The 71,040-nt window shown below is 37.2% G+C and overlaps 1 protein-coding gene across 4 annotated transcripts; it reads right to left on the reverse strand.

The window, feature by feature from the left end:
- Positions 1–405: 405 nt before the first annotated feature.
- Positions 406–41,375, reverse strand: LOC111904645 (G-type lectin S-receptor-like serine/threonine-protein kinase At4g03230). 4 transcript variants are annotated; one of them, XM_052766071.1, is made up of 9 exons: positions 40,901–41,035; positions 12,695–13,136; positions 3,451–4,395; positions 2,477–2,629; positions 2,148–2,350; positions 1,594–1,804; positions 1,272–1,509; positions 1,025–1,175; positions 406–940 (listed from the first exon to the last, which is right to left on the reverse strand). In XM_052766071.1, the coding sequence occupies exons 3-9, from the start codon at positions 4,271–4,273 to the stop codon at positions 629–631; spliced, it is 2,091 nt and encodes a 696-aa protein (XP_052622031.1). In that variant the 5' UTR covers positions 4,274–4,395; positions 12,695–13,136; positions 40,901–41,035; the 3' UTR covers positions 406–628. The 4 variants fall into 4 exon arrangements, with proteins under 4 accessions (XP_052622031.1, XP_023756152.1, XP_042753376.1 ...); XM_023900384.2 differs by lacking the exon at positions 12,695–13,136 and having other exon boundaries at positions 40,901–41,374; XM_042897442.2 differs by lacking the exons at positions 3,451–4,395; positions 12,695–13,136 and having other exon boundaries at positions 40,901–41,375.
- Between the last annotated feature and the right edge of the window lie 29,665 nt (positions 41,376–71,040).

The following is a 71,040-nucleotide window of genomic DNA, read 5'->3' on the forward strand; positions in this document are numbered from 1 at the left end:
TGCGGTGTGGGAGGTTTGTGCGGTTTATGCGGTTTTTTGCACACTCCTAGTTTTTACCAACATTAAAAAATATGCTTTTACTTTATTTGTAAAAAAATCGATCACTATTAATATGTATAAAAGTCATTTTTACCAATAGAGAAGCTTAATTCGAGCACTTGGTATTAAAATTAGATGATTTTTAACTTTTAATAATTACAGTATAGAATATATTCTAATTTTACTTTATATTCATATGTCATTTTCTATAGTTTTACATATTTCAGTAGTTTTCAACTATTTGGGTTGCGTCAAACACTCTTATATGAATAAAAGTTTTTCAGCTTCTAGCTATCAGCTATCAGCTACGAGCTTCTAATTTCCAGTTGTATTAAGATCTTTAGGCTTCTGATACTACGAGAAAACTTAAAAATCATGATCTTTATTGATAATTTGGGTTGCTTAAGCACAAAATGAGTTCATACAACATATGGAAAAAAGTATATTTCTAATTTAGTTGTAACATATCTACAAAATATGAGACGAATATTGATAATATATCTATTACTAGAAAATATTGTCAAAAGTGAGAATCATATATATTTATAAACACAAATACACTTCATGGGTAAAATAAATACCCTCCCGATCAGCGTCCATCTAGCTTAGTGATTGTCAACATGTTTTTAGACTGCGTATTTGTCTTAGAAGAACTAGAGGAAGAGGAAATAACGTAGTCCCTCCCTGGAATGAACGCTGGTTCTTTTGGACTTGGAAGCGTGACAATATCACCACTAAGCATCAAAATAACGTTCGTCATGTTTGGACGATCATCAAGGTCTCCTTGTACGCACAGGAGTCCGACAATTATACACTTCAATACCTCACTCGATTTGCATGATTCCATTAGTATTTGATCCATCAACTCAAATGGCTTATCTTCTTTCCATAAGTTCCATGCCTGAGATATTTTTAGACATATAAATTATATGTCAATTAATTAACAAAGTAGGTAACATCTTCAAAGTTCTTATATCTCACTTACATGTCCTAAAAGACTTATACTTCTACGGGATTGATAGAATCCAATGTTTCTTTTCCCACTTATAATCTCTAGCATTACAACTCCAAAGCTAAATACATCAGATTTTATAGAGAATAACCCATCTAGTGCGTACTCTGGTGACATATAACCACTGAAAAACACACAAGATATAATTATATAACCACTTCGATCTACAAGTGTGGATTTATTTTTATAAAGAACAAAGTACTAATATTAATAAACTTACAAAGTTCCCATGACTCTGTCGGTGGTAGCTTCTAAATCTTTACCTTGAACTATCTTAGCCAAACCAAAATCCGAAATTTTTGGATTCATATCCTCGTCTAACAAAATGTTACTTGTTTTCAAATCCCTATGAATAACCCTTAGCCTAGAATCATGGTGGAGATAGTTTAGTCCTCTAGCAATTCCCATAATGATATTGAATCGCATTTCCCAGCCCAGTGATGTGCACATCGTTCGATCTTGCAAAGAAAATGATAAATTTTCATTTTCTAATGTACGTATGTGTATAGATACAAAGTATATGAATCGATAAACTAACTAACCAAATATGAACTTGTCTAAGCTTCTATTTGGCATGTATTCATAGAGTAGCATCTTTTCGTCTCCAACAATGCAGTATCCTAGTAGTCTTACAAGATTTCGATGTTGAAGTTTAGCAATTAGCATAACCTCATTTTTGAACTCTTGTAAACCTTGTCCAGAGAGGCTTGACAACCGCTTCACAGCAATTTCTTTCCCTCCAGGAAGCTTACCCTAATCACGTACTCATAATTAATACTCCCTCCGTCCCAAAATTATAGTCCATCTTTCCTTTTTGGGTTGTGTTAAAATTATAATCCACTTCTAAAAATAAATAGCATTTTTTACTAAAATACCCCATCATTATTACTTAACTAACTAAGCATTTAGTGAAACATTAAATGCAAAGTAAGGACAAAACTGTAATTTTATTGTATAAATTTAGTGGTAATTAATGCTTCCTTAATATATGTGTTTTTTGTCTGTTGACTATAATTTTGGGAGGGAGGGAGTAACTTAAGTTACTACCTGTCTACTTCTTGTGGAGAAAATCAACTTAAAATAATTTCTTTATCACCTTGTACACAGGCCCAAATCCACCTTCTCCAAGCCTATTTTTCTCTGAGAAGTCATCAGTAGCAGTCATTATGCTTTCCAACTCAAAATATGGCACATCAATGCCTTCTTTGTCATCTTCTTTTGAGTGATCTAGATCAAGTAAATCTGTGATGCGTCTCCTCAGATCACTAGATTGAACTTCTATGCTTCGTTGGTTGTTTTCTGTTATTCATGATACGATATAGATGATGAGTGAGCCTCAAGTTCACTTTTTAAGTTTGAAATGAAAACTTATACAGCAAGCGAACATAAAGTGTTTATATATGCTGAATTTATATAATGACTTACCACTTCTTTTCACCAATATTTTAAACAAAATATAGCTAATACCACAAAATGTTGAAATCACTAGAGCCGTAACAATAACAACAATAACAATAGCAAGAAGACGTTTTTCGGTTTCAGGCTTTGATTTTCCATATGATGAATAGATGATAGAACCTGCATAGGAATTAGAAAAATGGTGCAGTGTGAGTCTATAAATTAAGGACATATATATATATATATATATATATATATATATATATATATATATATATATATATATATATATATATATATATATATATATATATATATATATATATAGAGAGAGAGAGAGAGAGAGAGAGAGAGAGAGAGAAAAGAACAAGCTTCCTCTAAATCGGTACATAAAAATATGTTGAAAGTTTGATATTATTTCGATCATAATCAACCCACAATTTGAGGAAAGAGTTTAAGCCCGTATTTTTCTTGTTCTAACATACCTTAATTGACACACATTTAGTTTACGAGCTGTAGTGACTATGGCTATGTGAGGACATGAGTTTTGATGAGATTTTAGCTTTTAGTGTTAAAAAAATTGAATTAAAGAAAAATATTTATTTAGAAGTGAGGCTTAAAGCTCTTATTTTAAACAAAAAAATTGAGAATCAAAAGCTACTTCAAAGTAACTTTTAGCTTTTTATTTTATGTAATTTTACAAATTTCAAAATCTTACACCTATTTTTACCACTCTTCTACACAAATAAAAGCTAGTACTACTTTTGCCAAACATACTTGCTTTAAATTTTAGATGTTTATATCTATCTGCTTACTTGGCTTGATTTAGTAACGAAGGGTATGATTTAGTAAGGTAATTATCATTTTTCAAGATCCAAAATACCAAACAACAAACTCATATGTCCTTCATTTCAAATGCAAATATATGGTCATCTCTCAATGATTCTTTTTCTAAAAACAGTTTGCAACTATACAGTTTGATTTGTCAAATGACGAAGTACCTTTAGAAACACGAAAGGAAATAATATGTAAACCGTTGTCTCGAAGATTATTTGGGGCAGAATCCCAGAACCAGCAACCGCCTTGGGTTGCATTGCGACTTAGGTCCCATATCTCTCCCTTGTTTGGAGAACTATAAGAATAAGCCAAGCACGTGCAGTTTTCAAGACACTTCTTTATGCATTCCGATTCATTTTCTGATTTAAAGAAGGGTAACGTTGTATCATCCATACTAATCATCGTTTTATTCAGGAATGTGTCGTTTGTTCCTTTATCACATATAATTTCAGAAGTTCTCTTGCATCCAGACTTGTAATCACGAGCCTTATACTCATCGGGTGAAGTAGGTTCAAATCCATGCAAGCAACTACATGTGAACGAATCCTTATTTTGGGTGCACATCCCAAATAAGCCACACACACCATATCTGCTACAATTATCTTTTGGCTCTTGCCAATCCAAAACCCATTGTTCTGAATCTGATCCATTTGACCAATGAAAATATTGTATATGACCAGTATGATTCATTACTAGCCTTGAGTAAGGCTCGATTCCGTTGTAGTTAGGAAGTGATCTGTTAAGAAGAGATATATTTTGTTTCTTTTGAGTGTTATACAGAAATTTTAATGCCTGAGGGTAAATTTGATTATCATCAAAGCTATTCTTCGACATGCTCCCACTTTTCCAACTATAATGACCCAGTGATGAGTCAAAAATGCAGTATCGGTTTGTTAATGGATCTACCTGAAACACAAAGCGTCCACATGCAGGGTCTTCTAAACTTTTCCAGGATGTCAATGTTCTTACGGTTGAGCTCATCATCATACCTGGAAGAAACGTATCTGTTGCCGTTTTAAAGCTCGCCCATAATGTGATTCTTGATGTACAATCTATCAATACAGCATTTCCGGCATCCTCCAACTTCAGTGCCTTTAAAGAATCTCCGTCTGGCGACACCAGGATAAACAAGTTAATTCCTCAACTTTGCATAAATTTTGAAAACATAGTATCATTGTAACATAGGGAAAATAACTTACCATCCCAACCAAGTTTCCAAACTGTTTAAAAAACCCTTATCATGTTTTGTTTGTTTAAGAAAACCCAACAAACTTAACATTTTGTCTAAAAAGTCCAGCTAAGTTACACTTTTGTTCAATTCTATGGAAGTCAAAGAAGAGAAAACAAATGATATGGCTTATTACCATATCGGGAAAATGACTTGTCAAACCAACGAAGTTTTCAAACCATTCAAAAAACCTCAATCATGTTTTGTTTGTTAAAAAAAACTCAACGAACTTAATCGTTTGAATAGACAAAATATGATTGAGGTTTTTTAACGGTTTAGAGTTTTTTTTAGACAAAATGCTAGGTTCGTTGGATTTTCTTGAATAGAAAAAAAAAATGATTGAGGTTTTTTGAACTGTTTGGAAACTTCGTTGGGCTTGTAAATTATTTCCCTAAGGTCATCCGTTATATTAACCACTATAGTGGTGGGTGCCACATCATCACCACTAGCTACCACTAAAAGGTTGGGATACTCACCACTATATCCCTCTTATTTTTTGATTATTAAAATAAAAATATATATATATATATTTTTTAATTAATTAAATTGTAGAGAGAGATGGAAAAAGGTAGAAAGAGATAGAGAAGAATAGAGAGAGAATGAAACTGATTGGGTGTGGTGATCCGTGCTCCTCACCACATATGACCACGAAAGTTTTCCACCACTAGCCACCACTAACACTATGGGATGGTGTTCACATTTGTGGTTAGTGACCACATAGACCACGGAAGCTCTCGTGATGACCATACCAGAAGGCCTTAGTATAATATAATGAAAAATCGTCAACATCAATTTTAAAACTAAAGTGTACTATGTAACAACATGACCTCCTTCACGCCCTTCACGCCCTTGAACCTTGTGCACTAAAGTAACAATAGAAAGAAAACAGAGGAACATGAAGGAACATCGATAAGAAAAAGTAAGACTCTTAGAGTGTAAGGTGTGGGCAACACCCTCTTGTGTTTTTTGAGGCCAAGCAAGAAAAATGCCATGAAAACGGGAAAAGAAGGGGTGATGTTCTACAAAGAAAACGCCGTCATGAGGAAGAGAAACAAAGAGGAAGAAGAGAGGAAAACAGGCGTTGCCTCCCATTGCCACGAAAACGCGCACCAACATAACACCTAATAACGTCGGGCCGGGGGCGGTGTTCCGGGCGTTTTTCCTGTGCCAAGTCACAATAACGCGTTCGGGTGTTGCCCGCACCGTGCAAACTTATTTATTTCCAAGGGCATCTATAACGATCACCTCTTATTATTTTTTTCCTGGCCTTTAAATTCTATAAAATTCAATAGAACAGTACAAAAGCTAATATATATATATATATATATATATATATATATATATATATATATATATATATATATATATATATATATATATATATAATTAGAAAACTTTTCATTTTTCTATCGAACTCCAAATCTATAGAATATTAATGTGGCATTTCACAATGGTTAGAGGTGTTCAAAAAAACCACAAAACCAAATAACCGATCCGACCTGGCCAATTCAAAACCGAAAAAACCGGCTACTTGATCAGATCGAAAATTTCCGGTTTGGCACTTCCACATTAATTATTTTTCTTGTTATTTATATTATTATAGTTATAATATAAATTATAATGTATGGTATTTGAATTATATAGTTTTTTTTGACTTCGTGATTTATTTGTTTCAGAGAAACGGGCGGAATAAACTTTACAGATTTGATTGAAATGGTTTTTTTTTTTTTTAATTTAGTGGGTACCCATGAACCGAACTGTGGTTACCCGCCTTCAAACGGTTCAGTTCGAACCGAACCGTGGTTACCCGTCTTCAAACGTTCAGTTTTATTTAGTTTTTTTGGCAAATTTGGTTCGGTTTCAATTAGTGCACATGAGGTACCCACCCCGTTGTCAGGGTTCACAATTTTATTATTATCCGAAACGAACCGCCCTATGAACACCCATAATAATGGTAGAGAGTTTTATCCATTAAAGGACACCTAATTTGTCACTTCATTCAACTCTGTTATTGAACTCATCTGCTCTAAGGTCATCCATAATTCATTGAACTCTATAGAGTTGAATGAATTGCCACATCATCCATTAAACATATATACAATACCACCCACAACCCATTAAACACTTATTCAATTCGAAATTCCTAATCACCATTTTATTTCTTCTATTGAACCATTCAATGATCATTTAACTACTCCATTCAACTCTACTCCATATCATCAACCACACTCCATTTAACTTTTAATCAATTCTAACCACCACTCTATTCAACTCTTATACTACTTGCATTGTGGATGCTCTAAGTTAAGAGTTTGACTCAAACACAAAAAACTAGAAGAAAAACTAATAACCAAAAAACTTCCAAAAATACCCATCAACCTTATTTTCTAATCAAACCAACATTCTCCATAATGTTATTCACACGGATTACTTCAAACTTTATCTTGCCTATTGACTTTGTGACTATGTCAACCCGCTCTCAAGGGTGCTAATATGTTTGACTAGTGTATTATCTCTTTCGATACACTCCCTAATGAAATGTGAAAATAATAACAATCTATAGATAACTAATAATAATATAGAAAGAAATCAGTTAGGATTAAATTGTTGATACTGTAAATACAAGGAAATTTAATAGGAATATAAATACGAAATTTATCTGGGTTAACCTAGTTAATGGGCTAAACATAAGGCTCAATACCAAAAGAACCCAAATAACTTATTATGCTATCATCTCCCCTCAAAATCACAATGCGGTGGAAACAAACATTGAGAGTTTGTCTTCAAAGAAAAGAAAACAAGAAGTTGAGTGTGTCTTAGAAAACATTTATATCCACAAGCAACCAAACAAATTACATTCCGGGAGATGCGAACAATCTTTATCTAAGCAGCAATACCAAACAATCTTTAAGAGAAGCAACATAACCAAACAACCTGCACGAAAGCAGCTAAAACCAAACAATTTGCATGAAAGCTGCCAAAACCAAACGATTTTCACGAAAGCAACCAAAACAAAACAATTTGCATGAAAGCAGCAAAAACAAACTGATCTGCATTTTTGGCAGCATAAAAACGAACCCCAACGATACTAGCAAAAGCATCACAACAAAGAGAAACCAATATGCAAATATTCATCGTACTAAACTAATGTACCTAATCTTTTTTATTCTCTTTTTCTCCCTCAAACTCATAATGATTGAGCAAAATGTATTGAGAATTTGCTAAACAACAACAATACCAAACAAAAAAGCAAAACCCAACATAAAAAATTAAAATAAAAATAAAAGTAAAATAGAAATTTGAAACAAAACTAGAACAGAAGCAAATACGATCAAATGAATACAAACAAATACTTTTGTAACAGAAAATGGAAATGAAAGTTATAACCGGAAAACGAACAAATAACTCGATCCGGAACAAAAATGCTAGAAATAAAAACAAAAAAAAAAAAACACAAAATGAAGTGACCAGCAAGAGCAAAACGAAAAAAAAAGACTTTGTTTTTGAATAATACCAAACAAAACATATCATCTATATTTTTTGTAAGACTAAATTTAAGTAGAAAAGCATTAAAACACTTAACAAACCATATTTCTAATAGGAATGTAAGACAAAAAAATTTTAATTGCTCTTGACATCAAACGACATTTTGAAAAAATAAAAACCATTTTTAAGGAAGAATAAGACAGACATAGATTCGACCAATCATTCAAAATAATAATTTTGTTTAAGAAACTTTCAAAATCAAAGAAAAGAACATGAACTGTACCGGAAATATTAATAATAACAATGGTAGGAAACATTGGACGACTAAGGTTTTCAAGAGCTCCGGCGACAAAAAGAAAAGTGTAATAAAACTTTCGACTAAGTTTCATAACTGAAAGAAAATTGTAATAAAAACAAATAATACCATCAACAAATATGGAAAAATATCGGCAACAATCAAATAAACAAAACTTCGAAAAATAACCAAAATGGACAAATGATGAAAAATGCCAAACGGTGAACAGTAACGATGATGAACACTAGAAATGAATAGTACCAATGGTGAACAATATGAACAATGAACAGTGAAACAACTGAAAGAAAATGTGTTGCATTTTTTTATTGGATCCAAACTCAATAGACATATAAATTAAAAGTAATAATCGAAACCCTCGCAATTGACAAAATCGAACAAACTAAACCAAATGAAATACATAATGAATTCGAAAATCATACCCAAAATTGTCAAATGTCACAGCTCCATGTTCACGACGAGATTCACAAATAGCAATGAGATTCACACAATTGCAAGAAAATATCGATCAAAATGTATTTTAACGGCACGATATAATAGATTGTGGCACAAAATCAACGAAAGACGAACAAATCAAACGAAAAGGAGTATACAAATAAATAAGAAAAACCAAATCATACTAATATAGAGAGAAAACGGATAGGATTACATTGTTGATAGAAAATTGTAAATAAAAAGAAAGGTAATAAGACTAGAAGTAGGAAAGTTATATAGGGTTAACCTAGCTAATGGGCTAAACATAAGTTTATGGTCCAATATCCATATAACTCTATCATTTTTTATCCTGCAATACATTGAACTCTATAAAATTCAATAGAATATAACAAACACTAATTTATATTATATATTCAAAAATTAAAAAACTTTTTGTTTTTCCCATTGAAGAGTTCAGTGATCATTGAACTCCAAATCTATAAAATTCTAATGTGACGTCTCATAATGGTAGAGTTTCATCCATTAAATGACACTTAGTTTGCCACCTCATTCAACTCTTTCATTGAACTAACCATTATGGATGATTTAAGTTAAGTGTGTGACTCAAACACAAAAAACTAGAAGACAAACTAATAACCAAAAAATTTCTGAAAATACCCATGAACCTTTTTTTCTAAATTAACCACCATTCTCCTTCTTAATTCAGAATGTTCTTCACACCTAGCTTCACATTCATTTCTTTAAACTTTATCTTGCCTCATGACTTTCTGAGTACGTTAGATCGCTCTTAAAGGTACTAATATGCTTGACCAATGTATTACCTCTTTCTACACACTAATGATACTGAGTATCTATTTGTTTACTACGTCTATGGAACACTAGGTTTCCTCATCAACTCGAGTGTTGACTTGGTATCAACATGAAGAACAACTGTTCCAGGTTGAATTCTAGTTAAATCATAGCTGCATAGAGCATATGTCGTATCCATATCCCTTGATAGGTTAGAGTGGTTGCAGGAATAAGTTTAGCTTCCTAATAAGATAATGTGACTCTATTTCTGTGAGAACCATATTACCATATTTTCTTTAAAGTAATAATCCATTCCATCCATGCTCCTTATATCATTTACATCCCAAGCTAGATCAATGTCAGTGTCGCCTTCTCATGACATTCTCACCATCTCCTTTTTTATATACCAAGCCAAAATCGATTGTCCCTTTTACATACCTTACTATATGTTTTATGGCATGCATGTGCATACTTCTGGGTTTCTCCATGAATCTAACTACCATTCCTACCACATAAGAAGTACCAGGCCGTGAATATCAAAGTTGTTGGAATAGTGTCTAAGGCTGCAACTATAATAGGCAAGTATTTGACCCGGTTGTGCATGGTCCTTTTGGGTTGCCTTCACCATAGCAACTTGATGGGATGATTTATTAAGAGAGAGTAAATATTATAAAGAATAATGTATAGTTATTTGATTAATATAAGTCATAGAATTAATTGGAATTAATTTGGTGACTTAAAGAGATTAATTAAATAAAGGGGTATAAACTGTCAATTGTTTGAAAGTTAAGCTTTAGACTATAAATCCTTATAGATATACAAGGGACGGATTCTAGAAGCTAGATAGCTTCAAAATCGTCCAAGGGATTATCTAAGGAAAGGATTTGGATAGCCTTAAGAGAAGATTATCCAATTAGGGTTTAGACTGTAACCCTTAAGGAGTCTACAAGTATAAATAGACCCCATGGGTAAGGGAAATCGGCATCTCAAAAAAAGTAAGAGAACTCTGGCCGATTTCCTCCCCTCTCCTCTCTCCTAAAATTATCTTCCTTGCTATTGGTGTTTGTAAGCCATTAGAGGAGTGACATGTGTGACTCTAGAAGCTCCAAGACTACAAGATCAACAAGGAATTCAAAGGTATGGTTCTAGATCTGTTTCAATGTTGTTATTTAACCTAATTAGCTATTAGAAGTCCTGGATTCAAAGCATGTTTAATTAGAAAGCCTAGATCCAAACATTAGGGTTTTGCATGCGCACATAGGAAAGTTCTTATGGCTAAAACCCATCAGTGGTATCAGAGCCTAGCTTGGTTTTCTTTAAATTGTTGCTTGATTAACTGAAACAAACCTGCAAAATTCGATTTTTTGGTTTCTGAGTCATGGACTTGGCGAGTTCCAAAGTGGACTCGGCGAGTAGGCCTGACTCAGCGAGTCCCTTTGTGCACTCGGCGAGTCCAGGCGTCAGGAATGGCCAAATTCGGGATTTTTTCATAATTATCTTATGGAAACTTTCCTTAAACTAATTAGATCAACCCTAATCCGATTTTTTGATACATATGACTATAATCTTGATCTAATTAAAGATATTTATCATCTAATAAAATATTTAATTTCCTTATATGATAATTAATTAATTATTTTGATTATTTTGGTAATTATCTTAAAAGAAATCTTGAATAAATCAGATATAGATAATTAGGATATTAATTGTTAATTGGAAATATTTGTTATTTGATCCTCCATGTTTTAAATGTTTAAAACTTGTCCTCAAGTTTTAAAATTTATATTTGTGATTAAAAGTTTTAATTTAGACAATTTAAATTTCAATCCCTAGATTTTAAAAGTTTAAAATACAACCCTATACTAATATGATATTACTAGAATAATATATATATATATATATATATATATATATATATATATATATATATATATATATATATGTGTGTGTGTGTGTGTATATGTATAACTAAATGCTAGTCTTACCGTTAGTAGGCCTCATTCACGAAGCCGATCTATAAGGTGGGTATAAGGTTGCGGCCTATAAAATGGCGCTTAATGGGTGTACACTCACACCCACCGCTTGCTTGATTGGTGGAGGGCCGTTAGCCGAACGGGTAGGATAGGGCAACCTCATCCTCTCATTAAAAGTATAATAAGTAATACAAAGTAACTACACATTTTTTAAATTTCCCAATCTTAGTTACTTTAGGAAAAGTGAATTGATGCAATCCCATGAAATTACACTTTGCACCCTTGCTAAGAAGTTAGTGGAGCGTGTGTGGTTTACCGGCACACTAATTGGTTCTAAGCATAGGTGGCAAAGGGTGATTCATTGTTTATCATAGTTCGATGGAGCGTGTGTGGTTTACCGGCACATCGAATAGGTGATCGTTACAATGAAGGCACCATGTGAATTTGCATGGTAATTCACACCCGCTTTGTGATCCTCGGTATCCCAGTCACAAACAAGAGGGGCATATCAAGATTTAAACATGCCATTGAATAGTTTCAATGAATCTCATCCGAACCTAGGAATTCTCAATACACTTAGGACTAATAGTTTAAGTTTTGTGATGGAGAATTAGTGAATCGCCATTCACTTACCTTCAATTTATTTGCATGTTAGATTACGAAATCCCTTTTCTAGTATGTAAATGTTATTGTTGGATCCTAGCCCTAATTTTTCTTATTGGGTGATAATTAGGGATTCTTGTTCTAATCTATCTTTGTCCTTTCTATTTGTAGATGTCAAACGCTAACAACGCTGCTGCAAGTTCTTTCACGTTGATGAGCCTTTGCCAAAAGGTCACCTTCGATGGAACGAACTTTAGCGAATGGATAAGATACATTCGCACCATTGCTCGCTATGAGGATAAGGAGTATGTCCTCGATGAGAAGCTCGAGAAAATCAACCCCGAAATCGCTACTCCTGCCGAAATCACCGCTTTCGAAACTCACGAGCATGATGCAACGAAAGTGCATTGCATCATGATCGTGACAATGAACTCCGAATTCCAAAAGTCCTACGAGGACATGTACCCGTACGAGATGCACCAAGACTTATTGGAGAGATACCACCAAAACGCGAGACAAGAGCATTATGAGATTTTCACTAACATGATTTCCGCTAAGATGGGTCATGGAGAATCTCTTACCGTGCACCTACAAAAGATGCAAAGGTATGTCGACCGCCTTCGCAAGTTAAATGTTGACTTTGGAGAAGACTTGGCGATCGACATGGTGCTTCACTCATTGCCTCCGATGTACAACCAATTTAGGATGACCTACCACATGAACAAAGAGGAGGTCACCCTAAGCAAACTCCAAGGTCTCTTGAGGGTCGATGAGAGCAACTTCAAAGACAAGTCTGTTGCACCAACTCCCAATCCGCCTACTACTCCTGTCTTGGCTATCTGTCAAGGAAAGGGAAAGAAGAGGAAGGCCTCGTCCAAGAACCATCGCAAGGTTAAAGCCCGAGATGGTGCCTCTTCTAGTGTGACCAAAGTTGATCCCGCTAAGCCCTGCCCTAACCCGAAGGAGGCAGAGTGCCACCACTACCACAAGATAGGACATTGGAAGAGAAGCTGCCCAGATTACCTGCAAGCAATCAAAGAAGGAAAGATCAATCCATCTTTCGCAGGTATATACACAATCAAATCTAACGATTCTAATCATGTTATTTCTTGGGTTCTTGATACCGGTTGTGGTTACCACATTTGTTCTAATGTGCAGGGACTAAGAAGAAGTAAGGATGTGGAGCAAGGAAGGATCAATCTAATCATGGGGAACAGAAGATCGTCGCCTGTGACCAAGATTGGAGTGTATTCTTTAGTGCTTAGGAATAATTTAGTTTTAGATTTGAACAATTGTTGTTATTCGCCAGAAATGGCTAGAAACATCATTTCATTTCATGGTTTATATAGACAAGGATTTAGATTTTCTTTTAATAATGAGAATGGTTCTATTTTGGCTTATCTAAATGGTGTCTTTTACTTTGAAGCTATACCATGTAATGGAATATATGAAACTGTTATGATTGTTGATAACTTAGGAAATGATGTTTTGAATATTGATTCTTCCACTAGTATGGATAAAGCATCCTTGTGGCATTGTCGTCTTGGACATGTCAACAAGAAATGCATAGCCCAACTCCAAAAGGATGGAGTGTTGGAGTCATTCGACCTTAGGGAAGATGACACATGCGAGTCTTGTTTACTTGGAAAGATGACTAAGTCACCCTTCACGAGTACTCGTGAAAGGGGTGAGGGTCTATTGGACCTAATACATACCGATGTATGTGGACCATTTAGATCAACCACGAAGGATGGGAACCGCTTCTACGTGACTTTTACCGATGATTATAGTAGATATGGGTATATCTACTTAATCAAGCAAAAGTCAGAAACCTTTGAAAAGTTCAAAGAGTTCAAGAATGAAGTGGAGAATCAATTGGGCAGGAAAATCAAGATGCTTCGATCCGATCGAGGAGGAGAGTACCTAAGTCTTGAATTCCACGATTATCTCAAGGAGTGTGGAATAGTTTCGCAATTTACGCCTCCTAGGACACCGCGGTTGAATGGTGTGGCAGAAAGGCGTAATCGAACCTTATTGGATATGGTTCGCTCTATGATGAGTCGTGCTTCACTACCTATCTCTTTTTGGGGGTATGCCTTAGAGACTGCCTCCCATATCCTTAACCGAGTCCCTACTAAGAAGGTTGCCAAAACACCTCACGAGATGTGGACAGGGAAAGCTCCCTCGTTGGCACATATCAAGGTTTGGGGTTGCGAGGCTTTCGTAAGACGAGATACTCACGACAAGCTTGAACCTCGAAGTGAGCGATGTATTTTCATCGGCTACCCGTATACATCCTTTGGATATCTCTTCTATAGACCGAAGGACAACGTTGTCTTCGTTGCGAGGAGAGGAGTTTTCCGAGAGCGAGAACTCATAGGCCAAGGAGACAGTGGGAGGCAAATCGAACTTGAAGAGACTCAAGAGTCGATAGATGAAGGAACCTCTACCGCTGGCACTCAACCCGAGGAGGAAACTCCGGTCAAACCGATTGACGAGTCCTTACCTCTTAGACGTTCCGATAGAGTTAGAGTTCATCCCCAGTTTTATGGTTTTCATATTACTACTGAAGGGGACACATATATTAGTGATGGTACACTAGTAAATCTTGATGAACCTAATAGCTATAAGGAAGCCATGGCAGGCCTGGAGTCTGCGAAATGGAAAGAGGCAATGGATAGCGAGATACAATCCATGTATGATAACCAAGTTTGGAATTTGGTTGATCATGTGCCCGGACGTAAGACCGTTGGGTGCAAATGGATCTTCAAGAAGAAGACCGATGTGGATGGTAAAGTACACACATATAAAGCGCGATTGGTTGCGAAGGGCTTTACTCAAACTCCCGGAGTTGACTATGATGAGACCTTCTCACCAGTTGCGAAGATTAAATCTATTAGAGTGATGTTAGCTATTGCTGCATTTTATGATTATGAGATTTGGCAAATGGATGTCAAGACCGCTTTCCTTAACGGAAAGTTGGCTGAGGATGTTTACATGGCTCAGCCAGAGGGGTTTGTGGATCCGAAGCATCCAAATAGAGTGTGTAAGCTCGAGAAGTCCATTTATGGACTTAAGCAAGCGTCTCACAGATGGAATCTTTGCTTCGATGAGAAAGTCAAAGAGTTTGGATTTGTACGAAGCGAAGACGAATCATGTGTATATGTCAAAGCCAGTGGGAGTATAGTAAGCTTTCTCGTTCTATATGTCGATGACATATTACTCATAGGAAACGACATCCCGACTCTGCAGGAGGTTAAGTCCTGGCTCGGGAAGTGCTTCGCTATAAAGGACCTCGGAGAGGCTTCTTACATTTTGGGAATAAGGATAGTAAGAGAAAGAAGTAAGAGACTAATTGGACTTAGTCAGAATACTTACTTAGAGAAGGTACTAAAACGATTTAGTATGGAAAACTCAAAGAACGGAGAACTACCGATAGAAAGTAATGCCAAATTGAGTAAGACTCAAAGTCTAAGTACCGAAGCTGAAATAGCAGAAATGAGCCGAGTACCATACGCTTCCGCAGTTGGCTCAATCATGTACGCTATGACTTGTACTCGCCCTGATGTAGCCTTTGCTTTGAGCATGGTTAGCAGATATCAAGGGAACCCTGGCAAAGCACATTGGATTGCGGTGAAGAACATCCTTAAGTACCTTCGGAGGATGAAGGAATGGTTCTTAGTCCTCGGAGGTAGTGATGACTTGAAGGTGCGAGGGTATAGTGACGCCAGTTTTCAGACTGACAGGGACAACTACCGTTCGCAGTCGGGCTGGGTCTTTACCCTAAATGGAGGAGCAGTGACATGGAAGAGTTCCAAGCAGGAGACTGTAGCTGATTCAACGTGCGAATCAGAGTACATTGCAGCGAGCGAAGCGTCGAAGGAGGCAATATGGCTAAAGAACTTCATCGGTGATCTTGGAGTTGTACCTGCCATAAAGGAGCCCATGGAGATTTTCTGTGATAACGAAGGTGCGGTTGCCTTGACCAAGGAACCGAGGGATCATGGTAGATCAATACATATCGACAGAAAATATCACTTCATTAGACATCGTGTAGAAGAAGGACAACTCATAGTTAAGAGGATATCATCAGAAGATAACCCAGCAGATCCGCTTACGAAGGGACTGAGTAGGGTTAAGCACTTGCAGCATGCTAGGAGTATTGGGCTGAAGGATGATATTAGCATAGATTAGATAGTATTAGAAACGTGTAATGGATAAATGTAATTAACATTTGATGATTAAATAAAGGAGTTTTATTTATGAGTAATGTTACTATCTTATGTTAATTGTTTAACTATTGTTTCACTTTGCATGTTTTGACTTCCAGAATAATCGAGTTTATTAGGAATAATCGAATTGTTCAAATTGTCCACAATCGTTCATATGTTGGAAGTAGATATGAATGAAGATTGTCATGAATTGGTGTGTAGATGTCTAAATGGTGTTAGACATAGCAAAGGGTTGCTGCAACGTTCATGAGTGCTTATGAACTAGTTTTGAGCATTGGAACAAACCCGCGCTTGCTGGAATCACTTTATGGAATACGATATAAAAGGTGATCGCAAGACGATAATATCATATAGTCTTAAAACCTAGATATATGGTTTGTTATCTATTAATTGATTGTACATTGATAATGCGAAAACGCATCAGTAACTCGGTGTTATAAAACACATTGTTGTGTATAGTTGGTTAATGAATAAGTAAATGCATATAAGTCGAAGTTTATCTGTAACTTTTATCAAAGAAGGTAAAAGCGATATCTTGGCCGCTCGATGATTTGATTTGACTTATGTGCTGGGCCCGGTCAGAACTGAATTGATTTGTTCGATTAAGTTCTATGTCAAATAAATCGAAGATCGAGAAACATAAATGTTTGACTAACCATTCCATAGGATTGTCAGCATGATATCTAACAGAGGACTGTACGATCCCTTATCTAAAGGACAAGATTGATTAGATCAGAGTTTGACAGCATCTTTGAGAGCTACGATTGCAAACCGAATTGTACTTGTATAGTTACTAGACTTATCCAAGTGGGAGACTGTTGGAATAGTGTCTAAGGCTTCAACTATAATAGGCAAGTATTTGACCCGGTTGTGCATGGTCCTTTTGGGTTGCCTTCACCATAGCAACTTGATGGGATGATTTATTAAGAGAGAGTAAATATTATAAAGAATAATGTATAGTTATTTGATTAATATAAGTCATAGAATTAATTGGAATTAATTTGGTGACTTAAAGAGATTAATTAAATAAAGGGGTATAAACTGTCAATTGTTTGAAAGTTAAGCTTTAGACTATAAATCCTTATAGATATACAAGGGACGGATTCTAGAAGCTAGATAGCTTCAAAATCGTCCAAGGGATTATCTAAGGAAAGGATTTGGATAGCCTTAAGAGAAGATTATCCAATTAGGGTTTAGACTGTAACCCTTAAGGAGTCTACAAGTATAAATAGACCCCATGGGTAAGGGAAATCGGCATCTCAAAAAAAGTAAGAGAACTCTGGCCGATTTCCTCCCCTCTCCTCTCTCCTAAAATTATCTTCCTTGCTATTGGTGTTTGTAAGCAATTAGAGGAGTGACATTTGTGACTCTAGAAGCTCCAAGACTACAAGATCAACAAGGAATTCAAAGGTATGGTTCTAGATTTGTTTCAATGTTGTTATTTAACCTAATTAGCTATTAGAAGTCTTGGATTCAAATCATGTTTAATTAGAAAGCCTAGATCCAAGCATTAGGGTTTTGCATGCGCACATAGGAAAGTTCTTATGGCTAAAACCCATCAAAAGCAGCCATAACACTTTTATATCAGGTAGGATTACTAACTCTCCATTCTCATATTTTGTTGATTAGTTTTTCTTAATTACTTAAACAGCATAATCTTGTGGGCATTTAAGAAATCCAATACCTTTTAAGCATCTGTCTACTTGAGAGTTACATGCTCCTAGTGCTTGTTGAATGCCATAGAGATCTTTTGATAGCTTGTAAACTGGGGGGGGGGGGGGGGGGTTGCTTATTCACGAAGCCATCAGGTTGAGAAACAAAAATTTCTTCATGAATGTCTCCATTCAAGAAGCCGATAACATCAACATGATGTATTTTATATCTATTTTTACTAACGAGAGCATGAAATATTCATAGTATTTGAATTCATGCAACGGGCGCAAGCACTTCTTTGTAGTCTACACTGGTTTTTTGCCCATAACTTTTTGCCACAAGTCTCGCCTTGTACTTTACTAGATTACCATCAGGATCTCTTTTCACTTTGTTGACCATTTTAATCCAATGGGTTTCGCGGAAAGTTGACAATCTTCTAGGTCTTATTTTTCTCGATTGCTTCAAGCTCACTCTTCATTGCTTTTAACCAATTCTCATTGTGTTGAACTGTGGTGAGTGACTTAGGTTCACCATCATCTAGAAGTAACATCGCTTCACTATATATATATATATATATATATATATATATATATATATATATATATATATATATATATATATAGTTCTGAGTTGTATAAGAGCTTTAGTATTAGAGGTTGTTGGACATGAATTTCTAGATTTATGGTTTGCAATATGGTGGATAACAAGTCATTTGATTCATAGTGGCTTGGTTCTGAAAAATGAGATAATTGTTCTTAGTCATCGTTATTGTTACTATAGATGACAAGTGGGATCGAGTTTATTTCAACCTAATCATTAACATATGGTGGATTTTTAATAAGCACAAAAGTACTTGAATTCGTAATGTTGAGCTTACTTTACTGTGTCAGTTCAACACTCTATAGTATTGGTGTTGAAGATCACGTCATTCCTATAATTCCATATAGTCCATAAAAAAGCTCTAGATATCGCTTCCAAGGTGTCTAAATACCTACTTCCCACTTTTATAGTAGCGTTTACCCCCAACAAGTCATCTAAAGAGTCCCTTAGCTTTAGCCTATGATGTCAAGGCTTTGGCCTTTTTTATGGATTAGGAGTAGAGCGAAATGGGGTAGGAATTTGATTTGGATCTCTTCGGTTGAAAACCCATTGTATTGTACCATGTAATTCCAACTTTTAGTTGTTTTAATTGAAGTATAGTTGTTCAAAAAAATCCTCTTCAAATACCACATCTCTACCGGTATAGATTTTTTCGGTTTCTGGATCAAGTAACATGTAAGCCTTGTTGCCCATTTTAGTCCCAATGTTGAAAAGCTTTATACTTCGATCTTATAGCTTATTTTGATGACTCATGGTAGAATTTGCACGTTTAATACACCTTAGGTGTTCAACATTGGGTTTTCTTCCAGGCTTCGTAGGGTGTTACATTGTTCAAGGCGTTAGTTGTTACACGAATAAGTATTTACACTACATGGTGTACCGCTTCACCCCACAATAAATATGGTACAATCATCTCTTTTTAAATGCATCTAGCCATCTCAATAACAGTTTAGTTTCTTCTTTCTACCACCCCATTTTGTCGTGGGAAATATGGAGTCGTAAATTGAAGTTTTAAACAAGTTTCAGTGCAATAAGTATTGAATTGGTTTGATCATAACTCCCCAAACGATATGTATGTAATGTTTTTAGTTTCTTCCATGTTTCATTCTTGACAAGGGTACGAAACCCTTTGAAAGTGACAAAAGCTTCATTCTTCGGTTATAGCAAATATACCCACATCACTCGTGTATAGTTGTCTATGAGGAAGAAAAAACAGATGTTTATACATTGTGTAGGGGGCGTGAATGGACCACACAAATCACCATGAACAATCTATAACTTTTTAGAAGCTTTATATTATGTTTTGGATGGGAAAGAGGTATGAGTTTTCTTGTTAATGAAGCATCCTTCGCAGATCTTAGTATAGTTTTCCATATCGGTTAACCCATTTATGATTTCTTTATCCGAATCATCTTAAGTGCTAGCAGTTTTACATACCCAAGGCGGGCATGCTAAAGCCAAGATGGTTCAAAAGCTTTGTTAGTATCTTTCCATCCTTGTCATGTATCCAAAGTTATCTCATAGAGACGATTAGGAGATTGCTTTAGCTTCATTAGGATCTTTCCATCCTTGTCATGTATCAAAAGGAACAAACCTAATATCATAATCTTGTCACTTTTTGTTGAAAGTTGACCTAACTTGATGATATTTGTGCATAACCTAAGTATATAATAAACATATTGCAATAGTCTTTGCTCACCATTGTTACGTTGAAAGAGAATCGATCCCTTTCCTTTGATATGTACCATTGAACCATCTATAAACTACACAACTTCTTGGACTGATTAGTCGAGATTTTGAAAAATTCCCCTTTAATTTGTCATGTTATTATGAACTCCATTGTCTAGGTACCAAACATTGCTTTGGCTTAATTCATCTCTGGTTGATCTTAGTTTAGGTGTTACTTTGTGCTTGTTTATGAATACTTATTATTTTTCTTCTATCATATTGCATGTAGCCAATAACATCACAAGTTTATTGTTATCCTTGTCTTTGACGAAGTGAGCTTCATGGTTTTTGTCATTCTTTATTCTTTTCATGATTTCTTGCACTCAGTTGTGTAGTTCCCGTAATCTTGAAAATTATAACATTTAATGTTACTTTTATCTTGGCCAGAGGTCCGCCTGTCTCCATCACGAGGATGATTAGAACATGTGTCATGGTGTCTACCTCGTTGACTTTGATTACCACCTCTTCATTGCCCCCATAAGCTATTATTGTTACCACAATATAACTTATTCAAGACTTTGGAGTTTTTCTCTTTTTCTTAATCTTTTCTACCCATTCCTAGTGTGTTAAAAGTAACTTGTTTTCATCAACTTCATTAGACGCTTGAATCCTTTCTTCATTGACCTTCAACTGACTGATCAATTCCTCCACTGTCATTAGTTCGAGATTCACAAAATGTTCGATAGCCGAGGAAATTTGCAAGAACCTTGTCGGGGTTGCCTGAAGAACTTCTTGACCATATATTGTTCTTCCATTGCATTCCGTAGAGCACGATTGTGGCTAATAACATTGTTTGTACTGAGCACAAGGTCATCGATCGATTATGTCTCCTTGATGGTTAGGACTTCGATTTTAACCTTCACGACTTTTACTTTTGCATCCTTCACCCTATTTGCTCCTAGATACATGACCTAAAGTTTATATCATGCTTATGTTGTTGTTTTCTTCTCCATGATTGACAAAAAAAACATCGTCCAAGATTCCTTGGTATATGGATGCCAACATTGTCTTGTTTTTCTTGACATATACTACTTTTTGATGGTTCTTAGGTTCCACAATTTCGTAAATATCGTGTACCTACATAAAGACTTTCATCTTTATGTCCCATTACGAAGTGGTTGCTACATGATACGATAATGTAATGTAGTGAAGATGTTCCATCCTTCTTCTGGAATCCATTTGTTGGTAGAGGGGTTGTATACTAAACTGGTTGAACTCTGATACTATAGGTAATTGTGGAACCTACTTCACGCCCTTTCACCTTGTACACCAAGGTAACAACATAAAGAAAACAGAGGAAGAGGAAGGAAGACGGGATAAGTAAAGATAAGTAGAAAAATAGAAGAATATCAAATAACTTGGAGCTTAAGTATTTAAATGGGAAAGCCTTGTGTTCTGAATAAAATACAATGAACGTAAGATCCTTATCTTTATAAATCTTATAAAGAAGACCATTTAAATCAATATGGTTCAAGATAAATCATCTATCTTAAACGATATTCTGTTGAAATCCCCACAACTTTTCATCTATGATATTTATCGGTTAGATTAATTCAAATATTTTTACTACGTAAACTCTACAACTTTTCAACTTATGCTAATTAATTCATTAGTTAATCAAAATATTTTGGCTATATAATACTTTCTTATCTTCTCCTTTTGTTTTTGTTATCTAGAATCCCTGAAAATGTAAAAGAAGGTAAATATATATGGAATTACAAAGTAAAAGATTATTATAAGTAACTTAACATATTGTATATGTAAGTGTTTGTTTCCACCGTTGATATCCATATAATATAGTATATTTGTTTATTATTTTCTCTTTTGTTTTGTTTATATTTTCTTTAAATTTCACGAAAATATTTTTGATTATACACTTAGAGCCAAAAGAAAAGGATGATATACTTTTAATTAATTTTTACAATTTGTTTGATATAAGATTGTGGTATGTTTTTGTTGTATACATTATTTCTACTATTTGTCATAATTTTCTAAGTACATTAATAATTTTTGTATAGAGATAGAACTCCATTAACGTTTTTAATTTTCTTTAAATTATGATAATCAACACCGATACAAAATATAACTTATACTTATTTTTCAAGCATCATGATATTTTTCCTCTCGATTATACTTCACTAGATCATAAGATACTTTATGAAATAGTGTTTATGTGTAATAATAAAAGAAGCAACGTTGTTATTCTAAATTCATATTAAATATGTGAGGTTTTAGCAAAACAAAAGCACATCGTTTAAAAAAAAAGTTCATGGAAACTTTGCAAAGAATTGTTCATGCATATAATAATCATAAAATAAGTTATTTGTTATTTAAAAGATTAAAAATAGTTTTATTTGTAAATAAAAAATATTTAAAGGCTTAGATTTTAAATTAATTAACATTAACAATAAATAACATTATATAAAAAATTCTATTAAATTATAATTACATTAAAATAATAATCATGGTAACTTGGAAACGATAGTTAGTATTTAAAACACACACATACATACACGCGCGCGCGCGCGCACACACACACACACACACACACACACACACACACACACACACACACACACACACATATATATATATATATATATATATATATATATGTGTGTGTGTGTGTGTGTGGGAAAAACAGGCGATACTTGTCAAGACTAAGAACCAATTTGATGCCACTTGCCAAGTTTTGATGACCTTGTTTGGAAGTAATGCGGATAACAAAAAAAACTATAAGCATACAAAGACAAAGTATTTACGTGGTTCAGTCAAGGTGACCTACGTCCATAGGCATGAAGTGAATATTCTTTATTTCAAAGTTCTCAAACAAAGGTTACAAGTACAATTCACCCGAGATTTGTCCTACTCACTAAGGATACAAGATACACGACACAAGACCCCAAATAACTAAGCAGGCATCCCTATTTATAGTTGAGAGATCAAATAATTAAGCACGAAGGATTTGATAGTGTGGATTTAGATATGATTGTTTGGACTGACTATACAACGCTCGGGTAGATTGAGCAGTGAGATAAACACGGAAACCTACGGGATACACTAAATTAATACGCATCTAGAACAATGGTTCGAATTTTCCTTGATGTACGAACTTATGTCCTTAATTTTGGTTCTGATAGGTCGACTGGGGGGTTCTGATAAAGTAGGTATGTAGGAAATTATTTTCTTGCTTTCTATCTGTCAGTCATATGTTGCTTCCTCTACGTGATCGGAAAATCTGACCTGGAATGCAACATATGCAACTCTATTTCTACGCACCTCTTTATCTATGAAATTCTTTTTATCTGTTAGCCATATGCTATCCCCTCTGCATGATCGGAAGATCCGACCTGGGACACAACATATGCACCCTACTATCTCTATATCCCCTATCTCTGTTAGTCATATGTTGTCCCCTCTGCGTGATTGAAATAGATCCGACATGGGACACAACATATGCATCTATCTCTAAATTTGTATTCGTCCTTAATAATTGTTTACTCACCTAAAGTAAGGAGTCCTTAGGAAGTTCTTGATAACCAGGGTATATCGGGAAGTGGGGAACACGTTCTAGTGCAACAAAAATTGAACCATTTAAGAGGTTGCCTATAGATCTCGCTGCTTAATTTAAGTGGACAATAATACCCGTGGTCGTCGTCAGCTAAATGGTTTATTTAGAAAAGTTTGTCGACATCTTTCGTGTTTAAGTGGACCACAATACCAGCAATTGACCACATCTATTCATAAAGGTGAAGGTACTGATAAACAAGTTAAGGCTATCTCACAACTTTGATCCCAAATATTTTTTTGTTTTTGTTAAATTTGTTCATAGTTTTCCTCTATGCACAAATTTAGGGGGGGAATTAAAAAAAATCAAAAATCAACAAAAATCAGAAAATTAAAAATCCAAAAATAGTGTTATTTCTTGTTCAGAAAAATCAGAAAATCCAAAAATATTTTTGTTTCTGTTTTATTTCTTCAAAAAAATATAAAAAAATCAAAAAATATTATGTGCTAAGTTTTCTTTTAGTTTTGTTTTGTCTTGAAAAGTGATTTTGGGTATAGATAGGACTCATGGAGACGGTATTGAAGATTTTCTGAGTCAAGGCTTCATCCGTGGTCATCGAAGAACTCACATTCGAAGGAGCAAGAAATGAAGATTATTCTTTAAACATTCAATCCTTTAACCCAGAAGCAAGGTGAAGCTGTTCTTGAAGATTATGTGACAGATTGCAATTAAACCTCCTCAATCAGTCTGCTGTTATCTTGAACCTGCTAAAGTGCTCTAGAAGATTAGTTCTCTCTGATGTTCTCTCTGAAGATTCTCAAGCTGAAAGCGCCATCTTTCATGAATCTCTAAAAGAAGCCTCCTCACCCAATGTGCGTTCAATGTCAAATTCTGCAGAAATCCCAATTGCTCAAGATGAAGTCATTTATTGAAGATTCATATGTTCATCTTGATGCTGTGAAGAAATTTGAAGATTAATGCTGAAGCCAAGCTTCCAATGAAGATTAACAAGAAAAACCAGCTACTTTTTAGGGGGAGTTTGTTGGGCCAATTAGAAAAGAAAGCTATAAACCAAGGGGGAGATTGTTAGGTAAAAAATATTGGTTTATACTTTGCTTTTCTAGGAAAATATATTTTTCTGTAATTTTGTGGCTGTGTGCGGCCGCACACCCTGTGTACGGCCGCACATGCGTGTGCAGCTGGTGGCCCATGGCTCATATATATAAGGTGAGGAGTCATCCAAGTGTGTGGCCTAGAGGAGAGCATATTGTAGAGAGAGAAATATAGAGAGAAGAATAGTGTGTGTGAGAGAATCTATTGTAAGGAGCATCATTCATATTATTGAGTACATTATTAGATTCATCTTAATTCTTCTTCTCCTTCTCTTCTATTTGATCTGACATCATCCAATTGATTGGGATTCCACACCATCAATTGGATCTAGTTGATACACAAGCAGATTGGGGACTTACAAGCCCATAAGCCCATGAATGGTGACAACCAATCATATTCTGCCATGTAACATCTTCTGGAACATTCTTCCATGTCATACAACCCATGAGCATCAACAACACACATGATGGACCACCTTGTGCCATAGTGGAGCATCATGATGTACAAGTGGTGCATCATGAACACTAATGGCCCAACATCCATCATGGTGGCACAAAATGGTGTAATCCTTGAGTAATACCAACTTCTGAGCATTCTTGAACAATCTTGAGCAACATAGAGGACTTCATATCATACTTGACTCGTAAAGGACCAAGATGGTCCATCTTGTGCCATGATGGTGCTACAGGAACATGGATGGCGTAAGCAGCATCAAATGTGGCACAAGAACTTCTAGGTTGGAGCAACATCACCATCTTGGCGCAACAATAACATGCATGGGGCAACAAGGCCATGCTGAGCAAAACAACATACTCCATGGCGCAACAGGAGTACCCCATGGCGCAAGAGGGATATTCCATGATGCAAGAGGGAGTAGCTTGGCACAAGAAGGAGTTCCTTTGGCACAACAACATCCTTCTTGGCCCAATTCTTCAACAAATAGTGCAACAAGGTCCCCTTGTTGCTCCATATCACTCCTAAGTGCTCCAAACCTCTTATGCATGCTCCAAATCCCCTTCTTTATGATTCATTCCTTTGGCACTTGATCCGTTCCTTTGTCAGATGATCCATTCCCTTCTCAGATGATCTGTTCCTTTGTCACATGTTCCATGAACCCTAAGTGCTCCATAGAGTTCCAAGTGCTCCAAATGCTCCATGAACATGATCCAAATTCTCGAGTCACATATAACAATCTCCACCTTGACTTGAGCATCCTCTAAACTGCACCTCGAACAAGAACTTCCTCTCCCTTCATGTCATTCGTCCCAAAGGGACCTACCTCCTACGAACATCAACCAAGTCCAAGAAAAGCTTGAACTTCTCCGTGGGCAACAACCTTGTCACCTTGTCTTCCGGATTCTCCTTGGCACTAGACTTTTGAATGCATAACCTATCATAGAGCATGATAGGTTTCTCTACCTTCAAAATAATACTTTGAATGATAACAACCGCCAATGATCTTCTTATTTTCATATCACTTTCATAGTCTAAGTCCATCAATCCAACCAAGTCCATATGTCATGCATTTGCACTATACACTAGAAAAACATCAAGCATTCCCTTCAAGTGTCGCAAGATCCACTTGTCCGCTTCCCATTGAGCTTTTCCCCGATTGCCTTGAACCACCAAACAAGAAACATCAAGTTTGTACCGATCACAATAGAACGACTGTAAGACTTTCCCAAAGTAATGAGAAATGTATAACTATCCTGATCTTTTGTAACTCTGAATATCCATCATTGCTATCTTCTTTTCAACTCCTAAATCGTTCATCACAAACTCATTCTCCAGAAGCTTCTTCAAGTTGTCTTTCCCGACATCAGCATCACCAAACACTTCTTCCCTGGGTTGAACAAGGGAATGTTCATAAGGATTGTGATTATTTAGGATTTGGAAGTTTTTAGGACTATAGACAAAAATACATGCATTAATGCGGTCTTGGGATAATGGTTGGGATTAAAATGGATTGTCTTGTCCGATATTGGTAACTAAAAAAAATCAGTTTTCTTGGGGGCAAGCAAAGGTTAAGTGTGGAGGATTTTGATATGTGCATATATATATATATATATATATATATATATATATATATATATATATAATCATATCTTAATATTTTTAGCCATAACTACACTTATTATTAGGACAAAAGATGCTTAATTTGTTATATTTTGGGTCGTAGTAGTAAAAGACATGCTCGGGATAAAAAAGGAAGCAAATTTGAAGTTGGAAGCTAGGAATTTGGACTAAGACAAAAAGAAGAAGGAAAGCTGAAGAACCACGATGTGTTGCTTCTCACCATGGCATGGTAAAATGATAAATCCTGGTGATTTTATGCCTTGTCGGATATGCGATTTTTGCACCAACCACGGCGTGGTGGCCATTTATCGCGCCGTGGTGCACCCATTTTTGGAAACTATATATAGATCCACTTTTCTCTCAAACCTAACTTATGCTGGAAGCAATTATCAACTATAGGAGGCCAGAGACGTTCTTTGGAAGCTGTGGAGTGCATATTTTGATTATTAGCTTGGTTTTGAAGAGATTTAAGGCAACATTACTCCTATTTACTTGTTTTACTTTGTGTTGATCATGTCCATCAAAGTGAATCCTGTTTTTACATGTTTGTTTGTTGAAGTTGTAGGCTAAACACCCTAACTTTCGTTTAGACCAGATTGCTTGCATTATTATGAGTTGATTTTGTGGATTGGATTATGCTAGTTGATTATTTGGTATGTTAGCTTATTAAAGAACCTCTTTAAAATTATGATGACTACTTTTCTGTTTATTGTTGAGTTTAATTAAGTTTACATGACTTATCATTCTTAATTGGCTTGAATCTTGTGATTAGCAAAATTTTAGGACTAGTGTTTTGACCAAAAACCTAGGGTTAAATAGAAAAGTGGGTAAGTAAATGTAGGAGCTAATATATGAAGTGATTATTTGGTATGTTATCTTATACTTGAACCAAACACTAGTATTTGTTAGTTTATCTATTTGATCACCATATGAATGAACTTATTTGCTAAAGGATTAGGTTAGTGAACATTAATCTAGTTACCTTAGGAATGGATAATCAACAAAGCATTAATCCGTTGCACTTCCATTAAATCAACCATAGAATCAAGTATATCAAATCTAAACGACAGTATCTTAATTATCTTGGGAAAATCATTTCTTGTTTTCCTAGTTATTCTTGTGTTGCTAATTGTTTTCTTTTTAAGTGTTAATTGAATGTTTATGTTTCTAGACTTTCAAAACTAAAGAAAAACACCCCTTTTAATTAATTGTTATTTAGTTAACTTTAGTAGATAAAATTAGCTAATAATTATGTTCCTTGTGTTTGATACCCGACTATTTGTGATATTCTATCTACTATTAGGTACATAGGCTTATGAGTAATAGTTAGTAAAATTAGTTGGTTAAAACTAATATATATATATATATATATATATATATATATATATATATATATATATATATATATTACATATCGGTAACCTATAAATTCCATCACATTTGTACCATGTTAACAAATTGCAGAAAATAGCAACATATTTACTTGTTCTTGTCACATTTTAGTAATATATTTTACCTTTTACTCAATATAGTAATCGATTATTTATTACCAGCTTTGAAATAATGAAGGTGATGATTCCTATACAAAATGCCATATTCGAAATAGTAATCAGAATCACGAATCAAACTATAAGTTGCAAGTAATAAATTCTCGTATATTATTGATTGTGAATGGAACATACAAAGAAAATTTGGGGTTAAGCTCAACTAATCTGATATTGATCCGTATTAGGAACCTATGGAAGCTTAGCCTAAAATAATTAAATTAAGACTACTTATAGTGGTTAAATACATTATGAGGAATAAACTAAGGAACCGCTAGTACATAAAATACTTCATGAAAAATCTTCCAGATAATCTTTATAAATGCCAACATTAACCTCGATATTTTCAACCCAACAGAAGGATATTGAAAAATGATTCAAAACTATAATTAAGCACATCAACACATGTGAGATGACCATTGATTTTGTTCATGTTTATTTAGTTCAAAATCGTATGTTTATTTATAGTAAAATAGTTGTGTTTAATACTTTAATATCAGGGAAGGTAGAGTAAGTTAACCAAATGTTTAAGACATTTTGAATAAACTAACCATCTTTTTTTCAAAATGACCACGTATTTCATAATGGTTCTTTCCAAAGTGGAGTTATCAAGCATTTCCCACTCTGTATCGGGTTCTGGATTGCATGCCCACTACATATGGGATTCCAGAATGTATGTCGAAATATCTTCATATTTCGGACAAAGTAGGCAAAGAAGAAACGACATCCAATTCTGATGAGTTGGAGGATTTATGAGTTAGTTATTCGTTCCTTAATTGTACTTTCTAAATTTATATTTTTAATTGGAAAACATTATTTTGGAACATGAATAACATGTTTGAAACATGAAGAACAGTTCCCGGCTATTGTATTAATTTATAGCAAGTTCCTTGGGTAGGTACTTATTTAGTCTTAGTAACCGCCAAAAAGGTTTTATAAGTAGTTAGGTTAACAATAATATCTTTTAGCATAATTACAGAACCTAAAGAACATGCCCATAATATAAAAAACAAGTTTGTAATGATTAGAACAGTCTGTTCTGGAACTCCATAACCAGATCGGAATTATGTTAAGTGTCTTATTGAATTGATTTATTTTTGCATTTTTCAACATGATGACCGAATTTTCAATGCTTCTCTTACAATGTCATGCAAACCTGTCACTATCACTGTTGCGAATATTCCTGCTAAACTCAAGAACTGAACCCCATGTGAGGTTATCTTCTAACATACATGTTTTGATAGGTTGTTAGATATTTATGCCCAAGTAGAAGGGGATCATTTTCTTTTATATTACATATTCTACAAAGAAGTTGTTGAAGATCTTAGAAGAGATGTACAGAAAATCATTTTTAATATTGGTGGTTTTGAGTTGGCCTTTGGGAGGAAAGAACTCTGTCTTATCAACATCTTCCAAATTGGTGATTTTTTTATAGCCTTAGATTCCTGTTATCCCTTCGGATTACGTATCTGTTTTCTACAATAAAGACAAATGAGTGGGTGAAACTGGAACATGTAAAAAATATATTTGAAACATCTTTTAATGATCGGGAGAGGATGTGGCCTATGAGTGTCTACTATATCTATTGGATAGGGGGTCCAACGACCGCTTTCCACGTCAACCTATGATTAGGATTGATATCTAACTTTGATGAATTTAACATGTATCATGTCGTTAATTTATAAATATCATTACTAACTTTTTATGTAAGTAATTGTGTGTTTTTTTGTCATAGACATCGTAGAGGGAGGATAATTTGGGAACAATTTTACAATCAGCTAAAGATGGTATTTGGAAAGCTTCATCAACTTCTTCATCGTATCAAAGTTAAAAAACCATAACCTTAGAATTTGACATGAAACTTAAGCGGGGTTTTATTTGCTTTTAAGGTAAAGTACATTTTATCAGCCTATAGAGAAGTTAGAGTTGATAATGATGCGAGACGTGATGCCTAGTGTATCTTATAGCTTCGTATGGATTGAATGTGATGCTTTATGTAAGGCACACTATCCCTGGGCACCATCACTTGGTCGGTTGCCTAATTATGAGCCTCCACAAAAGCAGGCATGAAAAGATGCTGGTAAAAGTTCATATCCATCAGACCCACGATGGCCATCAGAAACTAGGCTCACAATAGATAAGGAAAAATCATAATGGAGTTGAAAAAGTTACTTCAGGAATGTCAAAGGGAGCTAATAGCACATGATATACGCATGTATCGTATTGAGGTTGTGCTAGGGCTACATGTAGATCCTTTGTAGAGGAGAATGGTACACTCAATGATAAGGATAATGGATAGGACTATGGTACCTCACTGGGGTTAGAGGTACATTTTTTTTACTTTATGGTATACCCATTATTGCATCGTTGATTATTTAATAGTATGGAATTGTTACATTATTGTAGGGTAACATGGTTACCATGTATACCATATTATCATAGAGGATTAGAGGGCCATGGTACATCACAAGGTGACTTTTGGTCATATGGGTTTCAGGTACATATTTAAATAGGTATGAGTTTTACCCTTGTTGTATTGTTGAATACTTAATTGTATTTAATCTTATCTTTATGTAGGGTGTCACTGTTAATCCCATAAAACAACCTACCCTACACGATGATAACCAATTACATTATAATATACCTGCTGAGATGTCTACCATATACATAGACAGTGTACCTACACATACATTCGCGGAGCCACCAAAGATCGTTAAGGTTCCCCGGTTAGATTACCAAACATCACCATTGGCTCTTAGACGTACACAACAAGCAACAAATTTTTCAATATGGTTGAATTGTCCATGGATACAAATAAAAATGAAAGACGTCACACATTTACGCCCACCATTGTTAGATGGTTGTTTAGATGATAGTACTCACATTCTATATCTGAAGCAAGATGATTCGCTATTTTTGTTCATTAGTTTCTCATCTTAAACCGGTGATGGAGTTTTTGTTGTGTATGTATCGGATCTTTGACAATGGATGGTTGGAATGTGATGTAAGTTCTGTATGTATGTTATCATAAAACAAGAAACTTTTTGTTAACTTACTTTATTATATACCTGTGTTGATCAATATCACATCATTCTTTGGATTTCCTTTCTTCTAGAGTGAAGGTTAAATGATGTTTGGTGTACATTTGTACTTGTAACTTTCAAGACAGATGTAAAGTATTAGCGTAACATGGATGTTGGATTCCTTTTCCCATCTTATAATTGTAATACATTATACTTGTGTTTCAATTACATTACCTAATAGTAGTCACTTATAACAAAATGTTATATGTTTATTTATTATTTCCGACCTGTAGTACATCATACATCCCCATTAATATATCGGATGGCCACTGGTTTTAGGTGTTTTGGATTTTCAGATATTAACACTCACTATATACGATAGTTATTGGTCTGATAACCCCACTGATGTAAGATCCCTAAAGTGTTTCACACTAACCCTTGTGAACACCATATATGTACCACAACAGTCTAACGATAAGGATTATAGAGTTTTCTTATGTTGGTTCCTAGAAAGGTTGACCACTGGCCAATCAGTGAACATAGAAGGTTGCATTAAGACCTATGCCAACTCATGTCGGAGGCGATTTGTAAAAAGTGCATGGGGGTACGTGTAAAAAATAAGGCTCCATTTGCACGTTTTATTATGATTTGAACATATCTAAATTTTTGTAATTATTAGTTTTTTTATAACACCTGGAAATTTATAGAGAAACTTTGGGTATAAATCACCTTTTGTGGATTGAACACGGTGTGTTGAAGGCACCAACACGACGTGTCTAGATAAGAAGAGGCGTGAGTTTCATTTTGGGAAACACGGCGTGTTACCTATTAGAACACGGTGTGTTGATGGCTTGAATGAAAACCTAATCTTCCGGGTTTTGCTCCCTATTTAAAGAAATGTGGAGGCTAGGGTTTGTTCACCCTCAGCCCCCATCAGCCCCTCAAGCCCTGAAAGAAACCCTAATCATCCTTCCTTCCTATTTTTGAGCTAGTTTGTTGTTTATGAAGCTAAAAACGGGAGAAGGTGGAGGAAGGAAGCAAAGATCCAGCAAGTAAGCCCACATTCTTCAGTTTGGCACTCTTTTAGACCTTTGTAAGTATCCAAGACTTGATTTTTAGCATTCAAAGTTGTTAGATATTGGGTTTTATCCCTTTTGCTTCTTGTTCTTGAATGTTGTAATGGTTAGATCTCATAAAGTTTGCAATTTTATGAATCTCTAGGTCAAGGAGACTTAGTAGTGTCTTGGATCTAGTCTATAATCAAGTTTTGATGTCATGAATAAAGATTAGGACATAAATCCTCATTTTATCCTAATATAGATTCAAGACAATGCTTTGGACATGTATGTCTAAAAAGCACCAACCTTTGGGATGGTTTAGGCGTTTGAATCACTTCTGGAAAGGATGGACTTCAGACTTTAAGGATTAAGAGTGTATTGGTTAAGCCTTGCATTATCAAGCTTTATGGTTTGGGTTTTGGACCTTTTTGGTAGTAACAATGGATAAAGTTGGAAATATTGTTCTTCTTAATCACATCTTGGTCTAGATCTGAGCTTTGTAGATCATGGAGTCGAAGAGGCAGCTGAATGTATTAAGATGTTAGAACTTAGGTGAACATTGCATGTTTTCAAGTCAACACGGCGTGTTGGTTGAGGTTCTCCCAATTGTTTGGATGCTGGTGGAACACGATGTGGCCAAGGGGAATAATTCGGGTTGGGTCAACATGGACTGTTGACCTTTGCCATTGACTTTGACCAGGTTGGACCTTAAGGGTATTTTAGGTATTTTGAGATTTTGATGGAATTGGTCACTTGGTGGAGACAGGTATCAGTTAGAGAGCTAAGATTCGGAGTATGTCCTCATCAGTTATGTTCAGTCTATGAGGTAAGTTTTCCTCACTATACTTCTGGGTCAAAGGCACCAAGGCTGACCCTTTGGATTGTTATCTTGGTTTATCGTATGATTATGTGCTGTATTGATCTGTTAGATCTACATCCTGCTAGATAGGATGAGGCTATGCTTAGTGATCTATAAGATCTGTCTGTTTGTTTACTGGTTGGTTATTTGTATGTTTATCTATTATATGTGCACATGTTCCGTTGGTGGCTGAGGCTTTACTTTTTTTATGTAAGCCAACAGACCGGGACATTCCAACCTGATGGTTGAGGGCCTAGGGTATTCCAACCTGATGTTGATTGGACCTATAGTATGTTGGCATTCCAACCTGATGGTTGAGGGCCTAGTGTATTCCAACCCGATGGTTGATTAGACACATAGTATGTTGGCATTTCAACCTGATGATTGAGGGCCTGGGCTATCCTAACCCGATGGTTGATTTGACCCATAGTATGTTGGCATTCCAACCTGATGGATAAGGGCTTAGGTTATTCCAACCTGATGGTTGATTGTACCCATGGTATGTTGTTATTGTATATGTGATATTTGTTTGCATGTTGGTATTTTGGGGGAACTCACTAAGCTTCATGCTTACAATTTTAGTTTATTGTTTCATGTGCTTCAGATGATTGTGGCGATGTGAAGGTGTGACTGTACACATCCTTGGTTTTACAACTAATTGGATCTTGGGAGAATCTGATTTTAAATAATGTTTTGAAACAATGGTTTTGTAACACTTTTATTAGACAAAAGGGTTGTTTTTAAAAGTTTTAAATTTTTAAAAAAATTTCGGATGTTTCAAGTTGTTATCAGAGCCTTGGTTTGAGTGAATTGGAGGAACACTCATGTGAATCCAGTCTTAAACTAAGGAAAAAGCTTTTCAAAAACGATTTTCAAATGTTTTTCAAAATAAACAAGGAGAATGTGATGTGTACGATCAACCGAAGTCGGTATGTAGACCCCAAATTACCACATAGTTATTTGATATTTTGTTTTGTTAGAACAACATGCTAGTAATAGGATAGGGATCTTCAGGAATCATGTGATAGAAGCTCCTGATGTATGATGCCTTATCTCTTGTAGAATACCTTATTGATTGTTGTATGACTGTTTCAGGTGTGAACTAACTATTGAGTGAATGCGCTAAGTCACATACTACATGAGTTAAATGACCTTAGGGTAAGGGATTTGGGCCTGCAACGTAGCTCTTTTCTGAGTCAAACCATTGTAGGATTGAATCTTTTAGCCTAAGATTGCTTAAGTTGTGTAGTATGTGATAGTGTTCATGCGATAGTTATCTGACACCAATGGAAGGCCATGTGGCAATTGGTGGTAGGATGAGTTATGTGGGGTCAGCCGGTAGTCGGAATATGTTTAGCCTTCCTCTAAGGAGTGAGGATAGAGTGTATGAGTATGCTAGTGTGTATCCGAGATGCTGGGAGATAGAGATCGAGCATTTCGTATGAGGATCCATCTGATTTTATTGTGTTTTAGTGCCAGTCGACTCCACTGCTCGAATGTTACTTGCTTTGTTCTTTGTGGGACTCTTAAGTTATGTAAGTTAGTTGTTCAGTGAATATGTTAAGTCACATGTAATAAAGGTTGAATAATCTTAGAGTGATGGGTTTGACACTATTGTGCAGCTCTTGTCTGAGTCCAACTGTTGTAGGGATGAGTCTTTTACTTGAAGGATTATCTGAGCTTTATTACATGTGATTGTGTTCACGAAGTAGCTAACTAACATTATGAGGAGTTCTTCAGCAGCTGATGGCAGGGGAGGTATGGAATCCTAGGAGAGCCTAGGAAGTATTTTAGTGTGATTGTTCGCTATTGAGCAGGTATCAGAAGTAATATTATGAGTAGGTCTTAGAGCACCCCAGATGATTCTTGAGGAAAGTATGGACAGGTGTGGAAGGTAGTATTGGGCCCGTACTACTGGAAGCACAGGATCCACACTCGAAACAAGGAAAGTTCTAGGGATTCTAAAGACTGGTCGGGGGAGATTAGCATGGTTTGATACCATTATTTGTGGCGGTAGCTCCATATTTGTTGATGTTTGGTTATGGTTGCTCAGGCGTGGGGATGGATCTGGTAATTATTCGACCTAATGGTGAAATTTGTTTGGATTGGTTGGTGCAGAACTAGATGAGCTTGCTGGTTTTGAGGTCTCGAGTGTTTTTGCTCAAGGTCATGCATTCAAGTCGTGGGACTCAAGGATGGATCGACCGTTATGATTGGTTTGGGGATTGCAAATAGAAGTAGAATGGTTGATTGATGGTTTGGTATGTCGTTATCAATACAATAATTTTTCCCTTTCAGTCTTCCAGGTTCGGACGAGGAGTGATCAGGCTTGTGAATTTCAGTGTTGGGATGTAAACCCAGTATGGGGACTGTTGGTTGCGGTGTTTGGAGACAGATTGTCAGTGTGGTAGTGTGCATGTGGGTTGATGTGATATGGATATTGGTGATGTGATCAAGGGTCTGTGTTCTTGGGTGATAGGTAGGTCAGGTACCGGATTGGCGGTTAGAACTGTAAGCAAGGAGTGTATATTTTGGATCATAAGTCGGTATTGGTGTACGCTATTGTAAGGGATCCTTAATGTTAAGTGGTCATTATTAGGAATTTCGGCAATCTTCAGCTGAAATTTTGGATTCTCTTTGGATTTCTTTGATCCTTATCTAGAAGATCATACAGTGTGTATTATTCATTCCCGGGGTCAGGAACGGTTGTACTTGGCTAAGCCGGTTTGAGTTATAGTTGGTTTTAACACTAGTAGGTGGTAATTCGAACCCTAAGTGGGGGAGAACTGGGTATTCTGCTTGGAGGATCATCAATATGTTCGGGTTCATGGTATTGAGAGATGGTTTTTAGGGATCTGCGGTGCGAGTATGTAGGATCTCAGTCCAGGGTTTGGTCAAGGAAGAGGTGTATAATAGGTGGTGATAGTATGCGTGTGTGCAAGAGACTCGTCGCTCATCAGGAAGTGGGTGATCAATGAGCTCGTTGCATATATTAATTCCTTTTGAGGGTGCCAATGAATAAATAAGGAACCCATGGGATTACTCAGGTCGAGTATCTGTGACGGAGGGAAATTGTCAGTTGGGTGTAAGAATTTCTAATTATAGTCTAACTTGGGCAGAGATCGATCAAGGCATCAGTTTCAGAATTTGGTGCATTCAGCCTCGCAAGGGTTTTGGTTCATTCTATTTAATGCCACGTTTTCATGATTATCGTTCGCATCATTTGTCATTTAGCAAAGGTTCTCTGAAGGTTTTGAGTGTGGCAGTTGAAGTCCTATGTATGTGTCAACTTATCATATTCCTTTGGTCGTTGGGTATGCTTACCCTCAATGACGGTGTGGAATTTTGGTTCATACCAGGCTTGGGTTGGGTGGCATTCTGTATCACTTTAAAAGTCTTCTTGAGTTGGTTGCATATTGGTGGTACCTGTTCAGTTTCAATCAAGTATGGAATCTTGTTTCGATCGATCATGAGGATGTATTCTATTAATGATTGAGGTTTGTCGTTCGATAGAACTTTGGTATTTCTGCCCCTTTTGGATGAGGTTATGGGTTCCCTAAGGATATACATTGTGGTAATTCATTGTGTGTATGTGGGCTAGACAAGATAGCATTGGGGCTTGGATCGAATTATTCTCATGGTTCTTCTGGGTGATAGCCTTTGAATTGGATCAAGGGTACAACCATTATCCTGTTCTCAAGTCGTGGGCAACCATGATTTCGCAAGGTTTTGCATTGGTAGCAGGTTGTTCAGTGAAAGGAATTGTGCATGGTAAGATTTCGACATTGCTGTACTCGGTTGGCATTGAGAGGGACGTTGGTTAGGTACCTGCAAGGCGATGGAATGAGGTGAGTATCTTTAGGCCTGGGGCGTTGGCTGAATGATGTAATGTCAATAGGATCGGTGTAATATCGGGTAAGACATTCCAGACTCTTGTTGTGGGATCGGTGGCAATCCAAACCTATGTTAAGGACCTTGTAAGGGTATACTAGACATAGGTTGTGGGCCCAATGATCATGATTGTTGATTTCATCTAAGTATTGTACTTTCGGAATTGGTGCATTGATGGAAATCGGGAGACACACAAACAGCTGGTTTGGATAAAGGTAACAATTAAAGGTTGTTGGGAGTATCGGTCGTATATCAAAAAGTCTCTTGGAATGTTTGCATTATAACACTATTTGCTCGCAAGTCATTATGAGGGGTTGATTATCAAAGTTGGGAACCGGTCATGAGATCTCAAATCAAAAGTTATTCGTTAATGTATCAGGTGTTTTTCTTGATGGGGGTACACCTAAATTGTTAAGGATTGGAGGTAAATGTGGAATTCCTGGAATTCTTATCTTTGCTTATAGGAGTAGTGGTTGGAATGGCGTGTCAGGGAGTCACGGGTTAATTAAAGGCTTTTGGTGCATCTTATGGAATTGGGATTAGTGGAAAATTCTCAATTGATGTGTTTGGGTTCTTTTCAGATAAGGTATTGGATTCCTAGTTTTGGAGCTGAGTAGTGATGGTTGTCCTTTATCAGTTAACTTCAACAGGAGCAAGGATTCGTCTGCCGTCAGTATGAGGATTCGGCTTAGAATGTGTTCGATTAATGGAAGGCCTTCGTATGTCAGATTGTGAAGTTGAGTCTTTGCGGGAGCAGTTTTGATTGGTTCAGTCTGTCTTGGAGTCAGTCATTGTTCAGGGTTTTCAATTTCAGGTATGGCGGTTGGATACTCATTGGCTTAAGGAAGAGGTGAGATTCATTCATCGTTAGGGCTCATGATACCTTCTATTTTGGATTCGCCATCAGTAAGGGTGGGCGGTCATCAGAGGCGCGTGACTTCCCCAATCATTTTTGGGATTCAGGGAGTTTAGTCATGATCGTTTAGTTTGGTAAAGGAGATAGTAAGGAATGATTTCGAGGAAGAAATCTAATTTAACTGGGGGAAAGTTGTAACACCCGGAAATTTAAGGAGAAACTTTGGGTATAAATCACCTTTTGTGGATTGAACACGGCATGTTGGAGGAACCAACACGGTGTGTCCAGATAAGAAGAGGTGCGGGTTTCATTTTGGGCAACACGACGTGTTACCTCTTGGAACACGACGTGTTGATGGCTGGAATGAAACCTTAATCTTCTGGGTTTTGCTCCCTATTTAAAGGAATGTTGAGGCTAGGGTTTGTTCACCCTCAGCCCCCATCAGCCCTTCAAGCCCTAAAAGAAGCCCTAATCATCCTTCCCTCCCCTTTTTGAGCTAATTTGTTATTTTTGAAGCTAAAGAAGGAAGAAGATAGAGGAATGAAGCAAAGATCCAGCAAGCAAGCCCCTATTCTTCAATTTGGTACTCTTCTGGACCTTTGTAAGTGTTTAAGACTCAATTTTTATCATTCAAAGTTGTTAGATATTGGGTTTTGTCCTTTTTGCTTCTTGTTCATGAATGCTGGAATGGTTAGATCTCATAAAGTTTGCAACTTTCTGAATCTCCAGGTCAAGGAGACCTAGTAGTGTCTTGGATCTGGTCTATAATCAAGTTTTGATGCCATGCATAAAGATTAGGTCATAAATCCTCATTTTGACCTAATATGGATTCAAGACATGCATTGGACATGTATGTCTAAAAAGCACCAACCCTTGGGATGGTTTAGGTGTTTGAATCACTTTTAGAAATGATGGACTTCATACTTTAAGGATTAAGTATGTATTGGTTAAGCCTTGCATTATCAAGCTTTATGGTTTGGGTTTTGGACCTTTTTGGTAGTTACAATGGATAAAGTTGGAAACTTTATCCTTGTTAATCACATCTTGGTCTAGATTTGAGCTTTGGAGCTCTTGAGTCAAAGAGGCTGCTGAATGTATTAAGTTGTTGGAACTCAAGCGAACACGATGTGTTGGCTGAGGTTTTCCCGACTATTTGGATGCTAGCGGAACATGGTGTGGCCAAAGGGAACAATACGTGTTGGGTCAACATGGACTATTGGCCTTGACCGTTGACTTTGACCAAGTTGGACCTTAAAGGTATTTTAGGTATTTTGGGATTTTGATGGAATTGGTCACTTGGTGGAAATAGGTATCGATTAGAGAGTTGAGATTCAGAATCGGTCCTCATTAGTTCTGTTCAGTATGCGATGTGAGTATTCCTCATTGTACTTACAGGTCGAAGGTACCAAGGTCGGCCCTTTGGATTGTTATCCTGGTTTATCGTATGATTGTGTGTTGTAGTGATCTTTTAGATGTGCATCCTAGTGGATAGGATGAGGCTATGCTTTGTGATCTGTAAGATCTGTTTGTTTGTTTACTAGCTAGTTATTTGTATGCTTATCTATTATATGTGCACATGTTTGGTCGGTGGCTGAGGCTTCCCTGCTTTGTGCGTAAGCCAACAGGTCGAGACATTCCAACCTGATGGTTGAGGGCCTAGGGTATTCCAACCCGATGGTTGATTAGACCCGAAGTATGTTGGCATTCCAACCCAATGGTTGAGGGCCTTGGGTATTCCAACCCGATGGTTGATTGGACCCATAATATGTTGGCATTCAAACCTAATGGTTGAGGGACTGGAGTATTCCAACCCGATGATTGATTGGACCCATAGTATGTTGTTATTGTATATGTGTTATTTGTTCTTGTGTTGGTATTTTGGGGGAAATCACTAAGCTTCGTGCTTACAATTTCAGCTTATTGTTTCAGGTGCTTCATATGATTGTGGCGAGACGAAGGCATGACCATACACATTTTTGGTTTTACAACTGATTGAATCTTGGGAGACTCTAAATTTAAATAATGTTTTGAAACAATGGTTTTGTAACACTTCTATTAGACAAAATGAATGTTTTTAAAAGTTTTAAATTTGTTCAAATTTTTAGGATGTTTCATTTTTGCACTAGAATTTTTGTTTCGCAGCATTCCAAAATTATTTATTTTTCGAATATATATTTTGCTTTATGTGGAAAACATGAGTTTCTTTTAACTTATAATTATATAAAATTAGAAATCACCATAAAACCATAGTTAACATTTTAAACATATAATACATACAAAAATGATCATAATAAAATGACCAATCATTAATTGAAATTAACATAAAAATATAAACATTAAATAGGTACTCAGAAATGACTATCCGAAACGGCTACTGCGGATTCCTTAGTCTACTCGGAAATGCTTTGTTTCAAACATATTCGTCATTTTACCAAAAACAATTATCTTTCAAAAAGACATTCATATCGGTTGGTTTACTCAACATCCTTTAATCTCTCCTTATAGGCTTTCTTTAAATCTTATTTCTAAAGATAGTGACTATTGCATGAATTAAAACGTCTTTGCTCTCTTAGCTACATCTTAAAAAAATTCCACATCAAACTGTCAAACTTATTTCGTAAAAGTAAATTCATCCAGTTAACTTACCTGTTTCTGTAGAGAAGTATTCAACTCCATTTCCATCGAGCAGCTTAAGGCTACCTTCTTCGGAAACAGCAAGAACTCCAGTGGAATCCAGCACTGGTTTATCACGATTAGCCACCCACACCACGGTCTTTGGATCCATGGTATACCATACCCCCACATATCGCCTTACTTCCGATGATTCCTCACGTGAAAAGAAGCCCATTTGAAACTTCTTCTCCGGAGATTCTAAATAATCTGAACCATCACTGATGTTTTGCCCCGTTGTTATAATGTCTCTTGCTACATAGCAGGAGAAACAACCCACCATAAATGTACAGAAGGAGATGATTTGCCTATTAGTGTCTGAAGATATCATGATGGGTTTCTGAACGTAACTTCCAACTGTTTGATGAAGATGGAATAGTGATGACTGTTAGCTGCCTATATATGGGGAAAGAAAATTATGAAAGAGAGCTCAATTTTCTAGGTCAAGTCTTAGTCTTCCGCTAATAGGTCAAAATTTATATGTGAGGTACTGGTTAATTAATCGTCTGTACGTGGAATTTGGATTATTCAGAAATATGAATGTTTGCCATCCATGTGAATGCATTCATTATAATTCGACAAACCGTAAGAGATACGGCTACCAATCATAAGTCATTTTGATATATATATATATATATATATATATATATATATATATATATACACTTCAATAACCATAGAGTTACATCCATGAATAGCAGAAAATTACATTGATTAATCCCCCAAAGTTATGCTTCTGTATATCATTAAAGTTATGCCTAAACAAAGTTATGGAAAAATTGGTAATAAGAAACTACGAATTGATCCTTACTGATCTCCTTAGGGACAAATAGGAGACCAAAAAAAAATGGATTTATGACATTTTCCAAAATAGTGGGTTGAAGATGTCAATAATATAACCATTCGTATAATATTTAGAATATATTTGTTAAGAAAAAATTCGTATATTTTGTTATTTTAAAATAGAAAATTAAAAATATATAGACAAAAATGTGTTGGTTTGGTGTAACACCTTGCTTTCCACATAAAAAGTTCATCAATTAAATTTTCTCTTAAAAAAAATTGTATTTGTAAATTATAATTGCATTATCACAAATTAACATTCACAAGTTATATTAAAGAACAAAATCAAAGGTTTTATTACTTAGGATATCCATTAAATAGAGTTTAATGGATTCTTACATCATCTTTCTATATTGTAACATCCGTTTTCAGGTATTATCCTTTTGATTAATTATTCTAAGTTTTGAAGTTTTTGGGGATTTTGGTTGACCGTGACATGGTGGTTAATAACCACCTGCATGGCGTAACCACGTTAATTATTTGGCCGCGTCATTTAAGTGGCCACGGCGTGGTCAAGGGTTGGCCACGACCCGGTGGCAGTTGGGTTCAAAACCCTAGATCTCGAGTCTTTGGTCATATTTAAGTAACCTTATGATTATGTTTTCTCTCATAACCAGCCTCCATCCCCTCAAAGAGAAACCCTAATATGTATGTGTTCTTAGTGTTTGAGTGTGTCTTGTTGGTGTTTCAAGCTTGGAAGGAAGAGTGGTGTCCTTGTTGCTTGAAGAAGGTGTATGAGATTTTAGATCTTGTATCACCTACACCTTATCGAGCTTTAGGAGGTAGCTTGTGCTAGCTGTTCTACTGTTGAGGTTATTGTTGAGCTTCAGTTGTTTAGCTCAGATGAGTTTCCTCAGTATACTATGTATTTTCCTATATGCCCTTATATGGTATGATGTAGAGGAATGGTGGTATGTTGGTTAGAGTGTCAGTAAGATTGGTGATCGTCGAGTGTATGTCATAGGGGTTATATGTACTCAAGTAAGATAGTCTGAGAACTCTTGATCTAGGCCTTTTTGCTTGTTCCTTATTTGGTTATGGCTTTAGGGTGGGATCAACTGTTTAACTGCCTATCTTGTGACAACGCAGAAAATACGTCACCAACCGTCGTTAGAATTTAGCATTTCAGAATCATGTAATAGGACTACAATGTAATAGTATAATATATGGAGAAATATATTCGATTTTGTCCTTAATTCGAACAATTACGTCGACTTTTAGGCTCAGAAATAAGTACGTGAAAAATCCTATCATCTTATGAGTATGTTAACATTTTTAGAATGTACATACAACGGGATTCCAAAAATACAAACTTCTTAAAAATCTGACTTAGTATTGAAAAGATATGATTTTTATAGTGAATAAAAATCTACGGCACATAAAAATTTACAACGTCAAAAACTACAAAAGAAAACGGTCGACTTTTAGCGAAAGTCACCAAAATGAAAATTGTAGTACTTCTCAAAGTAGGAGTTTTGAGACAAAGAACGCTTAAAATGGAATATGAACGAGAGTATGATTTTTATAAAATCATAAAAATTATAAAATACGCTCTAAAAATAAAACTTAAACTTGGCCAAAACGAGCAAAAGAAAAGTTGTAGTGTACGTCGATACCTACATAGGGATATAAGTATCGTTGAAAATAGAGCTCGTACACGGGAGATACGAATTTTTAAAGTTGGAAATTCGTTTGCGCCCGTACCCATGCACGGCACGCGGTGCACATTCTAACATGTAGATCCATCAGGACACGAATGATGTGGCACGAACGAAGGCGATACATGACAGCTCCCAGGTGGAGCCACACATACATTGCGCAGCATGCACTCCAAAACTTTTTATAAATAGCAAGCTCTGGCAGTTTAGTTTTGACACCAAAACATATCTCTCTCTCACTCTCGATTTCTGTGCCCCTACCTCCCGAGTGATTCCCGAGTTCCGGAATTATGATTCTACCATACATCAATGGTTCACGCTTCAAAAGTGAGTTTATGGCCCCACTTTTATAGTTTTCAAACCTTTTACAAGATTAATACATGCCTTGAACATTAGGGTAATCTTATGCTTTTTGTAACACTCTGATCATGGAGGTATTTAATTTCTTGAATTTTTAGCTTTGGTTGAAGGTCACGACATGAAACATGATGGTTACGTCATGAATGCCCATTGACTTGTTGATCCGTGATTTTGATTCTCACAACGTGAAACATTGAATGCTACTAAAGTGAGATTGTCGTGATGACCAAAACCTAATATTTTAGGCATTTAATGGAAAAAGAGGGCTAGGGTTGCACATCTTTAGCCTCATGCACTCTTTTGCCTCTTGAAAACCCTAATCTCGACTCTCTTGAAGTCCTTAGTCATTTTTGTGATCCTTGAAGAATACTTTGGTGGTTTATGACTCTTTGAAGTGGAAGAAGACCTTGGTTGAGCAACTTTTTGGCGTTTTGGCTTCTACCTTGCAATATCTTGGAGCTTTTGGACCATTTAGTCTTAAAGCTTGGACCTTTCTACCTCTTGCATGCTAGATCAAAGTTCTAAGCTACTTTTTGCATGTTTGTGTTGGATTGCATGCTTAGGATTCATAAAGTTGGCAACTTTATGGATCATTTAGTCATTCTGTATAATATAGTCTTTAGATCTAAGTTTTGGTATAGTTTGAGACTCCAAGCATGAGTCTAGATCTCATTTTTTCCACTCTTGGCCTAGTAAGAGTTTCAGTCATGCATTGGACATGCATGACTGAAAAGCTACGATTTTTATCATCCTTTGGATAATAGAAGACCCTCTAGAAAGTCTTAAGATATTGTAAGGAATAAGAACTTATTGCTCAAAGTTGGTCAATACAGATCTCACGGCATGAGGATTAAGCTTGTCGCATCGTATGATTACTAGCCACCCTGACTATTTTATCTGGATTAGGTCACGACATGAATTAGGGTGTGGTCGCGAAGTGAAAAGGATTAGAATCATATTGATGGGCTGAGTTGAGCCGTTGAGTCAGAACTAGGTCGAGTTGGTGCTTACGACGTGACCACGAGCTGGTCACGACGTAAGGACCAGTTGTTGAAGTTTGGACCGTTGACTTTTGGGCCTTAGTTAGGTTTTGGTACTTGGACTGTTTGTTGCATGAGTTGGGACTATTTGGGCCTTTGGTCCATTATTGTGTTATTGGGCCAAGTTTGGTTAGGCCCATTGTAGGAAGGGCAAGATGGGCTTTTATCTTAGGGGTTAGTTATTTTTCAACGGACCGAGGTAAGTTTTCTCATTGTATCAATGGGTCAAAGGCACCAAGGTCAAGCCATTATCTGTAATATAGGATGTTAGATATATCTGTGATATGTATATGAAAGACTAGGATCTGGCCCCTGGCAACTATATGAAAGACTAGGATATGGCCACTGGCATTTATATGAAAGACCAGGATTTGGCCTCTAGCAACTGTATGGAAGACCGGGAATTGGCCCTCGGCAGGAAATTACTTGTAAGACTACGATTTGGCCCATACCAATAACTTATTGATGTTTAGTATGTGGTACTTGGGGGAAACTCACTAAGATTTTGCTTACATTTTATATTTGTGGTTTCAGGTACTTCCAGTACTATGGGGAAGGGCCCAACGTGATGGTGCAACATTCTCTCCTCACTATTTTCCACACTTTTTGATATTATACTCTGATGATTTGAAATTGTTATTATGTGATGTTTTTGAAACAGTGTGATGATTGTTACTCTTGTTTTAAAAATGAAAATTTTAATCCTGGTTTTTAGGCTGTTACAAGTTGGTATCAGAGCCTTGGTTTGAGGGATTCGGGCACACTTTCGGGTGTGTCAAAACTCAAACTGAGGAAATGATAATATTTTCAAAAGAAAAATAATTTTAATTTTTTAAAAACATTCTTTTAAGATAAGGGGAGTGCAATGCGTGCAATCAGCCGAGCTCAAGTAAGTGTTTCCCCAATTACCCATACTTATGTATTGTGGTTAGTATGCTTGATATGTGAACTACATGAGAGATTAGGGCTACAGATACCTTCATGAGTCATATGATAGAACTGCATATTTTGTGTGATGCCTTGTAGCTCGATAGAACTTGATGCCATGTATTACTTGGAATTGATATTGGCTTAATTATTCCTACGTGTATGCTTTCAAAGTTTTATATGATTTGGATTGTATAGCCCTAGAATGATCGATTTAACCTCATTTCATATTCCTTGTTTGGTTGTGGAGTTAGGGTATAATCTTCTTTCGACAGTCTATGTGATCCTATTTTGTGTACAACTTACATGTGTAACATGCCAAAATTTTCAACAAATTTAAAACTTTTCAAAACAACCCTTTTTCTAATAGTAGTGTTACAAAAGCATTGTTTTCAAAACCTTATTCAAAACCATTGTCTTTCAAGATCTAATCAGTAATAAAATCAAGGATGTGTACGGTCAAGCCTTCGCCTTGCCACCACCATTTGAAGCACCTGAAACAATAAACTGAAATTGTAAGCATGAAGCTTAGTGATTTCCCCCAAATACCACCACACAAAAGATAACAACAATAGCATGCTCAAACACTCATGTCTTGCCCAATCAGCCTCTCGTTGGAATACCAGGCATGTCTATGATAATTCCAGTCATCTCCGGGATGGAATACCCTCATATCATAAGCAATTTGGTCCAATCAACCATCGGGTTGGAATACCAAACATGTAGGGTCCAATCAACCATTGGGTTGGAATACCCCAGGCCTATTGAATGATGCACAAAGCAGTCCAGTCTCACCATATATCATACAACCATGTCGGGTCCAATCAACCATCGGGTTGGAATACTCCAGGCCCAATCTTTTGGATTTGGTGTCTAAGCCCATAGCTATAATTGGTATGTACTTGACCCGATAGTAGCATGGTCCATTTTGGGCTGCCTTCATCAGAACAATTTGATAGGATGGATATTTGAGAAAGAGGTAATATATATTATAAGTATAATAATTGAGAAGTCATATTATTTAATTAGTATTGATCAAGAATTAATTTGGAATTAATTTAGTGATCAGAGATTGATTAAATAAATAGGGACTGATTATGTAAATCAGTGAAACATATGGTTTGGGCTAATGATTCTTGATTGATTTGTGATGAACTAAGCTTATGAGATAGTCCATGAAGTGTTAGTCCAAATCAATCGTTGGATTATAAGCCTAAGTGTAAGAATTAGGGTTTACAAATGACTCTTCGAATTCTACACTATAAATGTGTTCCCTTAGCTCCAAAATCGACACCCCTTTGCTTTCAAGGAGACCATAGCCGATTTTAGGTGTCTCCTAAACCTCTCTCATATTCATCTAATTGTTATTGGTGTTTGTGACTTGTTTGAGGCATCACACTTGGGATGTTAAGCTCTTATAAGGCCAAGTTCTACAAGCTACATCAAAAGGTAATCTTCTAACTAGTTTTTTATGATACATATATCAAAGTTTCATGCTAGTTAGGCTTCATGCTTTGGAAAAAGAATATTGCATGTATAATTAGAGAAAACTTAGATCCAAAGCATTAGGGTTGTATGTGCACCATAGGGATGTTAGAGTACATAAAACCCAACAGTGGTATCAGAGCCTAAGGTGGTTTTCTATTATATTGATGCATTGGTTGATTTTCAAAGCTGAAAAAGTCACATTTCTGGCCTTTGACTAATGAACTCGACGAGTCCAATGATCTGACTCGACAAGTTCACTCACAAACTGGCAACCCAACGAGTTCAGTTCATGCACTCGACGAGTAGGATCTTCTGCTTGCATATTTTCAAGCTTTTTGGCCAGAATTGGATTAGGATCATTACCAAAAACTGTTTTTGTATCATAAAATCTGTTTTTTATGATATGATAGTGATTATCCTCATCCAATAGATTGTCAAATTTTAAGATAATTATTTGATTTTGTGAAAACTAATTATTTGTAGAATTTGAAAATATTTTGTTATATGAGTAGTATTAGGTCAAATTGGTAAATGATAAATTATATGATTATTTTTATTAGTTAAATTTGATCTAAATGTTTCTTGAAGAGTTTCATAACTTGTCCTCAAGTTATGAAATATGAAAAGTCTCATTCATGAAACGTTAACTCCTTAAGTTATGGAATTCAAAAGTCTTGAAAAGTTTCATAACTTTCCCTCAAGTTATGGAAATTGGAAAGTCTCATTTACATAACATTAAATTCTAAAACTCAAGAGTTATTTAAAGAGTTTAAAAACTTGCCCTCAAGTTTTGAAATTTGAAGAGTCACATTTATAAAACTTTAATTCCAAACCCTAAAATTTTAAAAGTTTAAAATTCAACCCTATACTATTATAATATTTAAAGTTTAATACTTATATATATGTATAAGACAAGTCATTATTACCGTTAGTAGGCCTCATTCACGAAACTAATCTATTAGGGGTGTTTAAGGAAGCGACCTATAATATGACCGTCATTGGGTATCTACTCTTACCCACCGCACTCTTGACTAGTGGAGGGTCGTTAGCCGAACGGGTAGTATAGGACATTAATCCTCATTAATAAGTATAATGATATTATAAAGTAACTAAAATTTTATAAATTCCAATCATAGTTACTTTAGGAAAAATGTGAAGTTGGTGCTATTCCATAAAATTGCACTTTGCACCTTGCTAAGTTGTTGGTGGAGCGTGTGTGGTTAACAGACACACTAATTTGGGACTTGCAAGATTGGAAAAGGGTAGCTTGATGTTAATCATGGATCAATGGAGTGTGTGTGGTTAACCGGCATGTTGATTAGGTTATAAGTAACATAAAGAGTACCAAACACATTTGTATGGTTATTCACACCTTGTTTTTGATCCTCAGTATCCCAGTCACAAACTTGAAGGGCATAATCGAGATTTAAACATGCCATTGAAAGGTTCAATGAATCTCAAAAGAATATAGGAATTTCAATTCATTTAAAACTTAATCTTCATTTTCGTTTTTCAAGGTGGAAATTGGTAGATTGTCATTTACCTACCTTCAAATATTTTACAATTGGATTACAGCATCCCTCTTCCGAATTCTAGAATATTGTGTTGGGTCCTAGACTTAATATTTCATTTGAGGTGTTATATTAAGGATCCTTATGTAATCTAAACTTTGTCTTTCTTTTTAGATGTCTACTTCGAACACTGCTTCAAACCCAATCCCTTCCGGCTCTTTCTCCTTCATGAACTTATGTGGGAGGGTCATCTTTGATGGATCGAACTTCAATGACTGGATTCGAAACATTCGCACAGACATTCTCTACGAGGACAAAGAATATGTTCTCGATAAGGAGCTAAAGGAGATTGATGAAAACTCTGCCACTCCCGAACAGATTGCTGAATATAAGGCTCATGAGAGAGGCGCGACAAAGGTGTCATGTATCATTATTGCTACCATGACTGCTAAGCTTCAAAAGTCCTATGAGAACTTTTAGCCCTATGATATGCACCAAGATTTGATGGAAAGGTACCATCAAAGTGCTTGGTAGGAAAGGTATGAAATCATAGCCTCCATGATCACAACAAAGATGAAGGATGGAGAATCTATCACGGCCCACTTGCAAAAGATGCAAAGGTTTGTGGACCGCTTGCTGAAGTTGAATGTCAACTTCGATGAAGAGTTGGTTATTGACATCATCCTACACTCTTTACCTCCTTGTTATAATCAGTTCAGAATGACCTATCATATGAAAAAGGAGGAAGTCACTCAAAGAAAGCTTCAGGGCCTTTTGAGAACTGTTGAAAATCAGTTTGAAAGGTAAATCCGTTGTTTCTACACCTACTACTTCCCCTGTCTTGGAAATTAGACATGGGAAGGGAAAGAAGAGGAAGGCTACTTCTAAGAGACACAAAGGAAAGTCCCATGATGGATCATCTTCTAGTGGGATCAAAGTTGGTTCTGCTAAACCCTCTTCCAATAAAAAGGAAGCAAAATGCTTCCATTGTCATGAAAAAGGGCAATGGAAATGAAGTTGCCCCAAATACTTGTAGGACATAAAGGATGGGAAGATCAAGCCCACATTCACAGGTATTTACACTATTCTATCTAATAACTCATCACATGCTAATTCTTGGGTCCTTGATACCGTATGTGGTTTTCACATCTGTTCTAATTTGCAGGGTCTAAAAAGAAATAGGGATGTGGAGCACGAGAAGATGAACTTGATCATGGGGAATAGGAAAGTGTCGCTTGTCACCAAGATTGGATTTTATTCTTTATTGCTTAGTAGCAGGTTAAATTTAGACTTGAATAATTGTTGCTACTCATCTGATATGGTGAGAAATATTATTTCTTTTCATGGTTTGTATGAACAAGGTTTTACTTTTTCATTTAATAATGAGATTGGTTGTATTAATGCTTATTATAATGGTAAATTTTATTTTGAAGCATTACCTTGTAATGGTATATATGAAACTGTGATGGTTGTAGATAACTTAGGAAATAATGTGTTTCATATCGATTCGTCCAATGGTTTGGATAAAGAATGCTTATGGCATTGTTGTCTTGGACATGTCAACAGGAAGCGCATAGCCCAAATCCAAAAGAATGGAGTATTGGTGTCATTTGAATTAAAGTCGGATGACACATGTGAATCTTGTTTATTTGGAAATATGACCAAGTCACCCTTCACTGGTTCTTGTGCAAGGGGTGAGGGTTTGTTGGATCTCATACACATCGATGTGTGTGGACCCTTCAGATCCACCACAAGGGATGCTAAACACTTCTATGTGACCTTTACTGATGATTATATAATCAAGCATAAGGTAGAAACCTTTCAAAAGTTCAAAGAGTTTAAACAAGAAGTGGAGAATCAGCTGGGTAGGAAGATAAAGATGCTCTGATCCGATCGAGGTCGTGAGTATCTTAGTATCGAGTTACACGACTATCTTAGGGAATGTGGAATTGTTTCACAATTGATGCCACCTGGACACCGCAGCTAAATGGTGCGGCTGATAGGCGCAATCGAACCTTGTTGGACATGGTTTGTTCCATGATGAGTCGAGTTTCGTTACCTATCTCATTCTGGGGGTATGCCTTATAGACTACCGCCCGTATCCTTAATCTAGTCCCAACTAAGAAGGTTACCAAAACACCTCATGAGATGTGGACAAGGAAGGTTCCCTCGTAAGCACATATCAAGGTTTGGGGTTGCGAGGCTTTCGTAAGATGAGAGACTCACGACAAGATCGAACCTCGTAGTGAGCGATGTATTTTCATCAGCTACCCACAGAAGTCCTTTGGATATCTTTACTATAGACCGAGTGACAATGTTGTCTTCGTTATGAGGAGAGGGGTTTTCCGCGAAAGAGAACTCATATGCCAAAAGGACAGTGGGAGGAAAATTGACCTTCAAGAGCTTCAATAGTTAAGTGATGAAGGAACCTCAAACACTAACGCTCAACCTGAGGAGGAAACTCCTGTTGAACTAATTGACGAGTTCGTACCTCTGAGACGTTCCGGTAGAGTTAGTGTTCCACCTGTGTTATATGGTTTTCATATAACAGCTAAAGGTGATACATTTATCAGTTATAATACACTAGTAAATTTGGATGAACCTAACAACTACAAGGAAGCCATGGCAGGCCACGCGTCTACAAAATGGAAAGAGGCAATGGATAGCGAGATTCAGTCCATGTATGACAATCAAGTTTGGAACTTGGTTGAATGTACCAGGTCGTAAGATGGTTGGGTGCAAATGGATCTTCAAGAAGAAGACCTACATTGATGGGAAAGTACACACATATAAGGCGCGAATGGTTGCGAAGGGCTTTACTCAAACTCATGGAGTTGACTATGATGAGAACTTCTCACCAATAGCAAAGATTAAATCTATAAGGGTGATGCTATCCATAACTGCATTTCATGATTATGAAATATGGCAAATGAATGTCAAAACCGCTTTCCTTAATGGGAAGTTGGCTGAAGATGTTTACATGAGTCAGCCAGAGGGTTTTGTCAATGCAAAGTACCCTAATAGATTGTGTAAGCTTGAGAAGTCCATTTATGGATTAAAACAAGCATCTCACAGATGGAATCTTTGTTTCGATGAGAAAGTCAAAGAGTTTGGATTTTCGAGAAGCGAGGATGAGTCCTGTGTATATGTCAAAGCTAGTGGGAGTATAGTTAGCTTTCTGGTGTTGTATGTGGATGGCATACTTCTCATAAGAAATGACATTCCAACCTTGCAGGAGGTTTAGTCTTGGCTTGGGAAGTGTTTCGCTATGAAGGACCTTGGGGAAGCTGCTTACATTCTAGGGATAAGGATATTGAGAAATAGGAGTAAAAGACTAATATGACTTAGTCAAAGTACCTACTTGGACAAGGTGTTGAAGCGTTTCAACATAGAGGATTCCAATAAAGGAGAATTGCCTATCCAGAGTAATACCAAATTGAGTAAGACTCAGAGTCCGAGAACCGATGCTAAGATAGCATAAATGAGTCGGATACCATATGCTTTTGCAGTTGGGTCGATCATGTATGCTATGACATGTACTCGCCCTGATGTAGCCTTTGCTTTGAGCATGGTTAGTAGATATCAAGAGAACCCTGGTAAAGCTCACTGGATTGCAGTAAAGAACATTCTTAAGTACCTGTGGATGACTAAGGACTAGGTCCTTACCCTCGGTGGGAGTGATGACTTGAGAGTGACAGGGTATAGTGACGCCAGCTTTCAGACCGACAGGGATAATTTACGCTCTCAGTCGGGCTGGGTATTTACCTTAAATGGAGGATCAGTAACTTGGAAAAGTTCAAAACAGGAGACTATAGTTGATTCGATGTGCGAATCAGAATACATAGCAGCAAGAGAAGTGTCGAAGGAGGCAATATGGCTAAAGAACTTCATCGGAGACCTTGGAGTTGTACCAGATATAAAGGAGCCTACAGAGATATTTGTGACAATGAGGGTGCGGTCGCCTTAGCCGAGGAACCAAGGGATCATGGTAGGTCCAGGCACATCAACAGAAAATATCACTTCATAAGACATCGAGTAGAAGAAGGACTCAATGAAGGGGGTATAGTCAGAGGAGAACCCAACAGATCCCCTTACAAAGGGACTGAGTAAGGTTAAGCACTTACAACACGCTAGGAGTATCAGGCTGAAAGACGATATTAGTTTTAATAATTAGATAGACATTTAGAAACTAGTAATAGCTAAAATGTAATTTGTAACGCCCGTAGATCTGGGCTAGTCAATTTAGAGGCAATAGGGGTCGAAAACGACTTTTCGACAAAAGATTATTAAGAATAAATAATCTCAACCAAGTTTTAGTATATGTTACAAGGTTTCCGTACATATCAAGAGCGTCGAAATCCGAGTTATAACGAAGAAGTTATGACCCGTCGAAGTTTCGCGACGGAACCGACACGATACCGGGAGGCGTAAATAGTGAATTTACGATAGAGCGAGCTTTAGCCTTAGCAATCTAAACAAAAGTCGTAGTATATGTTAAACCGATAGTGTGCATAAAAAGAACATCCAAATTTGACTTCGTATGAGGAAGTTATGATTTTTCTAAGATTTAGCATAGCAGTGCACAGCCTGAAATCTGAATTTTAGATCGGTCGATTTTTAGCCAAAATAATCTAAATGATAAATGAAGATATCGTTAATAGGAGTTAAACGATAAAAAGACAGTCAAAAACGGAGCTCGTATGCGAAAGATATGGACGAAGCTTAGTCCCTACTCTTCGAGCGTTGCGAATTCGATACAGTTTTGTAAATCTGAGATAGAGTGAGAATTAGCCGACGGGATCTAAATGAAAGTTGTAGTACTCATAAATACCAACGCGTGGATATAAATAACGTCGATAATAGAGCTCGTATGCGAAAGTTATGGACAAAGCTTAGTCCCTACTTTTCGAGCGCGACGAATTCGATACAGTTTTGTAAATCCGAGATAGAATGAGAATTAGCCAACGAGGTCTAAATGAGAGTTGAAGATCTCATTAATAGGAACTCAATGGTAAAAAGACAGACAAAAACGGAGCTCGTATGCGAAAGTTATTGACGAAGCTTAATCTCTACTTTTCGAGCACGGCGAATTCGATACAGTTTTGTAAATCCGAGATAGAATGAGAATTAGCCAACGAGGTCTAAATGAAAGTTGAAGATCTCATTAGTAGGAACTTAACGGTAAAAATACATAAAAAAACAGAGCTCGTATGCAAAAGTTATGGACGAAGCTTGGAGACTACTTTACTATACAATTCCTATAAATAAGAGATGAACTCTTCATAATTTCCTCACACCTTCAAACCTTTCTTTCTCTCTCTAACCTCCTTAAACCCCTCCCAAGTCTAAGGAACCTCCCTATCACGAGAGGAAAGCCCCGGAGCACCCGACGGCTCCGAGAAGAAAAACTTTCGGCTCGGAAACGCTGCTCCAGCGAAGCCCGGTTTTTAATAAAAACCCGTTGTAAGTGAGTTACGCTTATACTATATTTAATATAGCTTTTATTTAATTATAGTAACATTATTAGGACCTTAAAATAATTATTTGGGCTATTATTATGAGTTATATTGAGTGTTATTTAACGCTTATATAATAGTAATAATAGCTAGACTATTAATTAGTTGCGATTAACATTAAAACTAAACTCTAGTGGTATTAATACTAGGTTTTGGTCAAGGAAAAATTGTTTTAAGAAGTAACGAAGTGCTGTCCGAGTGCCGAGTCACCACCTTACCAAGTGAGTGCATAGTTACTTTCAGCTTACACATAGATATGAAGTATTTTATATAAATTACGTGATATGTGTGCATATTATCTGAATACTTGCTATCTATGCTGGATGAACGTTTTATACATGTTTTCAATGATTTAAACTGTATATGTATTTTATATCTACAAAATGTGTTGGGTAAAACATGGGTAGATGTAATAGTTGCTGTGTGACAAAATAAAATAATGAGAGGCCTCGTTATAGATGTTATTGATGATCCAGTCATCTAGCGGAGTATAGATGACGACCACGGACTATTCTAGACAGTCAAGTGGAACACTAGCAGGCTCACAACCTGTAGGTGTTTATTTGAACTGTGTGTTTATTTGAACTGTGTGCTCACCAGATGTACTCCATCCCCCATATGGTTGCCTTAAGGACATTTATTTGCTGAGGAATCCCCTTAGCAGTAGTGTCCATCCCGATGATAGTCCTTAGACTAGGTCCCTTGTGTTAGATGTTTTAGGGACGTAAAGTGAGGATAACGGGAACGGGTAATCGGGTTTGTTTGGTTTGATAAAGTTAATAAACTTATTTATTGTGGGTTGAAAACCCTATGTGCTCACCAGGTTTCCCAACCTGACCCACTCAGTTTATTTATATCACAGGTGTCGATAAATGTAAGTTCCGTTTATGCTTATGTTCCTGTATTGACGATGACATCCCAAACGTTTTAAAATGAATAAAATACATTTCTTCGAAAATGTTTTGATAACGTATTTATTATGTTTTTCTGGGAACAAATTCCGCAACATTTTTATGAAAAGAAATACTCTGATTTTTATAAAGCATAAACAAAATCGGTCTTTTCTGGCCATGAAAATGGGGATGTATCATAATTGATATTTGATGATTGAATAAAAGGGTTTTTATTTATAAGTAAAGATATTATCTTGTGTCAATTCTTTACTATTCTTTCACTTTTTGGATGTTTTGACTTCCAGAATAATAAGATTATTCAAACTATCCACATTCGATCATACTTTGGAAGTAGGTTATGAAAGTAGACTGTCATGAATGGGTTTTGTATGATTGTCTAATGTGTTAGACATTGCAAAAGTTTGCTACAAACATCCAAGAGTGCTCTTGAAATAAGATTTGACTATTGGACTAAACCCACGCTCACGTGAATCACTTCATTGAATTTATCATGAGTGATTGTGAGACAACAATATTGTATAGTCTTCAAACCAAGATATATGAGTTGTTGATTATGATTTGGTTGTACATTGATGATTCGAAACTGCATCAGTAACTTGATGTTATAAAATGTATTACTTTGTATAATTTAACGAGTAGTTGGTACAAGCATATAAGTCGAAGTTTATATGTTCCTTTTATCCTAAGAGGATTAAAAGCGGTATCTTGGGCCCCTCGATGATTTTGTTTAGACTTATGTGTCGGGCCCGGTCAGAACTCTATTGATGTGTTCAATTAAGTTCTATGTCAAACAAATCAGAAATTGGGAAACAATCTGTTGGACAATGAGTATGAATTTATTCCATGTCTTTATCCACACGATATCTTGAAGAATAGAGGATTATATGATCCTTTATCTAATGGACGCATCAGAGTTCGACAGCTGCCTTTTAGAGCTACGATTGCTAATCGGATTTTGAAGTTACATTGGCAGTTATAGTTATTGGATTAGGTGTCTAAGCCCATAACTATAATTGGTATGTACTTGACCCGATAGTAGCATGGTCCATTTCGGGTTGCCTTCATCATAACAATTTGATTGGATGGATATTTGAGAAAGATGTAATTTATGATTTATTAATATATTATAAGTATAATATATTAATTGAGAAGTCATATTATTTAATTAGTATTTATCAAGAATTAATTTGGAATTAATTTAGTGATCAAACGAGACTAATTAAATAAACAGGGACTGATTATGTAAATCATTGAAACATATGGCTTGGGCTAATGATCCACGATTGATTTGTGATGAACTAAGCTTATGAGATAGTCCATGAAGTGTTAGTCCAAATCAATTGTTGGATCATAAGCCTAAGTGTAAGAATTAGGGTGTACAAATGACTATTGGAATTCTACACTATAAATGTGTTCCCTTAGCTCCAAAATCGGCACCCTTTGCTTTCAAGAAGAGCATAGCCGATTTTTGGTGTCTCCTAAACCTCTCTCATATTCATCTAATTGTTATTGGTGTTTGTGACTTGGTTGAGGCATCAAACTTGGGGTGCTAAGCTCTTATAAGGCCAAGTTCTACAAGCTACATCAAAAGGTAATATTCTAACTAGTTTTTTATGATACATATATCAAAGTTGCATGCTAGTTAGGCTTCATGCTTTGGAAAAAGAATATTTCATGTATAATTAGAGAAAACTTAGATCCAAAGCATTGGGGTTGTATATGCACCATAGGGATGTTAGAGTACATACAACCCAACATAATCAACCATCGGGTTGGAATGCCAACATACTGTGGGCCTAGTCAACCATCAGTTTGGAATACCCCATGCCCAATCAACCATCAGGTTGGAATGCTAATCTAAATCGATTCCAATCATCCTCGGGATAGAATACCCTCGGGCCCAATCAACCATCATGTTGGAATGTCAATATACAACGAGTCCAGTCATCCTCGGGATGGAATACCCTCGGGCCCAATCAACCATCAGGTTGGAATGCCCCTAGCCTGTTAGCTCTTGCACAGAGAGTAAAGCCTTAACCACCAACCTGATGGGTTTTGAGCATTCTAACACTTCCTAAGTGTACATGCAACCCTAATAACCTTGGATCTATGTTTGTCTAATTATCATGCAAAGTTGAATTCCAAGGTTATATTCCTATCTAGCATACATGGGGAACAATTTTAACTTGAATGAAAGATAGAATAACTTACCTTGTTGTTGCTTATGTTCCTTGAAACCTTGTGAGCCTAGCACCCCAAGTGTGATGCCTCAAATGCTTCATACAACACCAAATGCTCTTGGAAAGACTTTTGAGAGAATACACACTTCTTGAAATTCGGCCAAGCCCTCTAGTTTCTTATGTGTAGCCGATTTTGGTGGAGAATGGGATCCTTATATAGTGTTGACACATCTAGGGTTACACCATGTAAACCCTAATGTGTCATGACTCTTCATTTCCATGACCCATGGGTTTGTAACTCCCATGGAGCATCCATGGAGCATCCTATGGGTAGAACCCAACTTGATAATCCATGGAGCCTCTTAGCCCACTATACAAGATATGAATGATTTACATAATCAACCCATATATTTAATTAGTTATCTTTTGATCACTTAATTAATTCTTTGGTCAAAACAGTGAAGGACAGACCCCAGACAGTATCAAATGAAAGATACATCTTGTAAGGTCATAACAGTGAAAGACAGACCTCAGACAGTATCAAATGAAAGATACATCTTGTAAGGTCATAACAGTGTGACTCTGAAAATGAGTTACCAGCATACAGTGTAGATTGCCGGTGAAATACCGTTACCTTAAATCCAAAGAGTTATAAGGTAACCCGGGATACTCGTAACCATACTGACTAGAGTTCCAAACGCCCTACAAGCGTCTATAAGATGTGACATTTGTCACCCGTTGGCTTGGTAGGCCGTGACTGTAGCTAGCAGTCTGGGTGCGGGGTTGTCAATCCCGTATAGATCTATACACACAATGTCCGCTCTCCCTATAGGAGACTCTGGTTACCAACTAGACGACGGAGGAGGCCGTGTCCTGAAGATGCATCCCAAATAGTGGGTAGAGATTTCCAAATAGTGGGTAGTGTGTAAGTGTTGTACTAGAGGTAGAGACTTCCCAATAGTGGGTTTCTAATGTAAGTATAGACTAGAGGTAGAGACTCTTAACTGAACTGACTAGAGAATTCCTATATGTCCGTACTCATATACATAATATATAACTAATGAGTCAAATGACCTTCGGACGGCCATCCGATCCCACCAGACCACATCTCAACGAAGAAAAGGAAATAGGGCAGACGAGCCTTCCTAAGTCTTTCAAGCATCACTTATATGTACCTATATAAGCACAGACATACATCTAACTACGACTGAGTGTATATTAAGTAGAAGTGATCTTCGTGAAGTAGAAGTGTCTAACAGGAGAAGTAGAAGCGGTCGTAAGTGGAGTAGAAGTGTCGAACAAGTATAAGCGCATCACGAAGTAGAGGCGACAATAAGTGAAGCGAAAGTGTATCAAGTATAAGTGAAGTAGAGTCGTTATCAAGTATAAGTGAAGAAGAATTGTATCACTAAGTAAGAGCGTGAATAAGTATAAGCGTCATCAGGTATAAGTGACTTCAGGTATAAGCGAAAGCATTACAGAGTAGGAGTATAAAATAAGTATAAGCAAAGCAGCAGTAACTAACAATTAAAAGTATTCATGAAAACCTTTGAAAACTTTATTACTCAGGAAAATCGCATTTGTATTCTTTGATTAAATAGGTGTGAAAACCTTTAGAAATCATTGGGAATCTTTTATAAATCAGTTTGAAATTGAATCTTTGATAAGCTATAAAAGTAAGAACTTGAACAATTTAAAAACCCTTTTTGAAAGCCATTTACAGTGTCCTACTCGGTAAAACAGTGTACAGTGGTAAAATCTTGTGCATGCGGGTTATCAATCACATGTGATTGATATGATAACTGGCATGTTTAACTTGTAATCCCCCCCTATGAAAACATTTAAAAGCATTTAAAAGGTTCATTCAGGGGTATGAACTCACCTGGTGTAAGTAGGTCCGACGAAAGTGTCGTTTGGGCGTTCGGGGTCACTCAAGGACTTGAACACACACAAGGACCTATTTTAACATATGATAACATATGTTCACATACCATTATCATATAATATACTAATTAAACAATTATACACACTCAAAGGAGTGGAAAACACTTTTGGTTGAGTGTTTGGGGTCCCGGGTAGTGTTTAAGGGTGCTAAGGGTCTCCTATCAGTTGTGGAACTTTGCTAAACTCAAATATCAAGTGTGTGAATGGATTTAAAGCATCAACATGGACCAAACAAGGAGTTTACGGCCCAACCTAAGGGAGTTTACGGCTGTAAACTCCCAAGGTCAATTTCTTGGGTGTTTGATGCTTCTAGCTTGTTCATAGAATTATTCCAAGCACTTTTCCTAAAAGGTATGAGTGGGTTTGAGGCCTCTAAGGGTACTTTATAGGAGTTTACGGCCTAGGGACACTCCCATGGGAGTTTACGGCCGTAAACTCTCAATCTTTGAGTTTAGTGAAGTTTTAAGCCCCTATTGCCTTCCTAGAATTTCCTTATGAAGTTTGATGCTATTTTGGGTGATTAAAACCAACATTTGAGGGGGTTTTGGGGAGTTTACGGCCTAGATAAATGCTTGGGCCGTAAACTCCAAGAAATCCCTCATTTTCCTTGTGTTTAAGCCCTTAAATCCTCCCTAGCATTTTATAGAGATAGCCTATGGTCATTTGGGGGGCAAAAACTAACTTTTGGGCATGATTTAGGGTGTTTAAGGCCTTGACCATTGTCTGGGCCGTAAACTCCTTTCTTTAAATCATTTTGGAGTGTTTCAAGTGTCTAAACTCAAGAGGATAAGTCCCTAAATTATGCAATAAGCCCGAGGATGAGTTTGGAGTGCATTTGGGACCTTTATACAAGATTTTGAGGTGTTTACGGCCTAAGCTTATGCTTGGGCCGTAAACTCTCCTTTGTCCTCTAAATCCATGAGTTTTTATGTTAAAACACCCCTAGCCTAATTCCCCTAATAGTTTCTAAGCTTATGGACAAGTTTAAAGGCATGTTTGGCACCATTTTAGGGGTTTACGGCCCTAGAATGTTCCTGGGCCGTAAACTCCTTATATCATGCCTTCTTGGATGATTTTTGGGCTATAAACATGAATCAATATGTTTAGATTAAGCTAGGGTAAGTGGACTTACAATTTGGAAGCGTTTGGTTGCGGATTCGGGGCGAAACGGGTCTAGAGAGAGTATAGAGAGAGAGTGTAAAAAGTCTCCCACTTGACTCCACTCACCCATATATAGGTTTCACAGTCGGGGCTCAGTGGAATTTTACCCGATACTGCCGTTAGACGGGGCTTTTGGTCGTACCCGATTTAGTGGTCGTAATAATAAAACTTGACATTTTCCAAATGAATGAAAATGTGTGTCCTGTGTTTTTATTTCCTTTTATCACGACTTAACGGCATGTCAAAGGTAATCAAATGGGATGTTTATTAAATTGATGCCCTCTAATTAACGGAACTTTTATACAGTGGAATATTCCGTTAACGGTAACGGGGAAATGTAACGGGGCAACTTGGGTTGTCACATCATCCCCTCGTTAGAGGGAATTTCGTCCCGAAATTCAAGTCTAGGCAAGGAAGTAGGTATGAACTGCCGAGTAGAGGTAAGGGAGTACTTCCTATACGGTTGCCCTTGCATTCCCAAGTGATCTCTAGTCTGTGTTTGTCATTCTCACAGACCTTCACATACGAGATGTGGATTCCGTCTAGTGTAGCTAGCGGGTTCCGACTGGTGTATCTATGAAGTCAGGGTTCTCGATGGATTCTATCAAGATGAGTGAGGCACGAAGAGTGTTGTCGGAAAATCACATATCAAGTCTAAGAAGTGGATCGATCGGGTGTGAATCTTGTGGTATATCCGAAGGTAGTAGCGTCCTGAAAAGGGTTGGACCATGTCTCCATGAGTATTCTCGGATGGTCCTACGCTCTCGGAAGGGTAGAGCCTTTCAGTACTTAGAACATAGTGTACTTCTATGGCAAGATCATCACTGGCGTGATCGCCATTCCGAAGTTCCTAACGTTCTCTCTCGTAATGGTAGTGTAGTCCTTCGGGTTGGTTCTTAGAAATATCGAGGGGTCTTTGGTTTCGTGTTTTCTGCCATCTAGCTGATGGAGGCTTTCTAGATCGTCGATTGGGTTGCGCGACTATGGTCATCGGTTTGCTGTAGAGTGTTTATCTCAAGCTTGTGCAACATTGACCTGCACTAACGATGCTTGAGATACGGAAACCCTGAGGATCGGGGAGATAGGGTTTCACCTGACAAGTGTTGGACTATCTCGGGAGGTGGTTCTACTATCTCTGCTTGAGATAGTATTCGTGGAACACCTATTAGTCCAAGGAATCTCCAAGACTGTGGTTTATTCTAGCGTGGAAAGTGCGTGCTCCTGCATAACCCCTCGACTAACACCAAGGATGGTGTCGAGTCTATAATATCTTCGGGATCCGAGTCATGAGATTTAACGCAACTACCTTCGCACTTGACCAAGTATTCTTGGCTGCGAAGGTTATCCTGTGGTTCTAAGTACCCTAGTTTTTACTTCGGAGAATGAAATCTATCGTCTACAGGGCGACGACGATTTCCTCCTTGCGAAAGGGTGGAGGAGGTTAGGCACTATCTGCCTATAACAGAGTGGGCAAGGTGCCTGAGTAGTTAGAGCATTTACTGCAACTACTCTTCTGAAGGTTCTGAGTCCTCTCGGTCTAGGTCAAATCTAGTGGGTATATGGTTTCATCACTCGGAACTTACCCGCATTGATTCTCTTGTCTTTCGGCTCCTATGTTATCGAATAGGGTGAAAGTGTTTTGCGAAGAGGTTCGTGGTAGAGCTCATGCTTGGCTTAACCGCCAATATTTGATGGATGCCAGCAGTATACCTAGTTATAGTGGTCAGTTTCATGAGTTCTATCTTTTGGGTTCACGAACCTGATGTGCGAGGTGTGAAGGGTCCTTCAGGGGATTCTAAGGGGTATGCCTCGAATGGTTTTCGTCTAGTGAAGTTTCTACAGTGTCCTTTGCTTCGGTGTTTATCTAACGACGAGGGGTCGGTCGACAGCGCGGGGTACCCTCTCTTGGGTACCTCGGAAGGTTTGAGATAAGAGGGACGATTGACGGATTGCATTAAGTTTGGTTATTTGTGTTAGGTTCGGGTTCGGAAGAACCTTTATTTGCCGATATGGCTATGGAGAAAGCTCACAGCACTAAAAATGTACACATGGTTGCACGAAGTCAACCATGATCAATAGAGTCGTCGAAGTTGGCACACTCCGACATGATATAAAGTGAAGATCGATAGAGTCATGTGCCGAACAGGCACACAAGTTCTAGGCGTCTCAGGGTTCCGTCCTATGTATCACTATTGCGGATACTTGGATCGATTAGAGTCGACGCGGAATTATAGAGAGTTCTAAGTGCTTCCGAATAGAGTATCTTTTCTTGAATGGATTTTCACGAGGCATTTCTATAATCGCCTCACATACACTAGTCATGTATATTTAAGGTGGGGAGGACTGTTGACTGAGCGACCCCGCCCTAAATCCACAACCAAACGAGGAACAGGAAATGAGGCGACATTCGCTCACTCTAGGTCTGTCCATCTTAAATATACATTGTCGTAACGTATATGTTTAGCCACTATAGTTTTACCTAATGAATTTTAAATTTTTTTTTTAACAGTGTTGCGACTTTCGCCTTACTGTAAAGAATTTATATTTGAATTAGTCTTTTATTGTTCTTAGCTTAGTTATCCGAGATCGAGAGACGTACCAAAATCTAACGAGTTTCCTTGCTGCCTCTCCCTAAGCAGTAGTGTCAGGCTCCTTCTGCGTCTTTGTCTTTCTCTTCGGTTGGGCAGTCCTTCTTGAAGTGTCCCATTTTACCACATAAGTGGCAAACTGCACGGGTCGCCACATTGGTGGTTGATGTAATGAACTCAACCGGGGTTCTGCAGATGCGAGCAATATGCCCCAACATGTGGCACCTAGCACAATAGAGTTCCCGGCAGGCACCATGATGATGGTAGCTGCACTTGCTGCAGTGGGGAAGGTCTCCTAGGTATGGTCTTCTTGAGGTCGGGAGGGAAGGATTGACAGGGGTATAGGCTACCTCAGCTCGCTGCCCTTTGGAAAGTTCTGGAGCCGAGGTACTTCCCTCCTCTATCTTGAGTTTTCTCTTTAGTAGGTTCAGTGGAGGTTCTCGGGTGGCTGAGTGTGGAAGTGTTGGTTGTTGCTGTCCATTGTCAGGATTGGGAATCCCGACAGGTCCCTTGCTAACATTGGCGTTGTTAGCATTCAGGTGAGCCATGACAGCTGCTACGACTGCTGAGACTGCAGCTTGGAACGTAGCTTCATCGAATAAGAGGGCAGGTTTCTTGCTTGTGGATTGGTTACGCTTCTTCGGTGGCATGGTTTTTCCTACACGGAAGGGAATACAAGGTAATGAGAGACGATGGTTAACCCTAGACATTTCTGTCCTGAACGTATTGGGCATAAACTTTTCCTGTGCCTCGGGTACTGACTGTCTGAGTGTCGACATACATCCCTATGATGTAGTCCTGGTAATCAAGGTAAGAGTATGAGTATCGGAAAAAGGCCATAAGATGCGAGTCGTTCCTACTAAGTTACCTTTATACTGGGAAAGGTTTCACTCTCCGTCCTGGAGAGATTTGAGAACGGTTCGGAACGAAATCGTGGAAAGAGAGGCTCACAAGGGCAGATAGCTAAAATTCTCTCAATAGAGATGCGGGGATCTGCCCTAATCGTGTATCCGGCAACGGGAAACGACGATTTACCTAACACATAGCGTGAATAGTGTAACCACTAACTCACTAAATTGCATTATTTTAAGGGTGAATTATCGTGACGAATACGAAGAAAAGACAATTCCCGGGTTCCATGTACTAGCTCCCTCGGTCTGCCTCGTATCTTTGACTGGAATAGGCGTTGGCTTCCTTCGGGTAGTTTCCTAGGGTTCTCTTCTTGTATGGACATATCGAATTTCTACTCCGCCTTCCTTCTGATTCTAACTGTGGGTGTCATCATCTCATGATGGATGACTGGGAATCTCCGAAGTTTAGGCGAATCTCTCACCACTATCCCTAAGAGAATATGGGCACTTGGTGCATTCAATAGTCTCGACCCAGTTCATTTATTTCCTAAACAGGAAATCTTCCCAATGAATCTTCTCAGGGTCGGAATCAACTCTTCTGACAAGCACTGAAGTGGGTAGGGTTTTTCTACAGGGTTCGCGCGAGAATGGAAATGTCTAAAGAATCCTAAGAGATTATTAACATTTCACTGCATGATCCATATCGAGTCCTGCTACGATTACACAGGGTATACAAATCACATATAACTTGGATCCGATAGGCCTTCGAATATGTGATACTACTCTTGAACCACATCCCAACGAGGAAAAGGAAATAGAGCGAAACCACACATTCTTAGCCTATGGGGTCCTTATTATATATAACCTTGGGAGTACACCCTCTGTAGTTGTAGGTATATCAATAAAGATCTTTTTAGTTATTCACGCAAGGTTGTCTATGCATCCTAAAATACCCATATGGTATTTTAATTCTCGTTTGTTTCTTATCTTCTGAATATGACTTATGGGATTAGGGTGAATCTTTTAGCGTTCTAAAATACTCCTATAGTATTTTAACTTTATGTTTGGCTCTAACAATCCTAATTGGTAAGTTTCAGACCTATTGCACACCACTACCACTCCCGAGCACACGTTCATCGCATCTCGAATAAATGTAGTTGATCAGGTTACATTTATTCCAGCTTACGATTACATAACTGCCCAGGTTTGACTGTAGGGTTCAACATCCGAAGACTTTTATTATTGTTCTTCTTGTGATACTTTTGTTCGAGTGTTTAGATTTTGGATGTTATTGCACTTTGGTAAAATATGGTTATATTTTAAAGTATAATTCCTGGTCAGAGTGTTTTATCCCATTGTATTTATAGGCTGTATATCTTTTATGAATTGATATACTTAGCTCACTATAAACAATGCTCTGATACCAATCTGTCACACCCCAAAACCGGAACGGCGGAAACGTTCTGGGGTGGATGACGTCATGTCAAGTATCACAACACATGCATTATAGTAATCAAAGTACAACAAAACATTGCATTAATAGTAACATTTTTACAAGGTTACATTACAACAATTTAAAGTAATACAAGTAAACCTAATAAGAACAACATGGTACTAAGCTATCTTCATCAGCAGCTCCGGGGATGTACCTGTCTAATTGCTGACCTGAGATCACAAGTTATATGAAAAGCGAGTATCAGCATTTTTACAAATGCTGGTGAGTTCATAAGTATTAAGTGACGTTTCAATCAAATAACTTTAATAACTAGTAGTTTAAGTGGTTTCTGTGTATTAGAGTTCTCTCCAGAAAATCCTATATTTTCTTTAATAAAAGCAGTCTTCTACCAAGACTGGTCAGCGTTATGTGGTAAAAAGTAGTTTTCCCTAAATTGCTATCATTATCAAAATATTGAATTTGATTATTGAGGAAAGCAAACGACATCAGGGAATAACATATGCCTCAGTAGTGAGGACTGCTGACTAAGGCAGGGAATCATAGACTACAGGAGAATATCGAACTAACGACTCGCCTGATTCAGTCAAACAAGTGGAGACTCAGACCCCAGAAGGTACCAAATGAAAGGCACAGCTGGTAAGGTCTAAAACAGTGAATGACAGACCCCAGACAGTATCAAATGAAAGATACATCTTGTAAGGTCAAAACAGCGAAAGACAGAACCCAGACAGTATCAAATGAAAGATACATCTTGTAAGGTCAAAACAGTGAAAGACAGACCCCAGACAGTATCAAATGAAAGATACATCTTGTAAGGTCAAAACAGTGAAGGACAGACCCCAGACAGTATCAAATGAAAGATACATCTTGTAAGGTCATAACAGTGAAAGACAGCCCCCAGACAGTATCAAATGAAAGATACATCTTGTAAGGTCAAAACAGTGAAAGACAGACCCCAGACAGTATCAAATGAAAGATACATCTTGTAAGGTCAAAACAGTGAAGGACAGACCCCAGACAGTATCAAATGAAAGATACATCTTGTAAGGTCATAACAGTGAAAGACAGACCCCAGACAGTATCAAATGAAAGATACATCTTGTAAGGTCATAACAGTGTGACTCTGAAAATGAGTTACCAGCATACAGTGTAGATTGCCGGTGAAATACCGTTACCTTAAAGCCAAAGAGTTATAAGGTGACCTGGGATACTCGTAACCATACTGACTAGAGTTCCAAACGCCCTACAAGCGTCTATAATATGTGACATTTGTCACCCGTTGGCTTGGTAGGCCGTGACTGTAGCTAGCAGTCTGGGTGCGGGGTTGTCAATCCCGTATAGATCTATACACACAATGTCCGCTCTCCCTATAGGAGACTCTGGTTACCAACTAGACGACGGAGGAGGCCATGTCCTGAAGATGCATCCCAAATAGTGGGTAGAGATTTCCAAATAGTGGGTAGTGTGTAAGTGTTGTACTAGAGGTAGAGACTTCCCAATAGTGGGTTTCTAATGTAAGTATACACTAGAGGTAGAGACTCTTAACTGAACTCACTAGAGAATTCCTATATGTCCGTACTCATATACATAATATATAACTAATGAGTCAAATGACCTTCGGACGGCCATCCAATCCCACCAGACCACATCTCAATGAAGAAAAGGAAATAGGGCAGACGAGCCTTCCTAAGTCTTTCAAGCATCACTTATATGTACCTATATAAGCACAGACATACATCTAACTACGACAGAGTGTATATTAAGTAGAAGTGATCTTCGTGAAGTAGAAGTGTCTAACAAGCGAAGTAGAAGCGGTCGCAAGTAGAGTAGAAGTGTCGAACAAGTATAAGCGCATCACGAAGTAGAGGCGACAATAAGTGAAGCGAAAGCGTATCAAGTATAAGTGAAGTAGAGTCGTTATCAAGTATAAGTGAAGAAGAATTGTATCACTAAGTAAGAGCGTGAATAAGTATAAGCGTCATCAGGTATAAGTGACTTCAGGTATAAGCGAAAGCATTACAGAGTAGGAGTATAAAATAAGTATAAGCGAAGCAGCAGTAACTAACAATTAAAAGTATTCATGAAAACCTTTGAAAACTTTATTACTCAGGAAAATCGCATTTGTATTCTTTGATTAAATAGGTGTGAAAACCTTTAGAAATCTTTGGGAATCTTTTATAAATCAGTTTGAAATTGAATCTTTGATAAGCTATAAAAGTAAGAACTTGAACAATTTAAAAACCCTTTTTGAAAGCCATTTACAGTGTCCTACTCGGTAAAACAGTGTATAGTGGTAAAATCTTGTGGATGCGGGTTATCAATCACATGTGATTGATATGATAACTGGCATGTTTAACTTGTAATCCCCCCCTATGAAAACATTTAAAAGCATTTAAAAGGTTCATTCAGGGGTATGAACTCACCTGGTGTAAGTAGGTCCGACGAAAGTGTCGTTTGGGCGTTCGGGGTCACGCAAGGACTTGAACACACACAAGGACCTATTTTAACATATGATAACATATTTTCACATACCATTAGCATATAATATACTAATTAAACAATTATACACACTCAAAGGAGTGGAAAACACTTTTGGTTGAGTGTTTGGGGTCCCGGGTAGTGTTTAAGGGTGCTAAGGGTCTCCTATCAGTTGTGGAACTTTGCTAAACTCAAATATCAAGTGTGTGAATGGATTTAAAGCATCAACATGGACCAAACAAGGAGTTTACGGCCCAACCTATGGGAGTTTACGGCTGTAAACTCCCAAGGTCAATTTCTTGGGTGTTTGATGCTTCTAGCTTGTTCATAGAATTATTCCAAGCACTTTTCCTAAAAGGTATGAGTGGGTTTGAGGCCTCTAAGGGTACTTTATAGGAGTTTACGGCCTAGGGACACTCCCATGGGAGTTTACGGCCGTAAACTCTCAATCTTTGAGTTTAGTGAAGTTTTAAGCCCCTATTGCCTTCCTAGAATTTCCTTATGAAGTTTGATGCTATTTTGGGTGATTAAAACCAACATTTGAGGGGGTTTTGGGGAGTTTACGGCCTAGATAAATGCTTGGGCCGTAAACTCCAAGAAATCCCTCATTTTCCTTGTGTTTAAGCCCTTAAATCCTCCCTAGCATTTTATAGAGATAGCCTATGGTCATTTGGGGGGCAAAAACTAACTTTTGGGCATGATTTAGGGTGTTTACGGCCTTGACCATTGTCTGGGCCGTAAACTCCTTTCTTTAAATCATTTTGGAGTGTTTCAAGTGTCTAAACTCAAGAGGATAAGTCCCTAAATTATGCAATAAGCCCTAAGATGAGTTTGGAGTGCATTTGGGACCTTTATACAAGATTTTGAGGTGTTTACGGCCTAAGCTTATGCTTGGGCCGTAAACTCTCACTTGTCCTCTAAATCCATGAGTTTTTATGTTAAAACACCCCTAGCCTAATTCCCCTAATAGTTTCTAAGCTTATGGACAAGTTTAAAGGCATGTTTGGCACCATTTTAGGGGTTTACGGCCCTAGAATGTTCATGGGCCGTAAACTCCTTATATCATGCCTTCTTGGATGATTTTTGGGCTATAAACATGAATCAATATGGTTAGATTAAGCTAGGGTAAGTGGACTTACAATTTGGAAGCGTTTGGTTGCGGATTCGGGGCGAAAACGGGTCTAGAGAGAGTATAGAGAGAGAGTGTAAAAAGTCTCCCACTTGACTCCACTCACCCATATATAGGTTTCACAGTCGGGGCTCAGTGGAATTTTACCCGATACTGCCGTTAGACGGGGCTTTTGGTCGTACCCGATTTAGTGGTCGTAATAATAAAACTTGACATTTTCCAAATGAATGAAAATGTGTGTCCTGTGTTTTTACTTCCTTTTATCACGACTTAACGGCATGTCAAAGGTAATCAAATGGGATGTTTATTAAATTGATGCCCTCTAATTAACGGAACTTTTATACAGTGGAATATTCCGTTAACGGTAACGGGGAAATGTAACGGGGCAACTTGGGTTGTCACAGAAAATCTGCACTCTGTCGACCCTACTCGCCGAGTGCATTAACCTACTCGACGAGTAGGTTGAAGATACAAGTGAACTCGACGAGTCCCCCCATGGACTCGACGATTCCAGCAGTCAGACAACAAGTTTTTCGACTTTCTTCAACATTTTAGCACAAATAACAAACAAACAAATCTAGCTCTGATACCACTGATGGGTTTTGAGCATTCTAACACTTCCTAAGTGTACATGCAACCCTAATAACCTTGGATCTATGTTTGTCTAATTATCATCAAAGTTGAATTCCAAGGTTATATTCCTATCTAGCATACATGGGGAACAATTTTAACTTGAATGAAAGATAGAATAACTTACCTTGTTGTTGCTTATGTTCCTTGAAACCTTGTGAGCCTAGCACCCCAAGTGTGATGCCTCAAATGCTTCACACAACACCAAATGCTCTTGGAAAGACTTTTGAGAGAATACACACTTCTTGAAATTCGGCCAAGCCCTCTAGTTTCTTATGTGTAGCTGATTTTGGTGGAGAATGGGATCCTTATATAGTGTTGACACATCTAGGGTTACACCATGTAAACCCTAATGTGTCATGACTCTTCATTTCCATGACCCATGGGTTTGTAACTCCCATGGAGCATCCATGGAGCATCCTATGGGTAGAACCCAACTTGATAATCCATGGAGCCTCTTAGCCCACTATACAAGATATGAATGATTTACATAATCAACCCATATATTTAATTAGTTATCTTTTGATCACTTAATTAATTCCAAATTAATTCTTTGATCAAACTAATCAAATAATATTATTAATATATTAGAACTTATAATATATTAATAATCTCCAAGTGTTATTCCTCTCATTTAGCCTATCCAATTGCATGGTGCCATGCAAGCCAAATGGACCATGCCGGGTCGGGTCAAGTATACACCAGAAATAGTTATGGACTTAGACACCTTATCCAACACAACCAAATATGCATATATAACAGATACTCATATAAACAGTCTACATACAGTCTGGCAGATCTACAGTTCACTAAGCATATCATCATCCTACATTCCAGGATACCGATCTAACAGATCACTTCAGCATACCAACATGCAATAACCAGAATAACAATCCAATGGGCCAGCCTTGGTGGCTTCGACCTGAAAGTATAATGAGGAAAACTCACAACTCGATCCGATCAATAGCTGATGAGGTCCCGACTTCGAATCTCAGCTCCAACCAATACCTATCCATCCAAGTGACCAAATCCATCAAAATCCCAAAATCCCAAAATAACCTTTAGGTCAAACTTGGTCAAAGTCAAAAGTCAAAGTCAAGGTCAATAGTCCAATGTGACCCAACACGCCCTGTTGACTTGCAAACACGTCGTGTTTTGCCATCATCCAAATAGTCGGGAAAACCCCCGCCAACACATCGTGTTGACTTTCAAACACGCCATGTTTGCTTGAGTTACAACTTAATACATTAAGCTGCTTTCTTCGACTCCAAGAGCTCCAAAGCTCAGATCTAAACCAAAATGAGTTTTAAAAGGGTAAACTTTCCAACTTTACCTATTGAGACCACCAAAAGGCCCAAAAAACCAAGACCATAAAGCTAGATTATGCAATGGATTAACCAATAAGTACTTAATCCTCAAAGTCTGAAGTCCCTCCATTCCAT

This window comes from Lactuca sativa, chromosome 8 (genome assembly GCF_002870075.4).
Source record: "Lactuca sativa cultivar Salinas chromosome 8, Lsat_Salinas_v11, whole genome shotgun sequence".
NCBI lineage: Eukaryota > Viridiplantae > Streptophyta > Magnoliopsida > Asterales > Asteraceae > Lactuca > Lactuca sativa.

Excerpts from the sequence above, each read along its gene's own strand:
- LOC111904645 (XM_023900384.2), bottom strand. The coding sequence starts at position 41,255 with ATGATATCTTCAGACACTAATAGGCAAATCATCTCCTTCTGTACATTT. Across the intron at positions 4,396-40,900 it reads ATACTTCTCTACAGAAACAG|ACGGAGATTCTTTAAAGGCA; the intron begins GTAAGTTAACTG and ends TGGTGTCGCCAG. Across the intron at positions 941-1,024 it reads GTATAAGTCTTTTAGGACAT|GCATGGAACTTATGGAAAGA; the intron begins GTAAGTGAGATA and ends AAAATATCTCAG.